General features: G+C 39.9%; 1 protein-coding gene and 1 long non-coding RNA gene across 3 annotated transcripts; one reads left to right on the plus strand and one right to left on the minus strand.

The window, feature by feature from the left end:
* Positions 1-324: 324 nt before the first annotated feature.
* ACTR2 (actin related protein 2) lies at positions 325-25,243 on the minus strand. Of its 2 annotated transcripts, XM_086743330.1 has the most exons (10): positions 25,124-25,243; positions 18,824-18,934; positions 15,231-15,245; positions 13,022-13,237; positions 8,787-8,859; positions 6,886-7,022; positions 5,947-6,096; positions 5,149-5,294; positions 4,612-4,744; positions 325-3,399 (listed from the first exon to the last, which is right to left on the minus strand). In XM_086743330.1, the coding sequence occupies exons 1-10, from the start codon at positions 25,169-25,171 to the stop codon at positions 3,229-3,231; spliced, it is 1,200 nt and encodes a 399-aa protein (XP_086599456.1). In that variant the 5' UTR covers positions 25,172-25,243; the 3' UTR covers positions 325-3,228. The 2 variants fall into 2 exon arrangements, with proteins under 2 accessions (XP_086599456.1, XP_086599457.1); XM_086743331.1 differs by lacking the exon at positions 15,231-15,245.
* A 132-nt stretch (positions 25,244-25,375) lies between these two features.
* On the plus strand, positions 25,376-46,489 carry LOC147601420 (uncharacterized). Its single transcript, XR_015258256.1, has 4 exons — positions 25,376-25,695; positions 26,134-26,287; positions 43,241-43,395; positions 46,163-46,489. It is a non-coding gene; the product is annotated as an uncharacterized LOC147601420 (long non-coding RNA).
* The last annotated feature ends 6,217 nt before the right edge of the window (positions 46,490-52,706 follow it).

Consider the following 52,706-nt stretch of genomic DNA (forward strand, 5'->3'; position numbering starts at 1 on the left):
TGAGCTTAGCCGGTGTTGCTGATGTCAATACAAGTTTTAGGGCTCTTCGCATGCTGCAGTATCGAGCACAGAGCTGAACTAGAAAATATTCCTGCCCAAGGATAAGGATTTTGTTTTCTTTTTAAAGAAACTAGGATGGAGGGAGTGGAGTCTTGGCTAGAGCTTGGAGTAGGGGTACATGACAGCAATCAATAGGGAATGTGTCATTTTGTCATGTCAGATTTCCTTGGCAGAAGCAGCTCATGATTGTTTTGTGACAGAAGTTAAGTTAGAGAAAAGCTGACAGAAATGTGATTTCCCAAAGGAAACAAAGCAAACATAATCTACTTTGAAAAAAATCTGATTTTATTCTTGTATTGAAAAGACCTGTCAATTTAAATAGATGTTTATTTCCATTCATGGTCTCAACCAGTGTTGTGTGTTAACATTATTCAGAACTGTATAAAAAGCCATTTGTGTTACATCGGTTAACATCCTAGAACACTGGGGGGGAGGGGTTTGAAGCAGCTTAACATTAAAAATAGGATGTTCCCAAAAAACTTACAACTGATGCGGCATCTTCTATTCTAATTTTATAGGAGCTGAAGCATATTGCAAATAAAACTCAAGTTATTTGGTCTTAAAAAAAAAAAAACACTCTAAAACCAGATTGCTTTCATAGCAATACTGAAGCTGTCAGCTGAGAACACACACATACACTCTCGTGTGTGCAAACACACACATGCAGAACAACGCTGAGCACAACTGGAACACTCCATTCAGTATTTGGATTATGTATGTGTTCTTCTGAATCCATGATAGCTGTAATTTAAAATGCTAGTTGCCTTTTTTTAAATATATACATGGTTTCCATGGAAACCCAAGATTCTGCACGATCAACTGACATTTATTACTCATGGTGCTGTGAAGTTCTCTAGTGAAAAGGGCCAAATTCCAAAACCTTTACTCAAACGTGCACATACCTGACTAAAGCCAATGAACAGGGGAGAAGATGGTTCAGAAAAGAGGTTGCAGGGTCAAGGTTTAAATTTAAAAAAAAAAAAAAAAAAGAAAAGAAAAAAAATCACGTGACAGATTGTCATTCAAAAGAAGTTTTTTAAATTATTCTTTGGTTTATTTCCGTGATTCTCAACACTGTCTGAAAAGCCCAGAGACAGTCACATGAGAAATCATAGCTCTAAAGCAAGCCCACAGCATTTTTAAGTCTTGTGTATTAAATGTTCAAAAGACTACAGGAATTCAGAGTACCCCTTACATTCATGTCCCCAAAAATCTACTACTGCTTAAGTGCATGCACTAAGGCATGACCGGCATGCCTGTAAATTCATATTGTTCAAGTTAAGAGTAAATATAGCTGCAAAAAACCCCACCCACCTATAATTAAATGGTCATTACCAGCAATACTATAGTGACTGTCTTGTTATTAAAGAAATGCAGACATGGTTTCTGCCTGTTTGGCTCTCTCAGCCAGAAGGAAGCTGTCTGCTCGATTTAGAAAGAAAGCAAATTTTTAGAGTCCAAGGGAGTTTAGTATTTCCATGTTCCTGGGATCAATTATTAATGCAAAGATGTAGACAAATGGCAAGTATATGAAAGCGGATCTTGTACTTTCCAAGGTTTGGAAGTCAAAAGCAGACCTTAACTTCCTTATGCTTAAATGTTATGGTAGGCTTGGAAAACCAGTAAGAAGTGATACAGTATTTCCGTGAAAAGCAAAGTAGAACTAAATCTAACGGGCATTTGCATGCAAGCAGTTTTTGCTGTGCTTTATGTAAGGCAGATTTTATGGTAAAGACAGTTACCAGTCTGCTAGTAGGAAGAAAATACAGGCAACTATACTTGGAGAAGATGGCTGATAATTACTAGTGACAACTTCTATTTTTCAGAACAACTCAGCTTTAATGTACTTTGTGGAAACAGCATTTTTATCACTGGTTTTCACTTCCTTCCCCATCCCACGTTAAATATAAAAAAAATCAAGACTGGAGAAAATGAATTGTGAATATTTACCAACCAACATCTCATATTCCACTGTTATTTTTAACTGGAACAAATATAGGTCATTCTTCATAACCTACTGCCAGTGGTTGTTTATAAATATCTGCTTGCTGCAATAAACACTGGTCATTGAATATTCATTTACAGTAACTACTTGGCACTAGGTTAATATACTTGTAAAGTTTAATGGAAGTGCTTCTGATGTACATACAAGCACTTAAAACATCAGACTTTTAAAACTTAGGTTTGGGGGTTTTAATATCTACAGTTACAGTTTTCACAAGCATTTCTGAAAGTATTAAATTTCTTCAGAAGTTTAGAGGCTCCTGTCTCAGCACATCTAAGTTTCTCAACAGTTACAGAATAGCTAATTTAACATTCTTGCTCCCTACGCTGAGACAACGCGGTACCAAAATTTAGCTATAAAAAGAGGCATTTTTGGTCAGACTGACCCCCAGCTGTCCCTTAAAAGAAAACCAACACAGCTCAAACCTGTCTCCTCCCTCCAGAAAAAGACACCTAAGGCCACAAGTTTACATTTGCCAGAATATCAGGTGTTTCTCCGTTTGTGGCAACTGTGTACATGCCCACTTAGAGAAATACAGTATGAAAGCCCCAGCACCACCTTTACGGATAAACCACCTCAGAAGCCAGTTTAGGCAGCAGTGCGTTATGGAACCACATTACATTGAAACAGTGTGTTAAAGCCATTCCAGCTAGTTAAACTAGTTTCTAACAATGTTTAATCAAAATTCCTAATTGCAGGAAAGAAAAAAAAAAAAAATCATCTTAATGTAGAGAGAGGCAAAAAGATGCAAAAATAACCACCACAACGACCCAATAACAAAAGCTCCTGTTTAAAGGTTTTCTTATGCTAAAAAAGGCACACAAGCCCTTGTGAACTAGAGACAAAAGCTAGCAGGACTACAGCAATAAACCCAGAAGAAAAAGCCTACCAGAATTACCCAATTGCCTACTGGGAAGGAACAATGAAGTAGACAGGCTGCTCTTGCTCTGTTTTGTTTGCAGGGAAGTGGTCAAATTTAATAGTCAAATTTAGCCACATTAAGAAACATTTAACAAAAGCTACCTCAAGAAACCAGAACAAAACCTGACCTTTGGGTCAAAAGGCCACAGGCAGGCCTTTCCATAGCATGTAGCTGAGTGAGTTCAGAGATTGGCAATGAAAGAAAAAAGCTTTAGACATGTGATGGGAACAAGCTTTGGGATTTATCGAACAGTCACACCAAGCTTCTCCAGCACACGCACTCCCTTTTCTTGGTATTCTTGTCGGGTCATCCAGAAGTTGTCTTTGTCTTTCATGATGTCTGCTAGAACTGCGCCACCCAAAAACACCATGTGCTTTCGACGAGGTGGATCTTCAATTCGGATCTTAAATTTCTAAGAAAAAGAAAAGAAACTGTTACTAGCATTCTTGAAACAAAGCCTTTCAAAATAAAGTTGTGCTTTCCACCAGAACAATGACGTGGAAGCTGTTTAGTGAGAAATACGCAACAAAAAACCTGAAATGCTAGCACAAGGCACGCTGCTTGCACTTCCAGCTTGCGCAACCAAAGTAAAATAACTACTTTGCACTGGAAAGTAGAGACAGCTATTGACACTTTCCCCAGAATTATACTTTCAGTGTATCCACAAAAAGCCCAGGAATCAGAATATAAAATTAAAGACAGCATTTTTGCATTTCATGAACACGGTAAAAAGTGAAATACTTCCTAAGCTTCGATGGCTAAAGTTATCAGAAGTTACCAGATCATCAAATCACAAAATATTTTAGAATTATACCAAGTTTTAGAGGGGCAGATAGAATAGATTTTAAATTTACACAATCTAGACCAGCTTAACTAATTAATAGTCCCTTAAATTCTTCTATGCTAAAGCTCTTAAGAGCAAAAATTAGTACAGTCAAAGCTATGTGTGAAATATTATCTTACACTTAAAACACTCTGTACATTGAGTCATTCCATATAGCTGCAAAAGATCTTTAGAGAACACTGTATTAAGAACCAGGGAAGTTCAATTCAGTTCAACTCCACTCAGAAGATTTTCCTCTGTAAATATCTCCTCCTTGAAAAGCAGATAGCACTACAATGCAGCGTAACGTGTGGCTGTTGTCTGCTCATCACAGTAACCAATGAACAAGGGAGATTTATTCCACTTGAAAGTGAGAACTCTAGCCTCTTACATTGGGTATTTCACTTACAGCATGAACCAGAACTTTCACAGATTAAAAAAAAAATTTTTTAAAAATATCACTTTTGCTCAATGGTGACTCAAAGGCACAAAAACTCATTAGCTTCATTTAACCTGCATTACAAGTTGTGCCCTAGCACTTGTCAGCCCGTTTTACATTCTCACTAACCCAAGCCTTCAGGAATTACTTGCTGTTAGCATGGATTAGAAGGTGGCTTTATTGCAAGAATATACACCTGAGCCACCTATATGAAACGCAGGGGTGTGAAAAACTCAAGAGGCAGCAAGTTGCTTGGAGGGCCACCCTCAGCTTCTGGCATTTCTGACTGCTTGGTTCCCTCTAGTGGGGAGTCCAGGATGAATCTCAGCCCCACACAAATAAAGCAGCGACTCGGTACCTACCGAGAGTTTTTCCACGTCTCCTTTCAGAACTCGTTCCAGGTAGAGCTGTTTAAGTTCCCGCTCCAGTCGCGAAGGCAGCCCGGGGTACATGGTGGAGCCTCCAGACAGCACAATGTGCTTATAGAATTCAGACCTGACCAAGAAAATACTCTTTTTAGTGCCGTACAGTATATTCTGTAGAACAGGTAGGTACAGGAGAGTAAATACAAATCTAGAAAACGGTCACTACACAAAGACAACTTTTGCATGAGTTTGGCAGACTTGTTCGTGCTTTTCCAAGCATCCCAGAAAGCAGCAGCAGTAAAAAAAAATATTGTGCTTTCCAGATTTTATCCTCGCTCATTCACACCAAAATAGTCAAGCTGCCAGACAACCCGTTAAGCTCCAAGAAGCCATCTAGATGGAACTCCTGCTCCCAGTATATATGCTCCCCAGCAGCACATATATTGTTGCCTAAAGCAAAATGTTATTTTGTTTGAACGCAGTTCTCACATCACCCTGCACCCTAACAGAGGATTTTAAGTGTTCTGCTCTTACCTGGTATCAATGTCAGCGGCCTGGATGGTGTTGAACAGCAATTCAGCCACACCAACTCCCTCTACGTTGATTAAGTGAGGCTGGAAGAGAGCCTCCGGTGCCTCAAACCGTTCTCCACCGACTTTGATAATCCTACCATCTGGGAGCTAGTGAAGAAAAAACACCATTTAGAAAACTACTTTTAGCCACTTAGAAACTAAGCAAACCAAGAGGAAATTACCTACATTGTTCCCTAATGTTTTAAAGTAGGAAGTTGTTGATAATTGTCACCACTGCAAACAGTCATTCAGTACTACTGAAAGAAGATACGAATTCTTCAATCGTTATGCAATTTACTCAGAGACATCACGGATCAGATACATCCATAATGACGTACCAAGTATTTCCTTGCAATACAGCTCCTAACGTCCATTTAAAAGATGATCTTACAGCATTAATAATGCTTTCCTGCAAGTTATTTTCCTCTGTGTGTGATCACAGGAAGTTTCCACTAAGAGCAAGTTTGCCACTCTTGTCAACAGATACCAGACGCTATGTGTCACTGCTAGATGGATGAAGCTGAAACAATCCGACATGCTAGAGTAAGTCCACTTTCTCTTAAGTGGAGACTAAGTTCCAGTAATATTCAAATTTCAAGAATCTACAATGACAAAAGTGATTACAAAGTCTTAGGGGAAATCTGAAAGGAAAAAAAAAGTGAGCTACTGCCAATAAAAATGTGAAAGGAACCAAAGCTAAATGCTACCTGAATTTAAACTTCGAAGGTTAGGACAAGAAAAGCTGGCTTAAGACACTCACCGTGTAGGATTCAACTAGTACTGTCGTCTCTAATGCCAGTTTCTGCTCCTGTTCAATGTTGTATCCCACATAACATAGTTTTTCCTTGATCATGCGAACAGTCTCAAAATCAGCAGAATGGTTGAAAGCATACCCTCGCAGTAAGAGGAGCTAGGGTGAACACATTCGGTTAGTAGTGAGAGGAACAGTCAGGATCTCCTTTCAAACGTATCTTTAAAAGTTTGCCTCCTTTTTTTAACTGCAAATTTGGTATTAAGTCAAATCTATCACAGCGTATCCATTACTACCAGGAAAGTGGAACGGCAGCAGCATTACTCCAAGTTGGAAATTTTCTTCTTCACTGTAATTTTCAGTTATAATCATTACAAAGAAAAGTGAAACATAACCAAAGTAATTCTTACATATAGGACTTCACTTCAGAACACTCTGGTATTCCAGTTTTAACACAAGATCTGTCAATCCAGCATGTCACACACACACATATATATTTATTTCTTTTTAAAAGCAAATATTCTGTAAAACATACTTATTTAATAATCAGGTAAGAATTACAACACTATTTTCCACACAGTAAGAAAAAGTCTTTCTGAAAAATAGAGAAGTAGAACTGATAGAATACAATTTTGTTTTCATTTTATGTATCACGAAAGCCAACTTTGGAGTTTTTCTTTCCCAAACATGGAATAAAATCCCTTCCTACAAGATTGCCACTAAGAAAATGTGAAGTCTCTGAATCATATCAATAATATCACATGTAATTTTAACGAGGAAACATGATAAGGATAGACTGAAGCGGTACAAAGAATACAGTACAGAGTTCTTTATGTAATTAATATATGAATAATAAAGGAAAAATGGTTTATTGTTATCAAGGGATTGTAACTTGAACCCATGTTCCACAGATACCAGCCTCAAGCTTAAAAATTATTTCTGGCTTACCTTGATGAGGTACCTAGTGATATCCCTCCCAGCGATATCTAACCGTCTGGTGAGATGAGGGAGAGAGAAACCTTCATAAACTGGGCAAATATGAGTTACACCGTCTCCAGAGTCCACAACAACACCAGTCAACAAACCTAAAGGAACAGGGAAGGCGGGTGGGGAAAGGTGTAACTTATTAGCACCTTCATAAATAGAGTAGAATAATAGCGAGTTTAAGATAGGACTTTTTCATTGTGATCTTAACACAACCTCTGTTCTGCCAGTGATCGTTTTGGGAAAAGCAGTCACAGTTTAAACTTCAGTTATTTCCATTCAGCAGGATTTTAAACTTAAGGTTTCACAGTAACAAATGCTTTCACATACATTTTTTAAAAGTATTACTCTACTTTTTCCTAGATGCTTATAACTCTACCATTCACAATTTTATCTGGTGTTTTGACATCTTAAATTGCACTCTAATTAAAGAGAATATCTAAGATCATTAAATGCTTGTTGGAGCACAAATTCCTACTCAAATTCAGCTGTGTATGTGCAACCTTATATTAATTTCTCAAATATGAAGAATCCGAAAGGTATTCAGGCCACAAGTTTACCTTGTTACAATTATTAGGACTTGTTGATTTGGACTGGTATTCAAAAAGCAAAACAATCATTTCATAAGGTAGAGAATATTTGGACTATACAGCACACACCTGATTTTTTTCCCCACAGAAATAGCGTTAGGCTGAATCAGATCCACTTTAATAGACTAAAGAAATTAAATTACCATAAAGAAATTACCATAAAACCATTAAATAAAACAGAGATATCGTAAGCATGTAGAAACAGAATTTTCTATACTTCAGTAACAAAATAAACAAGAAGCAGAATTAATAGTGAAAGTTGACTAGAAAACAGTTTTATATTTTCTCACAAGCTACCTAAAGCAAGAAAATATATTTTACGGGGAGACCTTAAAATAATAAAGGAACATTTAATATGTAATGGCAAAGTGGTTACTGTAATTTGCTCAAGCTTTGTAAACAGAAGGCAAGCAAATTGGTTATTTGCCTCAAATGAACCAAAGAACACACTTCAGTTCAGCTGTGAGATCAGATCTTCAGATTTATTAGTGAGCTGGAATAACTGCTATGCAAACACAACAAGGCTTGCAATAGTACACAGGCAGTAAGGAAGGAAATAGTCAGTCACAAGGGACTACACCTAACTCCAAAAGACCGTTGTAAGGAATTACTAAAGAATTTCTGAATTAGAACTAGGTTTTCAGATATAAACCCCTTTGCCTTAAAAGGCACATAAGCACACACAATTCTAGGTAAAAGCAACAATTAGTCTTAAGAGAGTTTTAACAGCAGCAACCAGCTGTGGTGCCCTGAAGTGAGGCACGTCTCTGTATGTAATTTTAGCCACTACTTTAATCTTTAATGTAATATAAACAAGTAGGATGTTTTAAAGGGCTTTTTTTTTTATTTTCAAAGGCAAATGTTCTATTTATGTGCCACTTGGTTTTTATATTTTAGGAGGTCTTCAACTTTGTTTTAGATGATAGTATGTAGAAACACTGTGGACTGCTTTAATTTGTTTCACATTTGTTATTCACAAATTAATTGAGCATAATATAGTAAAATACATGTACAATTACAGAAGAATTTAAGACTGTATATGTAGGTCAAGGGGGGGAAGAGTGCAATAGCATAGATTGCAGCAAATAAAATTAATATCTAGGTTTAACAGCAGAACCTATCAATAGTTCCTCAAAACAAAAAGCAAGCCCATAAGTAAGCTGAGCTGGCTTATAGCGGTGTTGAATTAAACCCAAAACCCATTAATACCATATTAGAACATTGGCTCTGCAACACATTTACAAACTAAACAGGCTTTAAATTATCTTTGCCTACCTTGAGCGTACAAAGTAAGAACAGCCTGAATGGCTACATACACCCCAGAAAACTGGTACGTCTCAAACATAACCTGTAAGATGAAGGCAAAAATTAATGTCCAAAACAGGTCAAATACTTAAGAAATTTCCCATATTTGAAAACGATATAGTTTCTATAGTTCTGTATTTTTGCTAATTAAAAACACTTTCCAAGAAATTTAATCATACAGATCCTACACATCACTAGAAACCTACTTGCTTTATGACAGCAAGTAGCACATTCAGTCCTATACCATACCTGTTCACACAAGACGAGCCATATGAAATATTCCACATCTGTTTAGCAACAAAAGTGAATACTTACAAGGAACCCACACACCAATTTCTGCAGCTTTACTAAGCCATTTTCCAAAGTGCTTAATGAGCGGGAAGCAGTACTTGTAGATCAGCCAAGTACTTCATTACTAAGTGTGACTTGGGAATGAAATGTTTGTCAAAGGCGTATGCTCTAAATCTAATGAAGTTCAAGCGTTTTTTTATTCCTCATATCAAGCCCTACAGACTTTGTACAACTGCAGACTATGTCAAGTCAGACTCCTACGCAGATGGGTCTAGAAAAAGCCCAGTATCACAGGTTCTTCTCTGCATCTGCGCCGCCTTCTTCCCGTCTTTAAAGCACAACTGATTACAAACTTCTAGAATTAGTGCAAAATCCACTTCAATTGAAATAGTACAAGTGGGGCTAATTCTGTTACTACATACAGAAACCCACAGGTTTGCAGAGCTCCTATTGAAACATGAAAAGTAACTGCCTGTCTTGTAGACTAGGTTCCCTAACCACTAAACTAGTTTCAGTGAAGAAATAAAATTCTAAGATTAAAGAATGTAGAGTTTACAGCATCTCGTCTTCTTTGTAAACACAAAAAAGCCCAAGTAAACAAATCATACTGTACAGTAGTTTTCCCCTCAAAATGCTTTACCGGGAAAGAGATGAACTCTGATTATTCCAGCACATACAGAAGTTTGGCTTTTGCTATTCTGCAGCCTCCTGAGCACTTCTGCAACTTCTAGGATTAGAAACTGATTAAATCCTAAGTACTTTCACAGCTCAAGTAAAAGATACCTAAATATTTTTAAAGAAAAAAAGCTGATGCCTGACAATTTTAGAACTCTAAACTATTTAAAGAGCCTCCTCTGTTACAACAGCATGATTTTAAACCGCTGGCCCATATCAAAACCAGGATTCTTGCAAAGCCAAGTGAATTATTTCACAGCTGTACTGAGCACACTGCAAAGCCCCTGGGATGACTGATGCCGCCTTTCTTGGGATGTTTGCTGTGAGCATGCAGTATAGCAGAAGTCAAGCAGAAAGGAACACAGAGGGAGCGAGCTGCAGAGCACCCTGCTGTGAAAACATCATGCTTTGGGTTTTTATAAAGCGCCAATGTGAACTGGGAAATATAAAAGGAAATTTAATACAGTAGTCAGGTGCACGTGCTAAGAATGGGCAAGATATTACAAAGCTGGCTAGTAACTTCTGTAATGGCCACAATTTAGCACATATGCAATACCTTCAGAAACAAAAAGCAGAAGCATCTGACAGAAAAAGAACAGTTGGAGGGGTAGCAACACAAAAAGAGATCCCATATGAGTAGTCATCATCTAAACCCCGCACTATTACAATGGATGAGCCTTTCAAATAACCTGAGTGCTTACAAAATGAAAACCTAATTTAAGTAAGATTGACATTATCATCTTCATACAACAAAATAAGTATTCAAATGGCATTCGTTACTGCCTTCACACGTGGACTAAATCCCAGAAGACACTGCAAAACCCTTTTACAATGCAGGCCTTTATGGGGTGGTTATTCTTTCAAGGCATCTAGGTCTGTTCTGTTTGACACAAAAAAAATGCCTTGACATGGGACATATATGTCAACAAATCTTAAGATGTAAACATTGAGCAGGATGTTCTGCTGAAAAGATTCTTCTCGTGACACCAGCTTTTGGATTACCTACAAAGTGATGTTCTAATTCGGCATCGAAAGGAAGAACTAAAAATTGGGGAAAAAAAAAAAAAAAAAAAAAAAAGATAAAAGACAACTAGTTTGGGATTAGGAGAAGTGACTGTGCTAGAGTATGTCTACAGCTACGTGATATGCCATTACAGTCTGGCTGCTCCTGAGGGTATTACAGAATGTCTCTAGTTATCTGCTGCATTCTCAAACAGCAAACACTCAGTCAAGCTGATGAGCAGTGTCTTGTACATGCCCTGAAAGAAACAGCATTTTAAAAAATATGCATTTTACAATATAGCAGGCACAAACACTTGCTGCTGTTACGACGTAGTTGAGTTTGATCGGGCCATTGGGTGAGGAAAGAGAATCACTGGAAGTAGAACGAAGTACAGCGTATATAATTATCTGTCATCTTGATATGGTCCAGATGGGTAAGCTTTTCTTTTAAAATGCTACTGCACTGTATCACAAAATGCAGAGACATTATTATATTTACTGCGGGCTTTAGGACAAAAAAAAAACCCAACCAAACAAACAAAAAAAAAACCAAAACCCCAAAACTTAACTCAGGCCTCCGCTTCATACTGGGCTGGCCTCCCTGAAAAGGAGGAGTCCATGTCAAAAATGGAAGGAGTATAAACATGTTGCAGTTAAAACTATATGTTGCTAGTCCTCATAACACTGTTATCCATTCAAAATATTAATAGAAACAATGAGCTTCTGTTTAACTCAAATTTAAATTTACAAACATGGATTCCAGTTCTCCCTAATCCTCTGGATCATGATTAAGTATCTACAATCTCAGGAGTGGTTTAAAAAGCAAATAGAGCAATACAAATATTTTATCAGAGTTCAGAAGCCATACAAGACTTTTCAATTTACGTGTAAAATTACTCAGTACCAGAATAACTAAAATCCAGTCTTTTGTGTTTAGCAGGAAAACAGAAACAAGAACACTATTGTAGACAGCTGAAAAGCAAAGAAGCCTGAACAGGAAATTCAACCATTCCTGCTACATGGAGGCCACCCAGAATAATCTGCAATGTCTATCACACCACAGCTGACTGATATACAATAGATGGATTACTAATGCTGCATTACATAATACTTTGGTAATAGGTCCCTAACATCCACAATTGCTAAGAATGCTGAATTTAGGTTGTACAGTTTGATTTTTTTCACTTAAGTTTTTCCAACTTTGCTATACTTGCTCCCACGTCACTGAAAGAAAAGAATAGTACAAATATATTCACTGCCATGCTGCAGAAAGCACTACTGTAGCTGTGATAACAAAATGATTTTAAAGGAAAGATCAGCAGGTAAAGGTAAATAAAAGTAAATTCTTATTAGACTGAGCAACAGATTTGGGGAAAAAAAATATATATACAAGCTTTCACATTCAAAGTTCAGATAAATTGATAAGGTTTCAGACTTAGAATCCATTTTTCCTGCCCTATCAGCTGCTCTAACAACACATTTTTTTAATTACATTTTTGTTACACTGAACACTTACATTAATTGGAAATACCTATGATGTTTGGAAAAAAAAAAAACCAAACAAACAAACCCAAACCACCACAAAATGGGAAACTAAACTTTCTGTTCGTGTCAAACATTACTGCTCTTCAAAACTGAGTCTTTGTCACACGGTACTAGAGCTAAACAATACACATCTGACAACCAACATTGACACAAGGTTCAGATGGAGCTTAGGTCACCCAGGGCAGCACTCCGAGATCGAGGATGCAAAGCTCTCCTTCTTAGAAGGCTTTCATTGATAATCACTAACCAAAGAATAGTAAATTTGTTGTGATCACACCTTTGTTTCAACTACCCCCAACAACACTGCTCCATCTGCTAAGCACCATCTTGCTCAAGCCTCAACCTGCTCTGAAGCATTACTGACTTAGAGAACTCCAAGCCGTTTAAAGTAATAACATTCTCCCAATAGACAGTAATCAATATACGCTGGCTACATGAAGATAAACATATATTTCCAATTCTGTATTTTAATGGTGATGTGGCTTGAGACAAGAAGCCTGCTTATAGCTTTTGAATTAGGTCAGCTTGTTTGAACTTAGCCACAGTAGCTTTCATTACTATAGCTGAGGATGAGTTTTGGTTAGAAAACAGAACTGCTTTGCCTCAGACAGTTACCAGGTGTTCCAAGAGGTTAACATCTCTTAGCGATGCTGCAATGATAGTATATATCAGTTTCTACTAGACAGACATACCTCCACAATCTTTTCCCTATTTTTAGTTGGATTCATGGGAGGTTCTGTGAGTAGTATTTTACAATTTTTTGTGTCAATATTAAGTTTTTCTGGTCCGAATGTGTAATCCCAGAGGTGCTTCATATCATCCCAGTTCCGAACTATACCATTCTCCATTGGATAATTCACTTCCAGCATTGAGCGTAATTCACTTGCTTCATCACCAACCATGAGATCCTGTAAAATTTTAATATAGAAACATGTCAGTGCTTGCAAAGTTTTCCAAACACCAAAATCTTCAAGAATGACAGTGAACTGCTCCAGCCTGTGTCCAACTGTGTTCTTTAACAATGCCCACATTTCAGAATCATTTTCAGATATTTGAGAGAAAAGTAGAATATATTTCATGTAGTATTTAAATTTAGCTGTTACCCGTCCCAAACCTTTTCCAAAATAAACTTTGTTAATTCCATTCTCCAATTAACCTTAAACAAACCAATAAACTCTGCTACAGGTAGATACCACAAAGACCTTTTTAATTAAAGATGTTTCTCCACGCACACCTCCAGAATTCTTTTATTAAATACTAATTTCAAAAGGCTGAGATGCAAAATAGCACACAGGGGTAGTAGGTGGGATTGGCAGAATATTTTTCCATGCATGTTGCAAATTTCTGTGCACAATACCAAAAAAGGAATAATGAGTGGTGAATAAGCATACCGAACAGTAGCAAAAGCAAATAAGAGATTAGAAGATCCACACTAGACATTAAAAGAAACAATGGTTTACATATTGCCTATGTCAGTAGGATGTGAAGAGACACATCTAAATATAAAATATGCCCTCATCTGTTCCATGCCAAAAGTCTCAAGCCAAAAACCCGAGTAATGCATTCTTACACAAATACAACCAACTTGTTGGTATAGTTTGTATAGTCATTTCACACTGATTGAGCAATCTGTTTAATATAGTTAATTATGCAAACATGGCACATTCAAATTAATAGGATCGTATCTTCTCCTTTCCCACGTATTTCCCAGAGGAAGTATACACAGTAATATGTTATCTTTGCTCCCTATTATATCCCATACTTTTGTAAAGAACTCTCAACTGACTTGCTTATGTTTAGCCTAGAAAAACATATTTCTAGGTACCAATAGCACTGCTTCCATACTAGTATTGTATTCATTTCATTGCAAAAAACCCCAGCTGCTTCATACAAAAACAGGTCACTGCAGTTTGCAGTTACTGTGGCACAGAAAACTTCAAAGTGAAGGTTACTCAACCTACTATTCAATGCTAGGGAAAAAAGATGCACAAGGAAAAATCCAGCATCCAGTTTATAATGCCTTTTTTAAGAAGTAACGTAAACAATTACTGTTAACTATATAAAGGAAGTTAACTGAAAACAGTTTAAATCAAACCATTCCTCTTCCAATCCCTCTCCCTGACAAGGTGTTTTATTTTTTTTCCCTTGCACAGTAGATCACTGTACAGAAGTCAAGACTCTAACACTGTAAATCAAATATACTCTAGTGAAACCATACTATGAAAACACCACGCAGCCACATGACTCCTGAGAATTTAAGACAACAGAAACTCCACCAGTTAGAAGAATCAGAAGCCTTTTTTGTGCACTGTTCTTTGGGGGTCTATACTGCCAAACAGGACACAGCCCAGGAAAAGCCGCTACTCAAATGTGCAATGAAAGCTGCACAAAACCTTCACATCCTGTTAAACCAGTTAAAGGACAGAACAACTGTTCTCAAAAGCACGCTAACAAACATGCACACTTGGTAGGTGAAGTGTAAGGAAGACAGCATAACTGAATTTGCAGAGAGGAACGCATATACTGACATTCAATGTTTCCACCACTTTGGTAGGCAGTAGTATTTGCCTAACCGAAATCTGGAAGTTTTTGCAAGCCCTTGGTTTGTAATGTTAAATATACCAATTTCCACTGTTAAAGACACTGAGCTCATGTTGATCTTTGTTATTCTTACATCTTGCAAAACTACAGGTTATGCAGCATTTAGAAGCAACACAAAATACTCTCATGAATTAGTTGCTAGTAAACCAAAGCAATGAACAATGTCCAAAGTAAGTATGTATTCAAATGTGAAACGTAGGACAAGATGAATCAATGAACAGCATCGAAAAATAACGTAACAGCTACCAGGTCCCATCAAGCAGAAATGGTAAACAAACAGCACAGGGGCACCTCACTTACCATCTGTTTGTTATTCTACTTCAACAGGTCAAGAAAGGTGAAGAAAGAAGGTAGAAGCAAGAAAGTCAGAAAAGGCCTAAATGAAATTCTCAAATTACTTTAAGTACACAGTAGAAACAGGCTGAAAAGAGATGCATGTACAGCAGGAAATGATCTGAGTTAGTTTAGTTAGGGCCAAACTAACAGTCTCAGGATCTCAGATTAAAATGTCTCTTTAAAGGAAGCTATTGCTACATGTCAGTGGCATGTCATGTTTATGCATCTTACATTGCAAAGACCACCAGTATAATCTGCCTATTTCCCATAAATAGGATTCTGTGCATAAATACTCTGTAACACTGGAGTTTGACCCTGAGCAAGGTGTTTATCTGAACTAGACAAGGCTCTGCACAAAGCATCTGACCATAACTAGCTCTGACAAATGCTAAATTTATGTTTTGTTTTTAAAATTCTGCTTTAAATACCCAAGAACTTAAAACTATAATATAAAAGCATTCATCTATAAGCAGGCTGATCTGTTCATATATCATGGAACAAATACAAAAAAGTAATAAAATAAGAGATATTTACTTAAACGATGGCATTTACTCCCAGAATGGAAATAGGCAATCATGCAGTGCAGTAGTAAGAGCAGGGTCTCAAAGCTCTTTCCCTATAGCAAGCTATGGGGGTACAAATGTAAGATAATTAAAGCAGCTGGGAAGCACTATGAGATATTTGAAGCCTATGTGTACAAACATTGTCCAAAATTTAGTAAAATTTTCATGATTATTGAGATTTTTCCCTTCAATTAAATTTACTTTGGGTCATCTCAACCGCCAAAAGCCATAGGGTAACTACCAGCACCATTAAGGCAAATCTACTTATTCTGCAAATTATGTCAACGGAAAAGTGTGTTGAGCTTCTGGCAGCTGCCTTTGCACAGGCAGTACCAAAGAGGCTGGTCAGAGCACGGCCCTCTTCCTCACTTCAAATCCAGAGAATGACTTTCTCCAGGCTGTCTTTGGCAGAAACTGAGCAGAACTGTGGCATACGGACGTAGCTCAGCAGGTCACTGGGTCTGATTTGCCCTAAAATCCTAATTGTTTTAACTAGTCAAAGCTACTCATCAGTCTTGTCTTCCTAAGAAGGTGATTAACCCCTAAACCTGCTTCAAAGACTAGTAAGTCAGTAAAAGCTAAAAGCAGCACCTATGCTTCTGGTTTTAGAGTTTTAAGGTTGTAATTTTGCGCAAAATAATCCCAGTAATAACTCAACTTTGTGTTTATATCCTGAACTGGGTAGACCGAGTAGGAGAAAAAGCTATATCCCTCCTGCTGGCTGAAATTAGAATCCAGAAGGAAAACATGGACAAAGCAACTTGAGATTGGAAACTCAATAGATGGATGATAACCACTGTTTCGATCAACTTCCAGACTCTTTTCACAGAGTTTCTTAATTTCACAGGAATGACAGCTTTTCTGAATAGTTTTGAAAAGTTAAACTGATAATCTTCTTGCCAGCTTCCTTTACTGTTTTAAACTTATCCTGTCAGAACTTACAGTGAATGGCTAGATTTAAATTTTGGCATAAAACTCACCTGGTAAAATACATTTTTTTCAGAAAATCTGCAAGAATCTCAAAGAAAAATGGCACTCACACTTAACAAGTCTTCCTACTGTATTATCCTACTGGGATACCCACAGTATTTGTGGCAGGGATTTCTTCTCTTGATATACTGTTCCCTTAAGAAAGAGTGACAAGCTATTACAGGCAGATACTATAAATCTTCTAGGAAGAATCTAGACACAGTTTATACTCTCTAAAACACACTCGTGATCCATGCTCAAACAGAAGATGGTCAACACATGCAAAATTATAGTTTACTGGTTCTTTTGCACCAATCTCATAGCAACTACCCACTTCTACCTGCTATCTTTCCAGTCCAACACCGTCATCTGTAATGATATTAAACTAAGTTATCAGACAATCAGAGGATACCAAAACTGGCAGGACAGGCTGTATCAGATCAGCTGGAAAGAAAACATGACTTCAACAATGAAATTCCATGCAAAAGAATTTTTGTTGGACTTAAGACTTGTAATCACTGCATAACTGTCATAAAACTTTACCAGGACCTCCTTGAAGAAATTTTCACATTAAGTTCAAGTAGATATCCGAAGAAACGCCTCTCCAAGGCTTGCAAGAGGAAGTGAAGATCTTTTCCCTCTCCTTACGAAACCTCCTATTGACTGTGAAAGGGAAATATCTCCATCCTTTTGACCAAAATGCCCTAGCTGACACAAGGTAAGCAGCATCCCAATATTAAAAAACAAACAAACAAACAAAAACGCAGCAGCATTTTGGAAAGTTCTGATGTCTTTCATCTTCTTGACTTCCCAGTATGGCCTTCTGCTGATACTACTAACTTAGTACAGGCAACAGAAGAAGTCAGATAACTGTAGTCCTCCTTGTCACCCATACTGTTCTGAAAATAAGGAAAAAGACTGGGCAGATTTTTTTTTCCCCCTCTTACTAAGCTGCTGCTCAGAAGCAACAGGGACTGCAAAACTGAAAGCCTGTATTGTGTGGTTCTACCTGACCTTCACTGGCCTAAGTCAGGGCTTCTACAGTTCTGCATCGTCTCCCACTTCTCCCTCAAGTTCCTATTTCTGACTTCCTCCCAAACTGGAGCTTGCACAATTGTCTAGCGAGGCAGTCAAAACTTTCCCTGACAAAGAAATCACTCTTTTTCAGCTGGATCAGCTCAATAAAGTGGCTCAGCAGATGACTGCACAAGCAGTACAGTACAGCCAGCACAAGGTGAGAACGCATGGCTAGAAGCAAGAAGGAAGGATGTGGCCACAGCAGGGCCAAGACATTTACTGAAGCCTGTAGTGCAGAAGCAACTACTAACATTTGAAGCATTATTCTACAATCACAAAATAAAGTGAGAAATGATAGCTCCCAAGACTTCAGAAAAAGATCCTCAAACAGTTGTCCCCACCTTCCAGCCCCTATTCCAAGCTTGGAATAACATCCCAACATGAAGTAGCCTGAACACAGCCTCTCCATCTCTAACTGGTGTGGAGTACCTATGTTTACTCAACAGCAAGAAGAAAAAAAAACCACAAAAAAAACCAACAACACAATAGAAACAATGAAATGCAAACATAACCAAAGTTGAACATCTCATACAAGATCACAGATGATCAACTGCGAGCAGAAAGCAAACAGTATATACAGGATGATCTGGAAGCTCCAGCAGTTCTTCAGCTCCGCGACAAACACCAATCACTTCTGTCTGATTTCTGCCTTCTAATACTGACATCATTTACACATTGGCATTTCAAGCCCCTTTTTGCCCAGAACCCCCTTGAACCCTACCTGCTGCCTCCTCAGTCCTACTATCTGAAGGCCTCTAGTCCTTTAGCTTACCCTCTAAATAACTTCGTAGTTTGTGACAGGCTAAAACCCAATATGGAAATGAATCAACAGATACTGAAACAGTATAAAGGGGAATTAAGGAAAAAGCATTTCCAAACACTACGTAAGTCAAAAGCTGCCCTAAATATTTTTATCTGTCAGAAAGGAATAATAATGAAAAAAGTTACCTTGATTTCTATGTTTCCCACTTTAGCAGTTGATCTTATAATGGGTCTTCCAACCAAAGCTGGAAAAATGTGCTCCGGAAAATTTGAGCCTGCATAGCCACATTTCACAAACTGAAAAGGAATTAATAGTTTTATTAGAATATGCATTACTTACGTTTACAAACAGAAACCCAGTTTGGGGTAAAAACTTAAAAGCCCAGATGTAAGAGTGTCCGACCAGAAACCAATGGGATTTATAGATTTAAGATGATGTGCAGATCTCTACTGCTGAATTAAAGTATCTTCCAGAATGTTTTCTGAATCAGATTGTCAAATCTTTGAGAAACAGTACTGAAATAATTAAGTATATTGAGAGGTATAAGAGTCTCCAATGTTTGAATCTGGATTTCCCGTCACACTATAAAAGGCTCTCTAGCAACCTGAAACCCATCATTTTGTAATGGATCACTTTATAACGAGTACCCAATGAGATCAAATTAAATTGCCTCTCAAATTAGAGCACAGAGTAGCATAATGAATTACACAGCAGAAAAAAAAAAAACAAAACCTTGTGAATTCAGGTGTTATGCTGTTACAAAAAATGTTTAACAGTGAGCTAGCTGATACTCTCTACAATTCAGATGGATTTCTCAAGAGCTGCAGAATTTTCAGAGTTTCTTTTAAGGACATGAGTTTGCAGCAAGCACTTCTAAAACTAACAGCACAACCAAAACCTCAGCTGATAGTAGATCACAGCAAACAGGATACTCTTGACAGAGTGCTTTGCTTGTTACTCAACTACGTATGAAAGGAAGGTTTACATCGCTGGGCCCCAAGACAGCACGTATGCTAAGAAACAGTCCGGATTAACTGAGCTTTAAAAAAATATAGCCACTAGAGGAAGCTCTATTGTAAAACAAGAACTTTAAATGTGCCAGCAAGAAGTTACAATTTTAGCTAATGGGGATCAACAAATTATTCTCTTCAGCTCTAATGTTCTGCCTGCAGTTCATATAAAGCAAGCTTCTCTTTTTGAGGCATACTTCACATACTGCACCATATCAGCATGCCAGAACAACATCCTGCACTCCCAAACTAAACATTACGCATTTTCATCTGCAAAATTACTCAACCGTTTCACGTTGAGTAACAGCTGTAACAGAGCATCGCAGGATCATTCCAGTCGGAGGGAACCTCAGGAGCTGTCTTGTCCAACCTTGAGCTCAAAGCAGTCACCACTGAATGCAGACCAGGTTCCTTAGGGCTTTGGAAGGACAGACAATTCACAGCCTCCTTGGAATCCTGTCCCAAAGCTTAATTATCCATTTCAGGTTGTATCAGAAGCCATCTGCTAGAATTTCCAAAAGGTTAACCAAGTTTCCTGAAGTGAGGTCTGGAGGCTGCCACTGAAACAGCTAGTTGCAGCTGAGGGGAATCCTGCCATTACACTAATGGTAATATGAAAAGTCACTTTCTGTTGCCCTAAATTACTTGCCTTACTGCAGTAAAAAGGGCATCTGTTTAAAAAATACATTTATAGAGCCAGTTACGGAAAGAGCCAAGAGACGTTTTCATTAAAGTTGGGCTAACACAGGGGGGAAAGGAATTCTTTTGCATTTTGGGACTCTGATTTATTTCACCCATTCAGTGCTTACTGTCTCCAACGGCAGAGCTGTTTGGAATACCTGAAGAATGACACTGTGTGTACAACTTATTTCGCTCATTCTACTTCAGTTGCAGTTCTCTGAAAAGGCAAGTACTTATCAGCTCTTTTGCTTATACTGAGGTCAGAAGTACCTAGGAGTCATACAGATCTTATCTGTGCATGCAAGAATGCAGTGCTGCTATGAGAAAGCAAAGAGTAGCCACCAGCATTTCTGGATCACACTACCTGAACGCACCGGAAGACTTCAGCAGAAGCTCTATACCAGAGGAAACATATGAGACATTTTAAAGACCTGAGCTGAGTCCAAATAGTGGTGTCCAAAGGTTTGGGTTTTTTTAAAAAATAAGTTCCCTTTCAGACTTAGCAAATTACTGCATTCAGGGCAACCACACAATTTTTGTTGCTTCTACAACATTTAGGTATGCTTATCATAAATTTCCTTGTGCAGGACCCGGTCAGGCTAGAAGGAAGTTCTACAGAACAGCCCATACAATCCCATCCTCTAGCTCAGGGCTTCCTAATCTGTTCCAAGTACAACCATAAGCACCTTCAGTGAGCCCATGCACTTTTACACCCATATATTTTCTGACAGCTTTTCCTCCTTTTTTTTCCCCCCAGCATAAAGCAACTTCCCTACCAGTCATCACTGACTATGTTGGCCAATAGAAGTAACAAGACCAGTAACATCTAAATCAATCTTTACAACTCACGCTATGGGAACACCCCTCAAGAAGCTCCACTACCCACACTTTCAAATCCTGCCAACTGGGCAAATGAACCCCAAGGTGTACATAGCAACCACTAAGATACATGAACGAAATGACTACCGCACAAAATCAGTAAGTGCCTCTTGTACAACTGTAAAAATACCTCTCGAAATCACATACAACTACGCTGACCTAGCAAATGTCGACCTACAAAAATACTAGTCTAAGTTTTGCCACGTGAACTGTCATGGTAACTTCCAGCCCTTTTCTACATTAAGGCCTTGACACACCTTCCCAGGAAGTTAACAATGCTGGCAATTAACAAATCCTAGATTGTAAAAGCAGACTGTCATTTCTCCAACCAGCCTAAAACACAATAAAACCCAGATTTAATCTACATGAATGGCATACAATGAGTAAGATTAAGCTTGGACATTCACTCCCTGTTCTCTATCTCTTTCAGGCTGGAACAGAGTGCCTTAAAAACAACATTTTTACAAAGTTTGGTAAACTCAGCAGTAGATAGATGGGGCAAAATTTTAACTGTCTCTTCCCCTTCAAATCTGAATTTTCTTCCCCAGACAACATGAAAATTTTGTGAAGATGTGCACAAATCAGTCTTGTACATCAGCTTCCTCGTGAATGAGAGCATCCCCACTGTAGTATTCTTCCTGACACGACACTGAATATTCAGCTGGTTTGGTAGATTTATGACATAACATTGGATATTATGGCTGAAGAACCAGACTCAGTAAAACTACCAACAGGTAAATGCACCTAAAAAACCACAGAGGTAAATAATAATAGATCCTGGACAGTTTTAGATTTTTGAAGGAGTACAAGAAACATAAGATACTTCTCCCTCCTGTCCCTTACAGGAGATCTTCCAAAATCTTCAGTTAAACGTTAGGAACTGCAGTAGTTTTGAATATAATCAGCTTCTCCTTTCTAGTGCTGGACATTAAATACTCACTGTTCCTGCCATTCTCAATTTGAAACTGTCCAGTGGAATTTTAAGTGCAGTGTGCTTGTTTTTCTTCCATCTCTTATTGTGCACATCCATTGGAACAATTATCATATAATTTCAGTACAATGCTGAGTATATATCATGTCTTGAACATTAACACCAACACTCAATGAATTTTTGTATCCCTGCAAGGAAGCCAAGAGTTCATCATAATTTTCGCATGCATTTGCTATATGTTCAGAATGTTTTAAGAATAGCTACTTAGCTTGCCTGTGTGCAAGACCACGTATGTAAGAAGTTTTACCATATATAGTTTCTTCTCCATTTCACTGTGGTTTCTATCGACTGTTTCACTTCCTACTGAGTCATCAAACAGTAAGAACTTGTACGTATAAGTATTCTTTCAAATGAAAAGAATGAGGAAGCTCACAAACAGGTCACGTGACAAGCTTTAAAATGAACACTAATATTCTTATCAGGTCTCCGTGCCTGATTCTTTCCATTGTTGCAACCCTCAAACAAAAACCCTAAATACAAGTAGAGCAACTTTACAGGCCACTAAGGAACTTACTGTTTGTCTTCTACCACTAAGAACATCCATCTCTAATGCTTTAGACCTTTGAGGTGCCATTGCCTGCCTCTTTCCCACACTACATGTTGCAAGAACTTCCTTCTACTCGTCTCTTCCTCAAAGATTGGTTGCAGCCAGATACATTAGAAGTCCTATTGCAGCACAAGAACAGCAAATTTCAAAGACAAGCCTAAAGTTAAATCGCATCTGAAATTTCTAAAGATACTCTTAATTTTAATGCAATATTTCTGATTCCTGGGAAGAGATTTAATTTCAATCTTAGCTTTAAGTATGATATATCACAGTCTGTCAGAAATCACTGACATAAAGTATCACTTCTCTGTCATATAGAAAAAACATTATTATAAAAATACTAGTTTGACAACATACGACTACTTGATAATCTCAATATGCAGCTAAGGCACAAAAGATTTACTGAATGGAATTTTCTTCCAGTTTAATTATCCCAATTCTAGTTTGATTATCCCAATTCAACCTAAATATTTCAAGTTTAGCAATTTAACAATTATTTCTTGATATTTTGCTCTTCCACACAATGAACTCTGTGGCCAGGGTACTTCCATACACGTTGTTCTGCTTAGAGTCGGAACAGAACCCAAAGTAACACAAGCAGAAGTGACCCAGGCCCCTCCTCTCAGCACTGCAACGGTACCATAAAGGCACAGTCCACAGCACCAGCTATTTATTTCTTGCTGGTACAACTCAAAGAGGAAAAAATCTGTCATTCCAAGATGTCTCTTGATTTAAAGGCACACCCAGATATGTTACACTGCACAAAATCTGTGCTGCAAACCCAGCTTGGGAAACTGGGTAAAAATAACGGCGTCTACCCCGCGCCTCACACCGTATTGAGACCGGCCACAGCACAACACCTGTCACTACCAATGTACTAAACATTTTACAACGCAATGGTTTGTTGCTAGGTGAAGGACCACACTCAGGGATGAAGCTCTATTTCTTTTTATATGAGCCTGACAATAAGAGTATTAAACAAAGGAGGGGAAAAAAAAAAAGCCAACGAAAAAGCTTACATGCCCCTTTGTAAGACGACAACAGCAAGCAAACGCCTTTTTTTTTTTCCTCCTTCTAAATTACAATATAAAAAGTGCCCAAAAGCTCCAGATCCCAGTCCTATTAATGATAATTTTTGCTGTAGGAGGAAAAAATAGCGGGCATCAGAACTGTCAAACCCCAGAACTGTCAAATATGATGTTCTTCCTGAACCATTATAGTAATTTCAGATGCTAATGGGAAATCCCTCTAATTCAGGACACAATCTCTAACAATGACATTCTTTGTCTCAACTATTCCCTCTTCGGCTTTAAAAAAAAAAAATCTCTTTATTCCAAGTGTTTAAAAAAAATAAAATAAAATCACTACTTTTTTTTTTTTTGGTGTTCAAGAAATCTTTACAGCCTGTCAGCTGTGTTAACTCTCCATATATTTCTTTACTGGGGAAACCCTACATTTCTAGACAAAATTACCAAGGGGAAATATCCACCTATCTTGTCTGTCTGCTTTAAAATGCTGTCCTTTCCACTTCCTGTTGAGGTGCCTCAAAGCTGGCGTACCACTGACAAAAGGATGAATTTCTAGTGGGTGCCTGCATGGTCACGGAAGGTGGAAAAAGTGAAAGGATGGGGAGAAAACCTTTGGGGCTCTCTCGGTTTTAAAAAATGTTAATTTTTAGTATGTTGCAGATCAGGAAGGTAATAAGGAATGGATGCTGCTCCATTTTGACCAGTAGCTGTGGAAAAAAGAAACAAACCAAAAACCACAAACAAAAAAACCCACTCAAACAAAACGACCCACCGTTTCCCTAAAACTAATAATCCTGCATACAGAGCACACATCCCTGGTTGCTCAACGTATAATGCGCTCATTCAGAATTTTTTTTTTTAAATGATATTTTTGGTGAAGTGCTCGTTGCTACAGAGAGGTCGCGTAGAGAAATAAGACATTCACGGTAAAACAGCAAAATGCTGGGGGCGGCGGGGGGCACAGCACAATACCCGCACAGCGGGCACAGCCCCGAAGACCCCCGACGGCAGATTTTGCTCGGCCGGTGTAGAAATAAGCGACCAACCGGCAAACGGCCGGTTTTTCCGCGCCCAGCTCCCCCCGCCCATTCATTCCGCAGGCCTGGGGCTGGCGGAGAGCGGCGCGGCCCTCGCCGGCCCCGGGCAGTTCCGCCTCGGCGCGGGGGGAGGCGGAAGGCGGCCGGGCCCGGTAGCGGCGGCAGCAGGCCGGGCGCGGCCCGCGGGTGTGCCGGCAGGAAGCCGGGCCGGGCCGGCGGGGAGTCGCCCTGCTTCCCCTTTCCGCTGTCCCCCCCGCCCCCAACCTCCTCCGCCCCGGCGGCAGGGCGGGTCCCGCGTCCGCAGCGACTCACCCCGGTGCCGTTGTCGCACACCACCACCTTCCTGCCCAGCGTGTCCATCCCTGCGCCCCGCCGCCCCGCACCGACACAAAACCGGCCGCCGCCCCAACCGCCGCCGCCGCCGCCGGGTGCCCCCCCCCACGCCCTGCCGCCCGCCGCGCGCGCACGCCGGAACCCGTCAGCGCACGCCGCCACCCAATCAGCGCCCTCCTCCACCGCCCGCCTCTTCCCCCTCCGCCCCGCCCCCGTTGCCATGGCGGCAGCCGCCTTGCTCCCTGCGGCCTATCTCCGACCCCACAGGGCCGCCCCGCTCCCCGCGCCCGCAAATCCAGCCGAATAACCGGATTTATTTTTTATTTTCGCCGACGCTGAGACGGGGACGGTGCCTCGGCGGCGGGGCACCGAGCTCCCCTCTCCCGCTCCTCTCGCACCTTCCCCTCCCAGCAGCCTGGGCCGCCATGGGTGCATCTGCCAGCTCTCCCTGCACGGAGCGAAGTGAGGCAGCCGTTAAGGAGCTTTTTATCATTAATATGGTGTTATTTCATAGCTCGACGTCCCAAAAGAGTTTTTGCTCTCCCCAAGAGGTTTTGCCAAGGTACACAGTTTGCATTTATCCAGTGGACTGCAAATAAAGGAAAGAAGAAATACAATCTCCTTGGCTCGCTCTGACAGCCCAGTATTTTTTTTTTCTCTTGTGTTGCCCAAAATTCCACTGACTTCCACAAGACTCGAGAAGTCAGGAGCAAATCTCCCCCCTTTTAGTTCTGTGCCATGAGCTGTGTCAATCCAGTATGAACAACAGCCTGTTCCAATTCAGCATACAGAAACTATATTAGCCCAAGGTTTTTTCTATAGTTGTACTTACGAGTTACATACAAATAATGGCGGTTGTGATGGTTTTTTTTCTGCCTTGAATTTTACAGACTAGTGGGAACAATCAGAAAATTTAAAAATAGCAGAATATAGGCCATGATATTTGACTTTTTTTTTTCCCCCCACTTTAATCACATCCAGACAGTGAGCATGAGGAGAAGACAGGGCACAACCTAGTAGGATGCAGAGGCTATGCCAACAAACATGGACTAATCCAGTGCCACGCAGCTATAATGGAAGGACATTCTGATCACTCTGGAGCAGCAGCAGCTCTACCTGGGTATGGGTTGCTTTCTAATACAGGTATGTTTAACAGCCATATTTTAATCTATTTTTCAGGGCATGACAAGTACATTTATAGAAGTAAAGCATTTATATTTCTGGTTGAAGCCAGATGCGTAAAGCAATTGCTCTAAAAGCCTGCTTTTTGTCCAGAAAAATAAGTTCATTTGTATATCTGAAATCCCTCATCTTGTTGAACCCAACATAGAGGGCTCAGAGAGGAATGGCACCCTTCTTACTGCTCTGCTGTTAGACTTGCTGGGTAATTCTGGACACATCACTGAACCTGCCTATGTCTTAATTTCAATAAGCTGGATATGGTACCATGCCATATCATAATAATACTCATGAACAGAGCATCTGCAATCTCTGCATGAGAAATGTTTCATTGGAGGTTCAAATAATCTGTTGATTTGTCAGACAGAATGCTTCAGCTATGCCTCCTCCTGTACAGATGGCAAAATTTACTCTGCTCTGAGGCAAACTATGTTTTAATTTGTCAGACCTGAAGAAAAAAAGAGCAATCTAAAGAGCAAACTGCCTTCACTCACTTGACTGAGATTAGATAGATATTCGCTAGATCCTTATATATGTTTAAGTTTATTTTATTACATTCATATACATCCCCTGTAACTTTTAGCACAGGAGCCTTTTCCTACCAGTGATTTAGATATTAGTTAAAGAAAATGCTGTATGACTACGGGTTAGTTTGAGAACTGCCATCAGAAATTACAGTGTAATTAAACTCACTGAATAAATAGTGATATTGAAGTCTGCCAGTCACTGCAAAATAAATGATTAATTTGCTGCTTCTAGCATAGCATATAAGTTTACATGTCAAAGGGATGCAAGTTCCGTACTGGAAGCTGGCCTGTTAAGGAGGAACTTATATACTGCATGGTATAGTCAGTAAATCCATCGCTGCTCTTGCTACCAACTCTTCCTGTCAGTTGCTGGATAGCCTTAAAAGATTTTGGGGTTTTATTAAAGGTCATGTACAATGTGGGAGAGGAAATATAATGTGGTTTGAACGGAAATCTATTTAAAAACTTATTTTACTAGTTTAGTTGAACTGAGATATTACTTCTGATTATACATTTTTAAAAAAAAAAGCAGTGTCTACAGGAAGAAAGTTCCAGAGCATGGTAGCAACCTTGTTCGTAACAGGGAAGGAAGTTTTGTCGTGGTCTGTACTTGTCAGTGTCATTTGCTGCGAGCAGAGTAACAGAGAATGTCTCCTCTGTGCCAGCGCATCCACTGGTGTGTCAGCGGAGAAGGAGATCTGTTGTCTGCATGAGCGGTGTTGAGGAACAGCGTAACAGCCCAGCGATCCTGTGGAGTGGCACTATTTGTGAAGTGCTTGAGCTGTGCTAATAGTACAGTGTGCTTGTAAGTAAGTCATAGCTGGAGAGATTTAATTTAACTACACCCAAAATACACAGGAATTTATATTCTTTTCCAGATCAGTCATATGATGCAAAGAAATCTGGAAATGGAAAAGCTTAAAAATCAGTGAATGGCTGGGTGAAAATGCAGGTTACCATATACATTTGAATTATCTTATTTGTGTATATATTGGACATATTTCCTTCTGTGTATATTCTAGTTAGCACCACTTGCTTAGAAGGTTGTAAAGAAATAAGCAAACAGAATATTTTTTTCCTATTTTCAGAGTAATTTTGTATATCTACTTCATAACTTAGGGTTTTTTTTCAGTAAATTGAAAAATAACCTTTGCGTAATATTGTGTAAATAGACGATTTCTCTTCCAAAAAGCTAGTGTCCACTCGTTGCTGCTCATAAAGCCACGGAGAGAACCACCCACAGTTTCCTAGTAGGAGAAGGTGTGGTGACTCCCTGTGACTTTTGCGAGAGAGCAAGTCTTTGTGATAAAAGACAATAAAAGTATGATGACTAAGCAGAGTGCTGAAGCTTTTCAGATGAAGTACTACAACCATCTTATACTGAGTTTAATAGATTTTTATGAACTTGCCGATTAAGTGTTCTGTGCTTATCCTAATGTGCAGGCCTAGAGAAACCATACGAACAGAGGCAGGAAATACTCAGAACAGAAAGGGAAAATGAGTTACTGGGACAGCTGTCACACAGCTCTGCTCAGTATAGCAGAGAAAGGAGGATCTAGGAGGAACAGATGACATCTCACACACAGCACAGCAAACTGTGTGTTTCTTAGTCCCGCTTCCATTTCCTACGGAGCCTTCTCTCTCAGTGTAGGTGTGTAGGATTCGCACATGGCAACTCTGTGCTGGCTGGGGAAACTGAGGCCAGTTCGTATGTTGATGAGGCCGAGTCAAATGTTGTTTTGTCAGAGCAGGGGAAATACATTCTGCCTAAGTATGAGATGGAATGTCTTTTCGCTTCATTCATCTGTTTTGTTTCTTATTGAGGCATTTTACCTTTGTCTCAGAATTATTTCATTACTTTACCAGAAAGAGAAGATTAGAAATATCCACAGAAAACATCCCTTAGAATTGACTAAACACTGGGTATCATTTGCTGGAATTATGAAGCAGTGGCTATAGTAAGCTAAAAACATTCAGGAAGTCTAAATACTTTTAAATAGCTAATGGTTTAAAGGGCAGATAAGCCCTCAACAAACACACCTCCAACACCGTATGACTACCGTATTAGCATTAAGGGACTCTGACCTTTACCAAATCTTGAATATCTAACTTTCCTGGTTACCAAAACCAACCTTGCTCGGGTACCAGAAGCAGTGTGGTCGTGGTAGCCTATGCAGGATAATTTTCCTGCTAAGAAAAGACAACTCAGGTGTCAAAATGTGTTGGAAGAAAGTGCTCAGCAGGCCTGGATTTCTGTGAAGGACAAAAGGGCCTGGATGCTCCTCCCTGTAAGCACCACCCATTCTGAGTCATCTGAGCTGGAAGTACTGGCATAATTGCAAAACATCTTCACAGAGATGGTATGACCTAGTAGTGTAGGTTACGCTAGGGTTCTTGAGTGAGATATCTGTCTGTTTAATTAAAATATGATGAGGACAGATTTTCACTGTTGGAGATTTTTCAATAACATTTCTTCACAAGGTGGAGAAAATGTTTTTCCTCTTTAGTGTGACAGGGTTACAGAGTATGAACTTTTATTTTTGTTGACTCATTTCCAGATAAACAGAAGAACACATTGTAAAGGTCACTTTTTAAAAAATTCAATTAAAATTCAGTTCTATGTAGCATCCCTAGTGTGTATCACATCTGCCATTCAAAATTTTAAAAACTGAACTTCAAAGAAAGTTATCTTATAGAGTTCACAGATTGTAAATCATAATGAATTCTGATAACTGTATATGTGAGAATGCTTTGTCACAAAGGTCCAGATCTCTGCAGGGCATATACTTATGTGGATTTCACTGAAAGTTAGGGGCCACAAATAGTTTTATGGCAAAGAAAATCTGCATATTCAGCTTTGGCTTCTTACTTGAAACACTTTAATTTCTGATGACCTAAGCTGAAGCACTGAAATGTGCATATGAGGTGCATTGGATGTTGGACATCTCACTCACGGCAAGCCTCTGGATGCTCTGGACCCTGGCTTCCATTGCCCTAAATGTTTTGTAGTTGTTTAAGCATGTGCAGCGGACACAAAGTATTAATAGATCAGAATTCTCCACTTCTGTCACTGGTAATATTTTGTGGACACTTTGCAGAGATATAAATGACAACCAATGGAAATTCAGAGCTTCAGGAATCGGATTTGCAGAGATTTTGCGTTCTTTTTATACCAGCTGAAGTCAATGAAACCATTTCCTGAAAATTGGGTTCCAGATATTAAAGTCTGGCAGGCAAAGCTGGCTTATCCAAAATTAGATGCCACCTCTGAAGAGATAATTGTAAGTGATTATCTCATAGGGAAGTCTGAGACAGAGCCAAGACTAGAATCTAAATAGTCTAATACCCAACCCTGTGCATGAACCACAACACTCATTTTTTAATACTGTGAGCTTGAATACTGACTTGTTAAAAAATAAATGCTGTTTTCAAAACTCATCCACAGCATATGCAAAATAGTGTTTGCTGATGCTGATAATTTGCTGATGGTAGAATTCTCATAGCTGAAGTCTATTTGCACCTCAAATTTTCAATGAATGTGGTTTAAAATCAAGTCATTCTTTGTTGCTGTGAAGTTAAGCCCCATATGAGTGGATGTTACTTTTAACAAATTGATTATTTGCTTCTTTTTAATCATTGTTTGCCTGTTTTCTCCATGTTCAAATTCCATTTTTACAGAATACTTTTACATGGGTATATGCTTGGTTGCTGTAAAAACACAATGCTGGAATGCTGTTGTTTAGAAATAAAATATTGTTACATGCTATTGGATTTTAAGAATAGCCTTATTATATTCTTTACAATAGGAATACTTAGGGAAAAATAAAGGACCGGAGAACATGACACCTGAGGTAACAGTAATTTGTGTGTATTATTTAACTAGTCTGTATTTACTCACAGTAATGACTTTCTGATAAAGTATGACCTGAACAAAAGGAAGTCACTGGTGATCGAGCTAGCTTGCATTTGTGTACACGTATATGTGACAATAAGGATATTGAATTTGTGATCAAAGGTTATTGTCAGCACCCCTTTGTGATAGATTGATCTGTAACAATTACTATGTACTTAACAGCTCAGGTATAGTTTTCATAGAGGTGACATCCTGCAGTGTTTCACAGATAGAAGTGATTCAGGATCCAGTGTATATTTTAGGACGCATGCAGGACTGTATGAACATGAGTTATGGGGAGAGTAAATGAAAGGTAGCAATGAAGTGTGTTATAAGAATCTGTTATTTTAATTCATTTGAGGAAAAAAAAATACATTCTGTACATACTAGAAACTAGGAAGCAGTGAGTTTTTCAATTTCTCCTATGAAGAAAGGCTGAGAGAGTTGGAGTTGTTCAGCCTGGAGAAAAGAAGGCTCCAGGGAGACCTTATCGTGGCCTTTCAATATATAAAGGAGCTTAGACTTTTTACCAGGGCCTGTAGTGACAGGACAAGGGACAATGGTTTCAAACTGAAAGAGGGTAGGTTTAGATTGGACATTAGGAAGACATTTCTTGGGATGAGGGTGGTGAGGCACTGGAACAGGTTGCCCTGAGAAGTTGTGCATGCCCCATCCCTGGAAGTGTTCAAGGTTCAAGGTGTTCGGGACATGGAGAAGGTTGAGGTGCTTAATGGCTTTTTTGCCTCAGTCTTCACTGACAAGGGCTCTAGCCGTGTCACCCAAGTTGCAGAAGGCAAAAGCAGGAACTGGGAGAATGAAAAACTGCCCACTGCAGGAGAAGAGCAGGTTTGAGACCATCTGAAGTGCAGAAGTCCATGGGACCTGATGAGGTGCATCCGCGAGTCCTGGGGAACTGGCAGATGAAGTCCATCATATTTGAGAAGTCGTGGTGGGCTTGTGAGGTTCCTGCTGACTGGAAAAGGGGAAACATAACCCCCATTTTTAAAAAGGGAAACAAGGAAGACCTGGGTAACTATAACCGGTCAGTCTAGCCTGTAGTGAGACTAGTGAGAACTAGTGAGGATAGCCCTTGAAATTCCTAACTCTGGTCTTCTGGAAGGTACCCTGGTTAGATGAAGGCTGAAAACTTATTAACACTGAGAATAAAAGTGAGGAAATAGCTCAAATAAGGGGATGCACCACTATCTTAAAATAAGGAAAACCTCTCTTCTCTTGTTACGCTGAAAAATATCTGAAACTTTCAATTAGCTGTTTTGCAGAGATTATTTGTCCTGTATTTCAACTGAAATAAAGCAAAACAGAAGGAAAAGGAAAGGAAATAAAGGTGTGAGCTTTTTTATTTTTTAAATTGCAGGTGAGGATTTGGTGAAGTCAAAACTTTTGTGTGACAATTTTAATGCTTCCTTTCAAGGAGCATATTGAGATCTCAAACTAGATAATAACACAGGAATATGCATTCTATTCCAGTAGCCAGACTCATTAAGAGAAAATCTCAGATGCGAATAAAATATCGCGAGGTTGTTGCCTAATTGATTAGAAGCAAAGAACTGTCAGACATCTGAAGTGTGCAAAGCATAAGACTGTCCTCTAATTTCTCACTTTTGGCAGTTTTGATGCCACTTGTACTTAAGGTTAGTATTAATCATTGGGAAAAAACCTGCAACCTTTTTCCCTTTAATATTTCTCCCTTTAATCAACAGTTTAGAAATGCAGTAGCACATTTCAGATGTCAGTAATGTATTTTTATCTGGCAGTTTGTTAATGTGCATTATGAAATGAATAGACCTGTCTGTTGAAACACGGAACAGTGAGACACAGCACAGTGCTACTTGAGAAGAAAATAATATCTTTTTTTTTGATTTTCATTAGGTCTAATAGATTTGGATATTCATGGAAATATAACTGTTCGTAAGACAGATACAACATATTGCATGGTTGCTGTACTTCTTGTAACTTATGTAAATATTTGTGTCTGGTTATTTTTGAAGAATTTCTACATAGAATTAGCTTTACAAGCAAAGAGAGTATTAGGAGAAGCACCCTAATCAGGTTACTAATCATCCAGTGAGTGACTAGGGATTTAAGACAGGAGGTGGCAGACTTGAGTAGCAACTCACTGCTGTCTCAGCTTGGTTAAACTCCGATCCGAACTGGAATCAGAGCCGGACACAAATAAATCGGGATCTGAGCCTCTTTTTTTAAACATCACAATGACAAGCATCTTAGATACTGAAGATGTCAACAACAAGCTTTCTCCTTTGTTCCTGTAGCTAAGTTATTTAATAATTTTAATGTAGGGTTGTATGAGTTTTCCTAGGTTTTTTAATATTTGGATCAATAGTTGTGGAGGGAAAGACGGCAGCACAGTGGAGAGGCAGAACTGAATCTGGCTCATTCTCATCTGGGTTTGTTTCTTCTCACTAGGAAAATCATGTTGCAAACAAGAATAATTCCAATAAAATATTGTATTGTTTTATTCAAATAAGAGGTGTGTCTAATTCTAGTGCTCCTTTTAAGTGTCCTGGAAGGCTGGGTGATCCTTCATCCCCTGGCTGTGGTCTACAAGCAGATCATGAGGTACTTCTATCTCCCTCATGAACTACCACAAAGTAATGGCAAGAGAACCTACTTTTATTAATAATATCACTGATTGAAATTTTCTAATCAACAAATCAGCACAAAACCTTGCAATTACCCAGTCTCAGCAGAGAGAGGAACTTGATGACATCATTGTTTTTCCCCTGTGAAAATGCTTAGTTGGAAAAAGACAAAAAAAGATTAAATGAATCACAGTGATTCCATGCAACATCCTACTTATAATCTTTTTGGAGAACATGAACAGTTTCATTCACTGGGACGATCAACATGTAACCAAGAGGGTTCTGCAGCATTGCTTATTTCTGCTGGGTATTCATAGCAGGAGTTTTACTTGCAGATTTTATTGTAAATTTTGTATATCTATTGATTGGTTTTCCTACAGCTCCACATTTTCAAAATATGTATTTTGGACCAAATCTCAATTTACAAGTTTTGGGTTTTTTTTTTATTCAGATGCACATGAAAAGTCTTCCTTTAAAAGCAAAGCAACAAATCTGTCAAATAGAATGAGTTGCAACTCTGGTCTACCTAGAAAGTATATATGCATGTAAGCCTTGATCCGTAACAGAACTAATTTTCTAAGCTTGTTTTTGGTCACAGCCTGTAGACAAAAAATAGAGTCTTTTCTTTTTTTTTTCCCTGTGACTTGAATCCTTCAGTTAGCCTGTGCATGCACAAATCTGTCTGCTCCACACAGACACAATAGTCTACCTGGATGGATCTGAATGCAAGATCAGGTTTTCTGTAACAGTCCAGTCCTGTTAGACACAGCAGACATTGTCACTAAACCTTTTGTTTAATCTTTTTATTAAACAAACATTTTCCTAAGTTTGCATAAGCAGTTGCCCAGCCATGGCTTCCACACAGTCCTTTAATAACTGGCAGGGTGTGGTGATTATATTTCCTCAGAGGCTTTTCTTCCATCTGACTACCAAAGAGTAATTTATTCCTCAGTTAACATCATTGCTTATTTGCTTTGTTTCTTCACCTCCTTCATCTGTTGGAGACAGATCAGTGAGGTAATAGCTGTCTTTTTAGTGCAAAAAGAGGGTGGAGGATGATTCTTTGAGCCTGATTCCCTGAAGAAATAAGGCTTATGTGATCATACGCTGTCTATTCCAACATTCAGCACTAATAACACAGAACCCTGTTGGCCATTTCACTTCACATGGAAGAGAGACAGAGGACTTCAGTCTTCCAGCTTCCTAGCAATTTTATGAAAATGTATGGCTGGGAGGAGGAAAGAGATCCTACTACTACCTTCTAGGAAGGGAAAGCTTGCAGTGTGGACTCATTTCTTATTAGATAACTGAAAATTCATTCAAGCTCTCCTTTGAGGCACAGATGTGTGTGACGCCAGTCTTCACTAGTTGCGTTGCTGAGAATTTATTAACATGGGGACAGCTCTCACTTCAGTGGACATTAGCAAAGACAAGGCAGAGGCTGTATTTGTACTTTGGGTTTATGGAAGTTCTACAGTGAGATGATAGCTGTCTCCTTGGTAGTGAATATGAGGCTGTGCCTCTTCTGTTTAGATAGGCTACCTCGGTATGTTTGTCATGGTGCTCTTTCAGATAAGACTGTCTCTAAACATTCCTCTGTCCTTCTGAAGGTGGGATGTGTTATACTAGGTGCTGAAGAGGTATGAAACGCACACAATTTTTGAGCATCTGCGATGGAACAAGGTATTTGCTCATTTAGAAGACACATGCTAAGTTTCAAATATCAAAATGATGCAATTTTAGATTTATTTGGGGTCAAGATGAGCACCTGCCTTTTTGTGTGTGAGTGTTTTTTGTTTTTAAATAAGGCCACTGAAACTGTAAAAGAATGTGCAAAACTTGCTTCGTACAGCTGACTGGTACTGATCAGTACTCGTGGTGAAGGCTGAGTCTTAACAATTGTTCTGTGTATTGGTTTAATTTTCACTCCTTCACAGTCATGTTTATGGGACTGGAGAATGTGCCAAAAGGTATTCTGCTCTATGAAAAAGTGCAAAAACTTGGGCCTTATATCTGTGTTGCTGGAGAAATATGGTTTCCTTTTTTTAAGCAGGTGTTTTTGGAGTCTTGAAGACTCTATTACTGTTTCTTGGTTTTCTTAGGACAACAGTAGCTGCAGTCTTAGCTAGTTTATAACACGGACAGATGTTTTGTCCCAGATCCAGCTGTGCAGAGGAGAAAGATTTTCCATCCACAGCCAAATAGGTCCTTCTAGCTCGACATACTGACCTGTCAGACAGCAGATTTCGTGAGTTCTCTATAATTCATATTAAACATAATTTGGTAGATTATTTTAAGCAGTTTAAAATCCTTGTCTGAAATACGGCAGCTGGCTTTGCCTCACCTGAGTTAGCAGTACTCTCATAAACTCTTCTGTCTGCACATCTGAAGAGTGGTGAGGAACTTCTGTGGTTGTTAATCCTATCCACTGGCACTGCTAGATGTAGAATCATAGAATCATAGAACAGTTTGTGTTGGAAGGGACCTTTAAAAGTCATCTAGTCCAACCTCCCTGCAAGGAGCAGGGACATCTCCAACCAGATCAAGTTGCTCAGAGCCCCATCGAACCTGGCCTTGAATGTTTCCAGGGATGGGGCATCCACCACCTCCCTGGGCAACCTGTGCCACCCTCATTGTAAAAAAAAAAATCCTGATGAATCTATCTCCCTTTATTTTAAAACCATTACCACTTGTCCTATCACAACAGGCCCTGCTGAAGAGTTTCTCCCCTATAGGCCCCCTTTAGGTACTGGAAGACCACTGTAAGGTCTCCCTGGAGCCTTCTCTTCTCCAGGCTGAACAGCTCCAACTCTCTCAGCCTGTGCTCATAGGAGAGATGCTCCAGCCCTCTCATCATCTTTGTGGCCTCCTCTGGACTCTTTCCAACAAGTCAATGTCCTTCTTATGTTGGGGGCTTCAGAGCTGGACGCAGTACTCCAGGTGGAATCTCATGAGAATGGAGTAAAGGGCCAGAATCACCTCCCTTGGCCTGCTGGCCACGCTTCTTTTGATGCAGCCCAGGGTGTGGTTGGCTTTCTGGGCTGCAAGCGCACATTTCCGGCTCATGTTGAGCTTCTCGTCCACCAGTACCCCCAAGTCCTTCTCCTCAGGGCTGCTCTCGATCCATTCTCCATGGAAATGTAGAAGAAATGATCTGTACATAACCTGAAGCCCTGTTGATAATGCATAAGCATATGGCACTCCAGGCAAGACCTCTGCCTGCACAAAACATAAATGAATACCATTTGGAGACTTGAATATCTAAGCTCAACAAACAGAAGGAAAAAGACTGACTCATAAACTTTTACAAATTAAGTGAGCGCTATCAATTTTAAATAAGGCCACATGTGAAAAATGATTTCTTACACTGAGAAATACGGTAGATAGGTGGAAGCAGGGTATTTGAAGGACTGATAGTGGTTTGGGCCACTAAGGAGATCTATTCCGAGTCTGGAAAAAAGTCCTCATTAAATATGCACTGGAGTTTTTAAGAAGAAGATGTAGTTGAAGTACAGCTTGGACTGCGAATGGCATGAGCAGGTACTTAGGGAACCCTAGCTCTCTGTGTGGTAGGAAGCTCTAAAAAAAAATGACCAAGTGGGTCTATGAGCAATGGAATCAGTGAAGCCTGGTTTCCAATGGATTTGTGTCTCATGCAAGATTTTCCCCTGGCCTGGACGGTCTTTGCGTCTGTTCTAGATGGATCGTCTGATGTCTGATAAGAATGGGGCTTTTGCTACATCCTTTTCCATGCCTGGAGGCACTCCTTTTCTTTCTACTTCCACTAAACTTGTGACAACTTTTTGTCTCGAAACCTGTGATTCACTTTCCAATTTAGTTGAAAAGCAGACACTGGATTCAAAAGTTACTCAAAGAGGAAGTGAAGACAGCGGAACAGCACTTATACACAACATATGATGACAAAGGCCTTTTTTCCTTAGGAATCAGAACAGTTAGAGAAGGCACTTCCTCCGGATTTGGTGATTTCCAGTACTGGCAGGGTCGTCTCAAATTGGGGCACAGAAAGGGTAAATGGAAGCAGCACTACAACTTGCTTTCACGTTGCAACCCTTGAAACTGTTTTGTAAAGAGCTGGGGTACAGGTTTACCATGTTGTGCTCTTGTGGTGGGTTTGCTGGCATTTATTTGGAACATGGTTATTTATTAGGTGAAAATATGTCTGGTTAGAATTGTAGGTGTTGGTCTAAATCTGTATGTAGATTACATTTTTTAAGCTATTTGTTAGGCAGGTGTTACCGATGCGATTAATTTGGAAAAACCTGTTAGTCATTCCAAAGTAATATATATTATATATATACATAATATATATTATATAATACATATTATATTACATATTATTACATTATTATATATAATATATATAATATTATATTTTATATATATATAATATTATATATAATATATCACGAAGATGATAAAAGGGCTGGAGCACCTCTCTTATGAGGACAGGCTGAGAGAGTTGGGGCTGTTCAGCCTGCAGAAGAGGAGGCTCCAGAGAGACCTGATAGCGGTCTTCCAGTACCTCACGGGGGCCTACAAGAAAGATGGGGAGAGGCTGTTCAGTAGGCCCTGTTGCAATAGGACGAGGGGTAATGGTTTTAAAATAGAGGTGGGTAGATTTAGATTAGAAATTAGGAAAAAATTTTTTACGATGAGAGTTACAGAACACTGGAACAGGTTGCCCAGAAAGGTGGTGGAGGCCCCATCCCTGGAAACGTTCAAGGCCAGGCTGGATGAGGCTCTGAGCAACCTGATCTAGTCAGGGATGTCCCTGCTCCTTGCAGGGGGGTTGGACTAGATGACCTTTGAAGGTCCCTTCCAACCCTAACCATTCTATGATTCTATGTTTCTATATATTTTTTTCTAGGTGTGAGCTGCAGTCGGTATGAATGAGAAAACAAAATCCAGTAGCAGGTGCATAAAACAAACTACCTGAACATCTATCTAGATCAATTTTAATAGGCACATTTTGTGAACCAGAACAATTTTCTGTAGTTCTTATCAACATTTTAATCAAATCTTCATCCCAGTAGGTCAGAACTCCATTGTTTTGCTAATGCTTTGGTTGACTTGAAAAATAACCCTCCTTTGACTATTTGAGACCCTGTAGCTGAAATACATGGTACCGCCAGGCAATTATTTTGTCCTAGAGAAAAAAAAAATGCTTAAATGGAAAATGAAAGAGGAAACTATCTGAAGAACTGTTCAGAATAAACAGCTGTATGCTTTTACCCTCTGTGTCTGAAAACTTCATTTAGCTCCAGGCATGGGTTTCTATAAGCTACCTCATGTTTGCTAACACCAGCTAAAAATGCATTATATACAGAATAATGTATAACTCGTATCAGACTTAGTAAGAAAAAAAAAGTAGGTTTCATGTAGATTATGTCATTGCATGTAAAAAAAAAAAGTCTTGTCTGCACAAAACAAAATCCTTTATCTAGGTGCTTATCCAAGCGCAAAAGTTTTTCCACCAAATAAAAAGTACCTGTTAAGATAAGAGGGACAGGAACATCTGTGTAGATAGGTGTGATAAAAAGACTTCTTTGCCTCAATGAAATTCTCTAGTAAGACTGTGCTGGTCACTAGGGCTTGTAACAGAATAAGATTTCAGTTAAACAAACTATAACTTATGCTTCTAGAAAGCAGTAATGCTTCTACAAGAACTATGCATAGACTAGACCCCAGGATGTGCTGTCTAACAGTACAGCTCTTGTCCAGGGATAAGTTCTTTTTAAATCTGAGGAAGTTAATTTCTATTCCCCACTTTTATATCATTTCATATATTACTCTATGAGATAGTAGACTTCAGTATTCAGTCCCTGCCTTCCAAGCCTTACTTTTTCAATTCTAATAAGCAGTCAGCTTGCAGGGCATGAGCCCTACTTTCAACAGTTGCAGTTTATAATATTGAACAATACAGAGATAGTTAGATTAGGATTCCTCTCTTTAAGGAATTCAGGGTGGTGTCAAACCTGCCAAAGGACTCTTTCATAACACTCTGATACAGGTGGCGTGACTGGTGCGTTCAAATGACTCCAACCTGAGCAGTGCTGGGGTCGTGGTAAACTAGCACAGGTATCTTGACTGTTCAGATCTGTGCTTGCATAAGCTTAGCCAACATCTGAATCAACTCCAGGGCCAAGAAAGGTAGCTGTGATGGGTTTTCAGGCTCCTTAGACCATTTTCCTGTATTGAACATAATATTTGTGAGCCTTGGGTATCATCTATGAGTCTGCTGGGTACATACAGTAAACAAGAGTTGTCTTCCAATTTGAGGCCTCCTTTCAGTATCATGAAGGTTAAGTGCTCTCTTTCTGTTTATATCAACACTTCATGTACTACGAGAATCTAAATGAGTAGTTCGAGGTGTTCTTTTTACTTAGCACGCTCTGCAAACAAAATGGTTCTCATGATTCTGTGAGTGGAAGAAGTCTTTTAGTGTGACCTTGGCAACAGACACAGGTATGTGTTCATGGCTGCAGGAGGGACAAATGGTTATGGAAGCTGCAGACTGGCAGTATACTTATGAGAACTATCACTACAGGTTTACCCTAGCCCGAATAGTCTTCCTTTGACACTATGTACTGGAAGTGTCTGTATCATGGAAAACAAGATTTAACCACAAAGGCTATGAGAGTGTGACCCTGGTGCTCGAGAGCACAGACCACACCCATAGCAGCCACGGTCTTCCTCTTAAGATGCTCAGTGGAAGTCACAGCATCTCAGATCACATTTTCCAGTACCACTTTCAGTGTTCCTTGGGTAGTATTTTGAATATTGTCAGCTTAAAAATTAACTGTTGGTCAAGAATATTTCACTGACTTCATTGGTGCATCTAAGAAAACCTGAAAGCTACAGCTCATGAACAGGACAGTCTTTCATTTAATTTCTTTTTCTTTCCTCCCCCCGATTTTTTTTTTTTCTCCTTGAAGCTGGCAAAGCCTTGCATGTAGGGATTTTTACTGTCTGGTCTGATGCCCTGAAATACAACCTCATCATTCCAAACCAATTTGTGGTGGTCATTTAGCAGTACCTCTGCTAGATATGGGGATATTAAACAAAAAGAATGTAATTTAATTTCTAGAACCCAAGCTAAAAATGTAGTGCCAAAGCACTTCACTGTTTTTTTTTTCCCAGTGAAAATGAATAGACCGAGTTATTGAGACAATAAAGATGGAGTCCCATGATGGTAATGTACACAGCTTTGCTTTTCTTATTGAAGAGAGTTCAGAAGTAATTGACAAAGTAAAATGAATCACACCCTAAATTCCAGCCAGCTTCTCTCAGCAAGCGGTCAATAGTCCATAAAGAGAAACAGGCAATTCAGAAAATGATTCATTCCCTCTGTCTTTGATACCCATTTCAGGATAGAGGAACTCGTCCCTGAGAAGGAGGAAGGGATGCTGTCTCGTATATGCAGCTATCATTACTTAGCTTTCAAATTAATTCCACTCTAACGAGCCTATCCAGCCTGTTTTTGTGACTGGAAACAAATGAAAGTGCAGTCGGTATTTGCAAATGCAAAGTTCTCCAGAAATGTAAGTCATGCTGCTGTATTTCACCCTGCTCCACAGAGCAGCAGAGGAGATTTTTTAGTTTACCCACTAAGAACAAAGTGCTGATTTGGCTCTGTGGTTCTTGGAAACCGTCTTTGCTCTGCTATTTCCTGTTTTTTTCTCAAGCTGTGTATTTCAGATGTGAACGGGGACCTACGCAAAATCTCTTTGTGTTTGCAGTGGTATGACATGATTCCTTGGACAGATGTGGATGGGTGTTATTTGCCAGAAAAAAAAAGGGAATGGAAAGAGATAGCATGGCAAAGTTTTCTCATTTCAGTTTTGAACATTTGATGCTTAACACCAGCACACTATGGCTGTTAACAGCCTTCCCCAATGCTGACCTTGCTTGACATGTTCAGCAGAGGCTGCATGCCAAATCTCATTTCCAAAGACCTTCAGCACTTCGCATGATTGTTGTTCCTTTCATCATCCCGAGACACGCTTTACATGGCCGCACGGTGAGACCGTCCGTGCTCGCTTTGGTAGCGTTGGTGGTGGCACGCAGCAGTTCCTTTCACACAGGTCTGCTGCAGCCCGACGCTGTGAAGCTGTCTGCAGGCCAGCCAGCACTGCAGGAGGTGCAGATGCCTCTGAACAGAATTTCTGGCTGCATTAACACATGTTTAAATTTAAAGACAAGGCATTGCCACTGTGTTCGTGTGAATGGTTGTGGTGCTTGGGCATATGCTAGTGTTTGTTGACATATGTCATTTATAGAATTTTGTTCCTGTGTGTTGGGAGGGGGGAATATCAGTGCAGTGATCTGACATCCCACCTATGCTAGTGGCCTTATTTCAAACCTTTTTTGATGCCAAATTGAATAAAGTGCTTTCAGAATGTGTGCATGACCTGGCAAAAACTGAATGATTGTCCTTAAAACCATTTGTACTTTCTGTTTTGCGACCTTGGCAGATCAGTGATTGGGAAAGTTGTTCACATGCCATCTGCACCTGCTAGCTTTGCCATGCAGCAATAGGTCATTTCCTTTCCAAACATGACTGGCTTCTGATACCAGTGGGAAATTGGCAGCTCTTATATGAAAGCAGCAGATTCCAGTTTCCTCTTTTGGCTTTTCACTGAGATAGGGAAGGAGTTGTTATTGTTACAGTCCCAGCGCTCTGTGTCAGAGCTCTCTTCCCACAAAGCTGCTTTTTCAGTCATTCAGAAACAGTTTGTCAGTGCTATACGGCATTGTATCTTGTATTGTGTATGAAATCCCAATATCACAGACTTAATTCTAAACAGAACTGCACAGCCTACAGTGAAAATATTTCCCTCTTCTTTTCTCCCTTGGTCTTTCGTCTTCATTTCTATGAAATAATAAGAGACTGCAGAATAAACTAGCCATCCTGTGGCAGGGCTTAAGAAACAACACAGCAGACTTGAAGTGTACTTTTCTCCCTGTTTCTTTGTCATATCAAAAAGATGAAGTGAGGTGGTATTCATCATTCTCTCAGTTGTCTTCTCCAGAAATGATGGAAAGCTGTTGCGACTTCTTTGCAAGGGGTGTTTAAATCAGCAGGTAGGGAATCAGTGGCGTTGGGCAGGACGCAGGTGATTGCCTCATCTCCAGCCTGACCTACGTTGCTGACAGCAAGGTGGGGAATTTTTTTTCCACTCTTAACAGCATAAAGCAGCTGCATTGACTTTCCAAGTGATTCAAAGATTTGTTCTCCCTTAAAGCTGGGTTAAATTGTGTGTTGCATCCAATGAGTGTCTTTATAAATGTGCACTGTCTTTTTCTCCCTGTCAGTTATTGGAGATGAAGACAGAATCATGTGGTTTTGTCTGTGCTTTCGTGTAGCATTGTTAATGAAACAGGTAATCTTATTTGTCTTAAAATGAAGGCGAATATCTCTTGTGTTCTGTCCATCTGTTCCAGACACCAACAGCATGCTCATCACCATGGTATTGGAACACTCTGGTACACAAATAGCAATCAGCAGTTATTAACATAATATTATTACTTGGTCCATAAAGCTAATACTGGCAGAGATACTAGACATCACACATTGTGAGATAGTTTCTCAGCAGATGTACTTTGTTCTGCCAGAATATGATAATATCCTATATAAAAATCAGTGAAAGGATGCATTTTTATTATTTCATGCAAGCAGCATAAATTGCCAGTATAATATAAATCAATATTTTCTCTTTACATTCAATAATTTACAATCCATTGCTATCTTGTGGTACGAAAGCATTCTTTAGAAAAGAAAGGGGCATTTTTTACATATATTAGATCGAATCAAAACACTGAAAGTTCCCTTTTTCCCTCCTTTCTCCCCCCCGAGCTGTTGATATAGACTGACACAGGAGTGGCTTTTTACATGCAGAAGTCCATGTATCTCAAACTTGAACTAGACCTGTTAAGGTTGATTCAGCATGCGATCTCCTTCTGGAGCGTTGGAGAGGTGGCACGTGATTGCAGCTCGCCAGGAAACTCTAAGTCATTCTCTTTCTGCAACACACTAAAGCAGTTGCTTCAGTACCTTTTGAAAAGAGTAAAACTTGCTCTCTGCTTTTCTAGCCTGTGGAAGGAACACGGACCTTTCAGACTAACATTTTTCAGGACTTAGCTTACCAGGGAAGCAAACTGTAATCTCCCAAAAGATCCTGAACACCCTACAAAATTTGGAAGTTCCCTACCTGTCCTTATTCCCCTTCATACATCTCATTTACGTATGTTCAAAAATCCAACTTCAAATGTCTCCTTTTTGTTTGGACACTTTTACTATGATAAAATGTAAAGATTTTTTTTTTAGTTGAACAGCCACACTTTTAAAATCTCTGGTATTTAAATTGCTGGTTAAAATGAGTAGATTACTCTCAAGTGGCATATTTGTGCTGATCTGGTTAAATGAATAGCCCATCTATATATAATTTTTCTTCTCTTATTAATCAGAATTTATTCCTTGGAGACCTATTTTGCAAACTTGTCTCTCTACAGAGACTTCTACAGAGAAGCAAGATGGAGCTTTTCAGATTGCAGCTTCACAGTTGCAGTGTTATAACTACAAAACAAAAGTGAAACTAAGGCATTATGTATATATAGCAACTTTTGCTGGCTTTAGATGGCAAATTGCTGCTAAACTAACATTTCTGTAACCGTTACAGTGTCCATACAAGTGCTGCTATAAGGAAAGGGAACATCTTTATCTGAGCTGGATGATTATGTTGGTAGGCACAAGTAGATGGCATCAGCCATTATTACTCTTTCAGTGAACACGAAACTTACTGGTTGTGATATTGGTTCAGTCTCCATTTTTATATTAATAGCTTCTTTTAAAAAAAGTTAACTACAATAATTAAGCTTTACAAGAAACTGATTTAAAATGTAAATGGATTGTTAAGAACCCTGTGGCCAAATGTGTGTGGAGCCTAACTGAAATGGATGGAAAGGCCAATGTGAATCATGTTATAAAAAGAGAGGATCATTCCCTACACTTCAGCTCTGCCTTGAACACTTACTTACCTTTTGGCTCCACTGTGGGAAGGAGTCTGAAGTACTGGGTGACTTTCACGCATGTCTAGATACAATGAAGGGCAAAGGGCAGCGTTTTTATCCTGTCATTCCCTTTTATCAATCAAGTTATTAAGCAAGTGGTGGATATTAAGATCAACCTTGCCTGAAACATTTAATAGACATTTCTTATTAGACAAACCACATGTGTGCCATTATATTTCTTTTAGGGCCTGTCTCTCATGTATGCCAGACGGCCCTTCAGGATGTAGTCTGGTGAGTAGGAGTTTGAAACACAAAAGGTGTGTTTGAACCTGGCGTAATTGCAATGAATACAAAGATATTTGGAACTTTCTTGGAATGCTCTCTTCGGTCTTGCTGTTGTAAGCCTGTATCTTGGTTATCTGCAGTCAACTGCTTTGGAGCAATGTTATTGAGAAGAGTGAATAATTTCTGGCTCAGTTTAATGGGTTTATCAGGACTGAAAAAGCTATAGCTGGACTAAATGCCATATCCACAGTTTATTTGATGTAGCTCTTTTCATCATGTACAGTGACTGCTCACCAAAAGAAAATGAAGATGCATCGCTTCAGCTATTATAAGAAAGATGTGTAAGAGGTTTTGTCGTATCCATCAATAGAAAGTGGTTATAGAGGTCATCAGCGTTCTCTGTTCCTGTGGCTGCAATGTACATCACAACATTACATGTTACCACTACACAGTTTCACCTTGTCCTCTTAATTTCAGATAGGCTGCATCCTCCTCGGTCATCTTTCACGTTTATGACACAGAGCATAAAATGTAACCATTAAAATAGGGTGGCTGATTATTTTGCACAATTTTGAATGACTACTCAAAGTGGGATTTGGGGGAAGAGTATGGGCTCGTAGTTTTGTAGAACTGAGTGCCTCCTAAAACAGCTGCTCTGAGTGGGGTGGTCATTCAATTTACCAAGTGTTAAATTAGTCCATGGGCATACTCTAGAAAAGATCAGGTGGACTGTTTTGAATTAATGAGAGAGTCTGGGGTCTCTGATATTGTTAATTATGTGTGATGGAAAGTCCAGTAGTCCATTGCCCTTTCTGAACTGTAGTATTAGAACAAAAAGCAATGAAAAATCATCACAGTGGAAGCTGTCATCCTTTTTCTCATGTGTGCTCGCTCTCTTCCATGGGGATCTCTTGTGGATACCAAACAGGAAAGCAAATGTAGTTGTCCTGATTATTTTTTTTTTCAAGTGCTATCTCACATAATAAGCCCCTGTGGCTTTCTACCCCACGCCAATTTTAATGTTCTTCATTTAGATATGGTATTACTATGTCTTTTGAACCATGTATTTCAGCAGATTTTGTATTTGGACGTAAAACCCCAGCTATGGAATGAATATTACATGGGGCAATATTGTGTTAGATAACAACCAAATTTGAATAGTTAATCGCATGTATTAAAAATGCGACCCTTTTTTGCATGGTACAAAAAGAATCTCATTAGGTAATGAACACAGGCAATGCATCCAGTATGTTGGGAGTGATTGCATTTAACTGTGAATTACTTGATCTTTAAATAGCTTTTTTTTTCTTAAGGTAAAAGGAGCAGATAAATTCAGTACCCTGTCTTGAATAACATTCCTTGTAATTATTTTTCACCACAAGAGCCAGTGGAAATAGGTTTTTTTTTTTTATTTTTTAGTAGTGAATTTATAGCTCCTGAAATTACATATGTGTTCTCTCTCCTTTTGTTTGCTTTCAAGGAGAAGCCGGAGCTGCTTCATCAGTGCCATTTCCATACTGTGGTTGGTCTCAGGAAAAGGATTGCATTGATGAGTTAGTGCAAAAACCCTCCCAGCCATGGAAGAATACATCTTACAAGAAAATCCATAGGTGACTAATAGGCCAGACTGGTCATCCCTCACCCACAGTGGTGAGCAGTCTTTTGAGATCTGGGAGAAACATTTTGGTATACCTGGAAATCAGTCTAGATCTAAATTAAATTAAATTAAGCATCTAAATACAGAATTTGGAATTTAACATGGTGTGCTTTATGAACAAAAATGAAAAATAAAAATGAATTTCCACTGTGATTATTTTAGTCTTGAATTACGCTTTTCTACCACATTTCAGCAATGTGTCCTGTATCTTAATACCTGTACTTTCATGTTTGTTTGTTTTTTAAGTTTGTCAGTCATTACACAATGTCATTTAGAACTAACTCAGCACTCTTCCATTGTTTTGAGTGGTTCTGGTGAACCAATGATTGCAGGAGTAGCCTGCTGCTAATTAAATGTTGCTGCTTCTTAGCTTGAAAATAAAACACGTCTATGGAATTTAGGTGTTTCTTGCTTTATTTAGGATTTATGTCTAAATAGTATAGGTAGGTGTACCAGGTCAGTGCAGACATAGTGCAATCTTAAAAAAAAAATAAATTAAAAAGACAAAAGAAAAGAGAGGGAGGGAAAAGAGAGCAAGAAAGTGAGAGGAGGAAAACAAATTCACCCAGTCATTAAAACTTTGAATTGCATAGAAAATTTTCCACACTTAGCTGAATCCTGAGGGTAATTTCCTCATTTTCCCTTTGTACAATGCAGATAAAGGGGTCACGTCTGTAATCATTTTCTCTCACAGGTGGGTCTTCAAAAATTGCAAGTGATGTAAAATAGGATGTATTGCCTATCTGTTGGAGCCTATAGGTGTACCAATTTCAATAGAGCAGAAGCTAGGTTCCTTACCATTTGTGGACCAAAGAACCCACTGAATGCTTGCTTCTCATATTGGCTTTACTACTATGCGGAATTTTACCACTTGAATTCACTGATTAATGCTTTAAACTGAATGAAGCCTTTATTAATTTTATTTTTTCAAAATCTGCTACCAAGAATCACAGTGTTTCACCATTCAAAGAAATGAATGTTTGCTTCTTCAAAGACTTCATTAAACTGATCTGTACCATCCTCCTCGCAGGATTGTAGTGGTGTACCCTCGTATGATACAAACGATGAGCTTCTCTCAGAAATAACAGGGATGATACCCAATCCTGAACCGACAGCTGAAAGATTTTAAATAAAGGTTATGAATGGCAAGTCCGTGAGCTAGGCTGAGTTGGTTCTGTCTGTTGTGTTAGTATGAAGATGAAGGCTTTTGACTCTCTTAACAGATCCAGAGCCTGAGCTTTTTTCCTTGAGCTTTTGTCACATGTAAGGATTCATGCGGAATAACAATAACAGAAGATGAATACCATCTGGTTTTCTGTTGATTATTAGTTTAATTTAGTGTATGACTACTCAAAGTTTAGTCTGCCAGCCAAGGAAGGTATGCAGTTATCAACATTACTGATAGGATAAACCAATTATGTAAGCTTATTTTCAAATCTCCCCGAATCCCATAATACTTAACAAAGTAAAACTCTTAAGTTGAAATGCACCTGTTTACAGAAAGATAGAACATCAAACAGAGGTTTCATTTCGAGCTTTGGGTAGACTAACTGGCCTTGTTGACTGGTTCTTTGCCTGCTGCCATTTTTAGGCATGAAATATAGCAGGACACTGAAAAGAAAGTATGGGCAAGAAAAACACAGAGTTATAAGAGAGACTTTTGAGAGTTTTAAGAAAGATTTTTGTGCTTAGAAGGCTGTGGAGGCCCAAGCAGTGAAAAGATCAGTATGTGCAGTGTTTTGAGGGTCTAATTAGTGCTGCATCTTTGAGCTGTAACGGTACTTCTCAAACTGTGCGTCCAGCCATTGCCGTGGCAGGACTCCAGATGAATCCTGTGTCGGGAGAGGAAAGTGCCCGTGGGGTTTGGCAAAAGTCGCTTGTCCTTTCTTCATGAAGATATCCATTTGTTCCTGGGTAGTGTGGGAGGTGGCTCCTCCTTTCTCTCTGCATTTGTGGCCACCGTGAAAACACATAATTCCAGAAGACAGTCTAATATGCAATGGCAGACCCAGATGTCATTGTAGAGGTCTGAGACTCTCCCTCCTGACACACAGCTAAATTGTACATAAAGGTGCAAGCGGTTTCACGAGCCTGCTAATGAACACCCCAAACCGAGTTAGACAGAGCTTACAAAGGATGAGTAGGGAGAGGACAAATGCCAAGGGGCAAGAAAGACAAAAAAGCACAAAGGACAGTGAGAAAGGAATTCAAATATAGATCACAGAAAGTGTAAACTAGTATCATCAATGTCAGGGCATGAAACGAGGGGAGCGTTCTGTTGTTGAATCACACGTTGCAGGCCCCTGTAAGTGCGCAACACACAAAGCACGGAAGGTGCTGTGCAAGGCAGGTGTGTAAAAAGAATGAGCAAACAGCAGGATTGTGAAAAAAGAAAAATTGAGAAGAAAGTTTTTGAAAAAGGAGGAGACCAGAAGAGAGAATAATGGCACAAAAGCTGGTATTGAAGAAAAGGGGTGAGCCAACAGAACAAAAGATGAAGGAAAGTACAGCCACTGATTTGATTTGCTGTTTTTCATTAGAAATGTATCCTTCTGCCACTTCTGGATGCCATACACATACATAAGAAAATACAAGCTTTTCAGCTTAACAGGGTGAAACTCCCTTCCAGAACCCTGGCGTAAAAACCACCCTCAAAACCCAATAAAACAACCTTTGGTATTAAATTGATGTCAACGTTAATTAACATCCTGTGCCAAGCATGGAGATGCCAGCCCAGACAGATGAATACAGGCCAGAGCATTTAGATGATTAACTGGTATGATGAATCGAGCTCTTAAGCAGATAGATACCTCGGCAAAGAGCAGAGCGACCAAATTCCATGGTGCACTACCCTGCTATCTCCGCTGGGTTGCAAAATGCATGAGTCAGAGGTGGAAGATAGCCCTCGGCAGTACCTGTGGAGAGTACTATGATCTCCACTTAAGCAAACCTGTGTGTTCTTTCTTCCGGATGTTTCTGGGCCTGTTTCAAGTGTGATTTCTATCAGTACTTTGCTCCAATGTCTATGTGGCAGTCAACCAAGGTTTGCATCAATAAGAAGGGGTTCATTTACTAGAAGGAAACGGGTGCTGCAAGCAGGACATCAGGTGCTCAGGAGACAGCAACCTCACGGTCCAACCTCCTGCTGCGGTCCAGAGTCTGAGCTGCCGTTACAAAAACAACCAACAGGCCAGACCCACAGCTGGCACAGGGCCACAGAAGCTCAGCATATTAGCTTGAGTCTGTCTTCTTTATCTCTTGTGGCACTGAAGATTATGATTAAAAAGATGCCCAGGATATACCAGATGAAGTAAAGTGTACTGAATTCACCAGCAACCTTAAGTAAAAGCCTAAGCTGCTTAATTGATCCTTGGAAAGATTTTACCACTGAGCTTTTTTTACCTTTCTTGTGGGTGCTGTCATAAATGGCCTGTGGGAAGAGTGGAATTGTCATTTTTGGACGTTTTCAAGAATATCACTATTGGGATTGCAAGAGGTGCAACTTACTAGATAATCTCTTTTTGTCTCTTCCAACCTATTTTTTTTTCCTATGATTTTAGCAAACGCGTTCAGTTACTGTACTGAGCTTGCAGTGTTACACTGCTTCCACTAGGCTTGTGTAACAACAGCCCCAACTACCAAACCCCTCTGCTTCCTCCATGGCTACTCATGCAATACAAAATGCGGTATTGTCAGTTTGGCAGAAAGTTGGGAAATCAAGATCTGAACTGTGGCGACAGTGTAAAGTAAAAAGTAAAGAAAGATATCGAATTTAATAGGTAACCAGCTTATTACAGTTTTTCATGTCCTGCTAAAAAAAAAATTTCTGCTTCAAATTTGGGTGGCAGTTGCCACAAAAACTCCCACACGGCAGTACTGAAGTAAACTGGGCCAGGATTCTGAAGAAAGGAGCCAGAACAGGGTGCTATATCTCCTTCTAGGAGTTCCTCAAAAGAGATTTAGCTCACCAGAGTCGCACATCTGCTTTCCATGCATCCTGCTATCCCTTCACATCCAGCAAGTGCTCGTGACACTTGACCCTGCCTGTATCTGCTTGGCTTCTGCCCGTGACTGGAACCAACGTGAAATCTCATTCCCCTCACTGTAGGATGTGGAAGCACAGGCCATATGAGGCAAAACCAAGAGGCAGAGCTGTACATCAGCTGTTACCTGGTGGCTTACAGACTGGTAAGATCCATTACACCATCTGGTTATCTCCCTCCTGTAAGAGGCAATGTGTGATCATGGACCAGCTCTATTAAATGGTTCCAGAATACCATTTTCCTCTCCACTTCTGTTTTTCTGACATCAGACTACACCTGAGTATGGCTTCATTTGTTCTGTCTCTCCCAGAGGTACCACAGGTCCATCAGCAAATTACTTTTCCTTTGCCTTTTACTTCAAGAATTAATAAGAAGAATTTGCAAATACCATTTTAGCTGTGCTGTCAGCACATCAGAAATGGACTGGCTATATTGTCAGAAAAGCATGACAAGTCCTGCAAAGAGATTAAATACATGGGAGGACTGTGATCAGTACGAGAGAGACACCGATAAGCTAAAATCAGCGTTTGTTCCCCAGCGCTCCCGGTATCAAAAGAGTCAGTTACAACGTCCCGGCTCGCTGTTGTGCATTCCTGGTACCTGACCTCCTCGGCGTGGACATTGTGCATCTGTTAGCCCGTGAGCTTCCCACTTCAGGGATCAGACACTGAGAAGGGGGAGGGGAAAGGAAGAGCAGAGGAAGGCAGGAGGGAAAATAAACACCTAAATTGTTTTTTTTTTTTCTGATTTTATACATGCTCCAGGGAAAAGGACAGTGGCAGGAGCTGAATGATACCTGAAGACTGCTGTGGTAACATGACAGTTTTATGGGGAGGCAGTACTGGGTCAGAAGCCTCATTCTCCCTACCTTTGGTTCAAGAACTGTTACACAGGGGAGAGAAAGGCACTTGCAGGGTAAAAACTGGGGTAGAGTGGTCGAAAGCAGACACGAAACCTTCCTTTGCCCTGTGACTGTGTGGTCTGGTTATATAGCTAAAAAATATTGGCCATTTCATAGGAGGCAGAAGAGGAAGGCAGAACAAATCCTGTGCAGCTCGATGCTTTCTGCAGGCTGCAATGCACACCGGCGATACCCTCACCGTCCCACTGACAGCCCCGCGGCAGAGCAGCCAAGTGGGCTCCATACTGAGATGTAAAACCTGAGCTCTTAACAGCTGTAACATTCCTCCTCCAGCATTTGTGCTGTTTTTTCTCCTTCCTCTCCCCTCGTACACCTGCCTGCAGCCACTGCAGCTTGTTTTCCCTCTCCCTCCCATTCCCTGTCCTCCTCTCCCCTCATTTCCCAGAGCCTCCTCTGGTACATGCCTTTTGTGGCCTAGGGAGGAGAGAGATGGGAGATCACCTGAGTGGAAGCAGGAACCATCAGAGTTCAGCCTCAGAAAGGCAAATTAGTGCGTCAGGATACCGCCCTGGGGTGGACAGGACTGGGGAAGGTGATTACAGTTCGAAGTAATCAGTGCTCACGGCTTTTCCAAGGCGGCTCCGGTAAAGCGCTATAGGCCAGGCCAAGGAAATGCTGCAGCTGACTTCACTAACAGGATAAAATCAGCTTCTGTTCAGCCCTGAAGGTATAAGAATAATGTTTCCCTAACCGGCATCTGATGTTGCTCCTTGCGTTACGCTCCTATTAGCGAGAGAGACGCGAGGCCTCTCTGACCGTCCAGCGGTTCGTGGTGTTCAAGACAAACTATGAACACCCGCTGAAGGAAGGAGGAGGAACAGGACAGAATGTGACACAGGGGTTATAAATCATCGCTCCCATCCCAGCTAGCTGGAAACCAGGCAGGGGTCCTGAGCCCGTTCATCCAGTTAAACGGGTGCAGACGCTCAGCCGCAGATGACATCACAGCAGCAGATGATCTCAGCCTGCAACATGGGCAGCGGAAAGCCCTCCCTGCGCCTCCCTGCAGAGCTGAATTAGACCCACTTTTTGCGCTGCCCTTACACCCAGCCTGGAGCCACGGGTTGCTACGCCTGCCACACCGCTGGTTCAGTCACGCAGATTAAATACGCTCTTCTCAGACATGGAAGCTATTATTTCTCTGAGATGAAACAGCATCCCACACTCTTATTAACCCGTGCCCTACTTCAGAAGTAAATTTAATTTGCAACTTTCGTAGTGAGCTGCTGCTGGTGTTGGTTTGTCCCTGTGTCTGCTCTGGATACATTTATGCAGCGCCATACCTGGCAGAGCCCTGTTTATCGTGGCCTGCAAGCATTATTCCGCACAACAGAATAAGGAATTGGGGTGGCTGGAGCTTTTTGTTTCACTAGGGAAGAGAAACGTAAAAGCACAAATGTTAAAA

Source organism: Chlamydotis macqueenii, chromosome 3 (genome assembly GCF_036417535.1).
Source record: "Chlamydotis macqueenii isolate bChlMac1 chromosome 3, bChlMac1.mat, whole genome shotgun sequence".
Classification (NCBI taxonomy): Eukaryota; Metazoa; Chordata; class Aves; order Otidiformes; family Otididae; genus Chlamydotis; species Chlamydotis macqueenii.

What these genes read in the sequence shown, in the direction of transcription:
- ACTR2 (XM_086743330.1), bottom strand. Translation starts at nt 25,171, where the DNA reads ATGGACACGCTGGGCAGGAAGGTGGTGGTGTGCGACAACGGCACCGGG. An exon ending in TCTTACTTTGTACGCTCAAG is followed by an intron (nt 7,023 to 8,786) that starts GTAGGCAAAGAT and finishes CTGTTCCTTTAG; the next exon opens with GTTTGTTGACTGGTGTTGTT. An exon ending in TACTAGTTGAATCCTACACG is followed by an intron (nt 5,295 to 5,946) that starts GTGAGTGTCTTA and finishes TTTCTTCACTAG; the next exon opens with CTCCCAGATGGTAGGATTAT.